This window comes from Manihot esculenta, chromosome 11 (assembly GCF_001659605.2).
Source record: "Manihot esculenta cultivar AM560-2 chromosome 11, M.esculenta_v8, whole genome shotgun sequence".
NCBI classification, from domain to species: Eukaryota; Viridiplantae; Streptophyta; class Magnoliopsida; order Malpighiales; family Euphorbiaceae; genus Manihot; species Manihot esculenta.
Window position 1 is genome coordinate 17089942 of NC_035171.2, and position 72089 is coordinate 17162030.

The 72089-nt window shown below is 44.0% G+C and overlaps 1 protein-coding gene across 1 annotated transcript; it reads right to left on the bottom strand.

Annotated features, from left to right (window-relative positions):
- Window positions 1–23884: 23884 nt before the first annotated feature.
- Window positions 23885–25621, bottom strand: LOC122725019. Its single transcript, XM_043961432.1, has 3 exons — window positions 25184–25621; window positions 24500–25138; window positions 23885–24421 (listed from the first exon to the last, which is right to left on the bottom strand). The coding sequence occupies exons 1-3, from the start codon at window positions 25619–25621 to the stop codon at window positions 23885–23887; spliced, it is 1614 nt and encodes a 537-aa protein (XP_043817367.1).
- Window positions 25622–72089: the final 46468 nt, after the last annotated feature.

A 72089-nucleotide genomic window follows, 5' to 3' on the forward strand; every position in this document is an offset into this window, starting at 1 on the left:
TAGCTAGTTTTGGACCCCTGTGATCATATACATGAGTATATGTATGTTGAGGAGGTGAAGTTTGCATGGTTTGAGAAGTTGAAGGAAAGAAGGAGATGGTTTGCCGTTGAAGCTGAGTTCTGGATGAACTCAGGTTCGGCAGCCGAAGGTTCATTCGGCCGCCGAACCTCCTGCATGGTGGCTTAGTTGCCACAGCTTGCCCCCGAGTGTTTTTGCATGTTCGGCTCTGTTTGGGGGATTCGGCCGCCGAAGGTGCCGCCGAAGGTGCTTGAGTTTCGTCTCTGGAGAGGACATTCGGCCGCCGAACCTGCCGCCGAAAGTGTTCTGTCCAGCTTTTCTTTTGCATGCTTTGCATGATTAGTTAAGTGAGTTTCAGGGGATTCTTGGGGAGTTTAATAGAGGTATTGATAAGTTAGTTTGGTCCCTCATTTGAGTCCATCTGTATAGGTACAGACCAGAGGAACCAGAGAGAGCAGCAGTGAGTACTGCTCCAGAGATTCAGAACCTGCAGAGTCAGTCAGTCCAGTTAGCCCGAGGTGAGTGGAACTACACTTAATGCTTTTGAATTGACCAAATGACATGTTTTTAGCATCTCTCATGCATCACGATGATATCATAGGATGACTGCATTAGTATCCACGAATATGTTGCATTGCATTGTTATTTGATGATGTGAGTAAATGCTGAATGATCCAATAGTCACAGACAGGAAGACCAGGAGCCTTTGACTACGCCCTGGCACGTATAGCAAAGACCAGGAGCCTTTGACTACGCCCTGGCAGGTATAGCAAAGTCCAGGAGCCTTTGACTACGCCCTGGCAGGTATAGCAAAGTCCAGGAGCCTTTGACTACGCCCTGGCAATGGTAAGTTCACAGGTGTTATATACACATATACATATATGACAGGAAGACCAGGTGCTCGATTCTACGCCCTGGCACAGAGTTACTGGGACTATGTGGTGACAGGTTTACTCTTGATGTGGCTTGTCTGTGATATGGTGCATTCCATGAGATCATATTTTACTGAGATGTTTTACTATTCTACTCACTGGGCTATAGAGCTCATCCCACTCCCTTAACCCCAGTTTTGCAGGTTCAGTGTACAGTGTACAGGGACAGTCCAGCAGAGTACAGGAAGAGTGAAGAGATCTGTAATAGCTTAGAGTGGACATGTAATAGTAAAGAGATGTAATAGTTGTTGCTTGACCTAGACTTAGTAATGTATGTATTGTGTACATGATCTGTATATGTATATATGTTTTCCTGTATGTGAAAACCAGGCTTAACAGGTATGAATTAACCCATCTAGAGCAAGCTCTAGTCAGGGATACAGAGTACAGAGTACATGAGTACAGAGTACAGAGATAGTGCATGCACAGGTTGAGCCTTGGTTCAGAAAAGAGTTTTATTTTCACATAAAATGTATGATCATGTATGAGGTTTACAGGTACACAGAGAGTATAGCAGGCTTGCTACGGGTTCTGGCGGCCTTAAGCCGACCTGAATCCTAGCGCCGGTGACGGTCCAATTTGGGGTCGTTACAGATTGGTATCAGAGCCCTAGGTTCACATGATCGGACCTATAGAGATAGTGTTGGGCTCAGACAGGTTAGAAGTGGTCAAGCACAATAGGAAATATCATGTCCACTAGGATAGGGTCTTGAGTCCTATCTGCTATGATATGCCATGAGTATTGTATGTGTCTGATTGATATGTGATGTTTATGTGCTAAAGTGGTATGTTATATGTTGTGTTTCCAGAGAGTAAAGATGCGAGGAACTCGTCGATCAGCTCGATTGACTGGAGTCCCACCAGAGAATGAGAGATCAGCTGCTCGTCCTCCTGCATTGCCAAGGGCAAGGTCTCAGAGATCTAGCAGGGAAGGTACGTCAATAGACCCTAGAAGGTCTGTCGACGAGAGCAGAAGAGGAACAGCTAGGGGAGAAAGATCAGAGGAAAGGAGGGAAGCTATGGAGATTGATCAGTCTAGAGATGACAGCATGGGTATAGGCAGTTTTGAGGAAGGTATGGGAGAGTCGCAGGGAGGTGCTCAGACCTCAGGTTTTGGCTATCCAGAGTATCCGATGGGAGGTATGTCGGAGTACTCGAGTTTTGTGCCATATCCTCCTTATATGCCTTATATGCCTTATCCTCCTTATTACCCACCATATCCGATGTATCCATCTTCCCCTACACATCCAAGTGCAGCACACTTAGAGCCAAATGAACCAAATGAACCAGTACTACCACCAGAACCAGTAGCCCCTGTTGTTGACAGACATGAACCTAGCTCATCTGGAGGTAAAGTTCAAATGACGGAGTACTTGAAATTGGATGCTCCTAAATACAACACAGGAGATGATCCATTTGATTACCTCAGAGCAGTTAGGATGATCACCAGTGAGTTGGGAGCAGATGATAGGAGAGCCATTGAGATGGCAGGTTTCACAATAAAATGCAAGAAAGCCAGAGAATGGTTTAAGAATTATGTGGAGCCTAGAATGGACAGCATGTCATGGGGAGAGTTCGCCAATGAGTTTGCAGGGTGGGCTTTTCCTGACAGTTCGAGGGAGATGAAAGTAATTGAATTTGAACAGTTGCGACAGACAGATGAGATGAGTGTTGATGAATTCACAGATAAGTTCCTGGATCTGCTTCAGTACGTGGGTCAAGCCTATGATACTGATCAGAAGAAAGCAAGGAGATATACTATGAGACTGCATCCCAGGTATGCTTCCTTGATTCTTCCAGCAGAAAAGGAGAGTTTCCATACTATAGTAAACGCAGCCAGGAAAATGGAAGCTAGTGCCAATATTCAGAAACAGTCTCAGGCACAGGCTTCGGGTGCTAAGGCCCCCAGTTCAGGTTCAACAGGCGGTAAGAGATGGGATAGAGCAAGAGGAACAAAGAGTAAGTTCTGGAATAAAGTCAAGTCAGGTCTGGGAATAGGTAGTGGCTCAAGCTCTGGCACAGCTCCAGTCTGCAGACGATGCGGAAAACCACATGGAGGAGTTTGTCGGTTGGGATCTACAGCTTGTTTTCGATGTGGACAGGAAGGGCATATTGCTCGGGATTGTCCGCAGATGACTTTTGCACCATCCCAGCAGATGAGTTCAGGCAGTGTGGTACAGCCAGTTGTACGGCCAGTAGCTCCAGTCATGCCTCAGAGTAGTGGCAGAGGTAGAGGGAGAGGGGTAGCCTCTACTTCAGTAGCAGGTTCCCGAGGTGGAAATCCGGTAGCCCCAGCACGGATTTTCACAGTGACACAGGAGGAGGCTAACACGTCGAACACAGTGGTGTCAGGTAATCTCATCATTGGGTGTTCAGATGTGTATGCTTTGATGGACCCCGGTGCTTCTCATTCCTTTATTGCTTCGAGAGCCATAGAGCGATTGGGTTTGATCAGTTCTGAGTTAGAGTATCCTCTCTGGGTCAGTGGACCCAAATGTGACCCATCAGTGGCAGTGTCAGTCTGTCGTTTCAGTCCAGTGTTCATAGAGGGTAGATGCCTTCCAGCTGACCTTGTGGTTCTAGACTTGACAGATTTTGATGTCATTCTAGGGATGGATTGGCTATCTGCATATAGTGCTACGTTGGACTGTCGAGAGAAGCTAGTGAGTCTCAGAGACCAGGATGGGTCAGAGTGTGTCTTCAGAGGAGACAGGAGAGGTACACCCAGAGGTATGATTTCAGCCCTTTAGGCTCGTCGTTTGCTTAGGAGGGGTTGTCAGGGGTTTCTAGCTCATGTGAAAGAGCTAGACAGTCAGGTTAGGGAACCAGCCACAGTACCAGTAGTCCGAGAGTTTCTCGATGTGTTCCCAGACGATTTGCCAGGACTACCACCTGATAGGGAGATAGGGTTTGAAATTGAATTATTGCCAGGTACCAGACCTATCTCTATTCCTCCCTACAGGATGGCGCCAGCTGAGTTAACAGAGTTAAAAGAACAGTTGCAGGACTTGGTAGATAAGGGTTTCATCCGCCCTAGTACCTCACCTTGGGGTGCTCCAGTACTCTTTGTCAGAAAGAAGGATGGATCCCTTAGACTTTGTATCGACTACAGACAGTTGAACAAGGTCACTATCAAGAATAAGTACCCCTTACCTCGGATTGATGATCTATTTGACCAGCTAGCTGGAGCAGGTTGTTTCTCGAAAATAGATCTGAGATCCGGGTATCATCAGTTGAGAGTCAGAGAGGCAGATGTGCCTAAGACAGCTTTCCGGACGAGATATGGGCATTATGAGTTCTTAGTGATGCCGTTCGGGTTGACTAACGCCCCTGCAGCATTTATGGATCTCATGAACAGGGTATTCAGTGAGTTTCTGGATCACTTTGTCATTGTGTTTATCGATGATATCTTAGTGTATTCCAGAGATGCAGAGGAGCATGCCCAGCATCTGAGGATTGTTTTGCAGACACTGAGAGAGCATGGTTTATATGCCAAGTTCTCGAAGTGTGAGTTTTGGTTACGGAGCATTGCCTTCTTGGGACATGTGGTATCAGCAGAGGGTATTGAGGTAGACCCCAAGAAGATAGAGGCTGTAGCTAACTGGCCCAGACCCACGACAGTAACTGAGATTAAAAGCTTTCTGGGACTGGCAGGTTACTACAGGAGGTTCGTTCAAAACTTCTCAAAGATAGCAGCTCCTATGACCAAATTGACTCAGAAGAACCAGAAGTTTATCTGGTCAGACCAGTGTGAAGAGAGCTTTGAGGAGCTCAAGAGGAGATTGACAACAGCACCAGTGTTAGCTCTGCCTGTCAGTAATGAAGAGTTCACAGTGTTCTGTGATGCATCTCGAGTGGGATTGGGTTGTGTATTGATGCAGAGTGATAGAGTAATAGCTTATGCTTCTAGACAGTTGAAGAAGCACGAGTTGAATTACCCTACCCATGACCTCGAAATGGCAGCAGTTATCTTTGCACTTAAGATGTGGCGGCATTACCTCTACGGGGTTAAATGCGAGATCTTCACCGATCACAAGAGTTTACAGTACATCTTGAGTCAGAGAGAGCTGAATTTGAGGCAGCGGAGATGGGTCGAATTGCTCAGTGATTATGATTGTAAGATCCAGTATCATCCGGGTAAGGCGAATGTTGTCGCAGACGCCCTAAGCCGGAAGTCACTAGGCAGTTTGTCCCATATAGCAGCAGAGCGGAGACCAGTTGTGATGGAGCTTTATAAGCTCTTTGACGAGGGATTACAGCTAGAGTTGTCTGGTACAGGTGCGTTGATAGCACAGATGAGAGTGACACCTGTGTTTCTGGAGCAGATAGCTCAGAGACAGCATGAGGACCCTGAGTTGATACAAATTGCCAGGACTGTTCAGTTAGGCAATAGTGTAGAGTTCAGATTTGACAGTAAAGGGATCCTTCGCTATGGGAGTCGACTTTGTGTACCAGATAGGGGCAGTGTGAAGGAAGACATTATGAGGGAAGCTCATAATGCGAGGTATAGTGTGCACCCAGGAGCTACCAAGATGTATCAGGATCTGAAAAGAGTCTATTGGTGGCCAGCCATGAAGAAAGAAGTGGCGCAGTTCGTGACAGCCTGTGAGGTTTGTCAGCGGGTGAAATTAGAACATCAGAAACCAGCAGGAATGCTTAACCCATTACCGATTCCAGAGTGGAAATGGGAGAACATAGCCATGGATTTTGTAGTGGGTTTACCAGTAGCGTCCAACAGGATAGACTCGATATGGGTGATTGTGGACAGACTCACGAAATCTGCTCATTTTCTTCCAGTACGGAGTAACTATGCTGTGGATAAGTTGGCACAGGTCTATCTGGATGAGATAGTGAGATTACATGGAGTTCCAGTGTCTATAGTGTCAGACAGAGGACCTCAGTTTACCTCCCGCTTTTGGCGGAGTCTGCAGAGTGCGATGGGCACAAGATTGGATTTTAGTACTGCTTTCCACCCACAGACTGATGGACAGTCAGAAAGGACCATCCAGACCATAGAGGATATGCTTCGCCTATGTGTGTTAGACTTTGGCGGTTCTTGGAAGCAGCATCTACCTTTGGTGGAGTTTGCCTACAATAACAGTCATCATGCTAGCATTGGGATGGCTCCTTATGAAGCTTTGTATGGGAGGAAGTGCAGATCCCCTGTTTGCTGGGAAGAGGTAGGAGAGAAGGCTCTTGCAGGGCCAGAATTAGTAGACATTACCAGTAGAATGGTGCCCATGATCAGAGAGAGAATCAGAACAGCTCAGAGTAGACAGAAAAGTTATGCAGACGTTCGCAGAAAGCAGTTAGAATTTCAAGAGGGTAATTGGGTATTGCTGAAAGTGTCTCCAATGAAAGGAGTGGTTCGTTTTGGGAAGAAAGGTAAATTAGCTCCACGGTACATTGGACCCTTTGAGGTGTTGCAGAGGATCGGAAATGTGTCGTATAAGCTGGATTTACCTGTTTCTATGGAGAGGATTCACCCGGTATTTCATGTTTCTATGCTACGACAGTTTGTGTCAGATCCGAATCAGGTTCTGAGTGAGCCTGAGGTGGAGATTCATACAGATCTCACCTATATAGAGCAGCCAGTGCGGATTCTGGACACGCAGATCAGACAGTTAAGGAACAAGGAGATTCCGATGGTGAAAGTTTTATGGAACCACCATAATCTAGAAGAGTGCACGTGGGAGACGCGGGAGTCTATGCTCCAGCAGTATCCATAATTGTTTTGAGGTTAGTTTCTTCCTTATGTTTGGTTTTTGTGTATTTTAGGAACATCCGAGGACGAATGTTCTTAAGGAGGGGAGAATGTAATACCCGGCTAGAATCCGGCACCGGAATTCCTATTATCTGGCGGAATCCGGGGTGTTGGGATTCTATCTAAGGGTAGGATTTATGTTTTTACTAGGTGTTATGATGTGTTTAAATGTTTTAAGGATAAGGGAAGTGAGTTTTGAGTTGAAATGACCTAAGGCAGTTGAGCCAAGTTCGGCCGCCGAAAGTAAGTTCGGCCGCCGAAGGTGTTCGGCTTCCGAAGGTGAGTTCGGCCCCCGAACGATTGCATGGTCTTGCATGTGATTGGGCAGCCGACGATGAGTTGGCTGGTGAGCTGAGTCATGGTTTTTGACAAGTGTTGGCCTCAGATTCTTGCCATGGAATGGCCACGTCTCTATGACTCACCTGTACATGTTTTGGGTGATCATACAGAAGCTGGAGGTGCTTGCAAAAGTGTTGAGAGTTGAGAGAAACTAAAGTTACGTTTTTGAGATTTTGAGAGGGTGATCCGTTTTCCCTTGTTCAGAGTGGTTAGCTTCTTGCTACAGGAGGTAAGTGATGCACTTGAACATGTGTATATGTTTCTGAGTTTATGGGGATAAAGGAAGGAGATGCATGCTTAGGGATTAATGGTAGTTTTAACGAATTATGCATGGCTACATGTTTATATGTGTGTTTGTTTTGTTGTTTGGGGTTATTAGCTAGTTTTGGACCCCTGTGATCATATACATGAGTATATGTATGTTGAGGAGGTGAAGTTTGCATGGTTTGAGAAGTTGAAGGAAAGAAGGAGATGGTTTGCCGTTGAAGCTGAGTTCTGGATGAACTCAGGTTCGGCAGCCGAAGGTTCATTCGGCCGCCGAACCTCCTGCATGGTGGCTTAGTTGCCACAGCTTGCCCCCGAGTGTTTTTGCATGTTCGGCTCTGTTTGGGGGATTCGGCCGCCGAAGGTGCCGCCGAAGGTGCTTGAGTTTCGTCTCTGGAGAGGACATTCGGCCGCCGAACCTGCCGCCGAAAGTGTTCTGTCCAGCTTTTCTTTTGCATGCTTTGCATGATTAGTTAAGTGAGTTTCAGGGGATTCTTGGGGAGTTTAATAGAGGTATTGATAAGTTAGTTTGGTCCCTCATTTGAGTCCATCTGTATAGGTACAGACCAGAGGAACCAGAGAGAGCAGCAGTGAGTACTGCTCCAGAGATTCAGAACCTGCAGAGTCAGTCAGTCCAGTTAGCCCGAGGTGAGTGGAACTACACTTAATGCTTTTGAATTGACCAAATGACATGTTTTTAGCATCTCTCATGCATCACGATGATATCATAGGATGACTGCATTAGTATCCATGAATATGTTGCATTGCATTGTTATTTGATGATGTGAGTAAATGCTGAATGATCCAATAGTCACAGACAGGAAGACCAGGAGCCTTTGACTACGCCCTGGCACGTATAGCAAAGACCAGGAGCCTTTGACTACGCCCTGGCAGGTATAGCAAAGTCCAGGAGCCTTTGACTACGCCCTGGCAGGTATAGCAAAGTCCAGGAGCCTTTGACTACGCCCTGGCAATGGTAAGTTCACAGGTGTTATATACACATATACATATATGACAGGAAGACCAGGTGCTCGATTCTACGCCCTGGCACAGAGTTACTGGGACTATGTGGTGACAGGTTTACTCTTGATGTGGCTTGTCTGTGATATGGTGCATTCCATGAGATCATATTTTACTGAGATGTTTTACTATTCTACTCACTAGGCTATAGAGCTCATCCCACTCCCTTAACCCCAGTTTTGCAGGTTCAGTGTACAGTGTACAGGGACAGTCCAGCAGAGTACAGGAAGAGTGAAGAGATCTGTAATAGCTTAGAGTGGACATGTAATAGTAAAGAGATGTAATAGTTGTTGCTTGACCTAGACTTAGTAATGTATGTATTGTGTACATGATCTGTATATGTATATATGTTTTCCTGTATGTGAAAACCAGGCTTAACAGGTATGAATTAACCCATCTAGAGCAAGCTCTAGTCAGGGATACAGAGTACAGAGTACATGAGTACAGAGTACAGAGATAGTGCATGCACAGGTTGAGCCTTGGTTCAGAAAAGAGTTTTATTTTCACATAAAATGTATGATCATGTATGAGGTTTACAGGTACACAGAGAGTATAGCAGGCTTGCTACGGGTTCTGGCGGCCTTAAGCCGACCTGAATCCTAGCGCCGGTGACGGTCCAATTTGGGGTCGTTACAGAAAACGGGCGAGCTTTTTCCCCGTTGTCGGTCAAGGTGAGTTCTCCGCCACCCCTCACCGATCTTGAGTCTTTTCCTTCCGATCTTTCAAGTTTTTCACTAGTTTTCATCTTGTTTTGAAGATTTCCGAGGTTTGAGCAAGTTTTGGAGCTTTGAAGTTCAAGAACTCAAATCTCTTCCAACTCCAAGTTAGATCGCCTCTACCCTCGATCTTCAAGAGGTAAGAGTCAATCTCTAGCTTACTTTATGTTTTAAGCAAGTTTTATGCAAGTTCATGGGGTAGAAAATGCATGTGTAGCTTGTGTTGAGCTTATGGGTTTTGATGTGATTTTTGAACAATGTAGCTTGCAATTGTATGTTGGATGTGTTATAGTTGGGGTTTTAGTTAGTTGATGCCCCTAGGAACTTGTATGCTTGTGTATGAGTGTTGTAGAATAGGTTTATGCATGATTGGATAGTTTTGGAGGCATAAATGCATAAGGGAGCTGAGTTTTTGCCATTCTGGGAGAAACTAGGTTCGGCAGCCGAAGGAACTTTCGGCCGCCGAACGTGCTTGTGGAGGCAGCCTTCGGCTGCCGAAGCTTGCCCCCGAAAGGAGACTTTCGTCTCTGTCTGGGAGTTTCGGCCGCCGAAAGTGCCGCCGAACATGCATGAGTTTCGCCTCTGTCTGGGAGTTTCGGCCGCCGAAGGTGCCGCCGAACCTGCCTGACTTTCGGCTCTGGAGGGACTTTCGGCCGCCGAACCTGCCGCCGAAAGTGCCCTGTCCAACCCTTTCTTGCATGTTTTTCTATGATTATTCCATGATGTTTTAGGGGGTTTTTGGGGAGTAGTTTAGAGTTATGTTCATGTGTGTTTGGTCCCTCATTTGAGTCCACCTGTGTAGGTTCGGACCCGAGGAACCGAGGACCCCAGCAGTGAGTCTGTTGCCCCAGTGTCTGGTCAGAGCTATCCAGAGGTGAGTGGAATAACCTTTTATGTTTTTAAGCAAATTAATCGTATAGTTTTGAGCACGTTCATGCATCATAAATGCCATGTGATATTTTAGGTTGTTTGCATTAGAATCCACGAATATGTTGCATTGCACATCTTAATGTTGATGTGGATGAATGTTGGATGATCCATAGCCCTCGATCTACGATATGACGATGTGATATGTACGGTACGGAATGTAAGACCAGTGGGACCCGTTCTACATTCGCTGGCACTATTTAAGGGAAAGACCAGGACCCATTCTACGTTCTGGCACAGTTGGACACTGTTATGTTATGATATGTAAGGGAAAGACCAGGACCCATTCTACGTTCTGGCACAGTTGGACCATGTAGAGGGCTATTGGTGACAAGTTCATCCTTGATGTGATTAGCTGTGATGTGATGCATTTCATGTTATCATATGTTTTAAATGTTTTATTATTCTGCTCACTGGGCTCTAGTAGCTCACCACTCTCCCAATTTCCCCAGGATTGCAGGTACAGGGTAGACCAGGAGGTTTACAAGAGTAATGAAGTCATGTGTATGTAATAGATAGTGTGGACATGATAAATGTATTAATGTTATGTAAAAGTACAGTTTCAGTCATGTAAGGATATTGAGGATTAGAGATTGTGCTTGACTTTATGTTTTGAGGTATCCCTTTTAATGCATGATCAAAGATGTTTTATAATGTTCATGTAAGCCAACTCATCTTATGATGTATCGCCCATTGGGGCATTGATGAGATCCCACAGAGGGGTCATGATTATGATTATGGCTGTGTGCAGTGCATGCTCAGGTTGAGTTGGATGTATGAAAGAAAAGTTTTACAATTTTTATGTATGTTGTTGATCATGTATGGGATTAAGCAGGTTTTCAGGATGTATGTTAGGCTTGCTACGGGTCTTGGCGGCCTTAAGCCGACCCGGATCCTAGCGCCGGTAGCGGTCCGATTTTTGGGTCGTTACAGAATGGTATCAGAGCCCTAGGTTCATAGGATCGGACCTAGAGTGTCGGGCTCATAGATGTTCTAGAAGGTCAAGCACAATAGGAAGATCATGTCCACTAGGATAGGATGTTGAGTCCTGTCTTGTATGATGATGTGAAATGCCATGATTATATACATGTGCATTGATGCTATGATATGAATGATGTATATGTGATGAGGGTTCATGTGTGCCCACATGAACCATATGATGCTAATGTTTGTATGATGTGTCCTGTTTTTCAGAAAACAGGATGAGAGGAACCCGTCGATCGGCAAGATTGACCGGAGTACCACCTGAGGATGAGGGCACGAGCGCCCGTCCTCCTACATTGTCTAAGGCAATGTCTTGTAGAGCAAACAGAGAAAGAGTGTCAAGGGACCCTAGAAGGTCTTTTGATGCTAGCAGAAGGGGGACTGATAGAGGAGGAAGTTCTTCAGATGTGAGGGAGGTTACGGAAGAGGATCAGAGGAGGGACGGGAACCTGGATGTGAGCATGGAGGAAGAAGGGACAGGGGAGTCTCAGGGAGGCGTTCAGGCCTCGGGGTATGGTTTTCCACCCCATTACCCACCCTTTCCACAGGGTTCAGGGTATCCGATGGGAGGCACATCGGATTTTTCCAGCTTTAACCCCTACCCTACCTACATGCCTTATCCACCTTTCTACCCACCTTACACACAATACCCAGCTTATCCACCCTCACCCTTCTATCCAAACCCGGCAAACCCCATCTCGGGGAATGCTGCACCCCCACCTCCACCACCCACAGAACCAGTAGCCCCAGTTACTCAACCTCCTAGACCTAGCTCAGCCGGTGGGAGCAAAGTAAAGATGACGGATTACCTTAAGCTGGATGCTCCCAAATACAAGTCAGGGGATGACCCCTTTGAGTACCTGAGAGTAGTGAAGACAATAACTGATGAGCTAGGGGCGGATGATAGCAGGGCCATTCAGATGGCGGGGTTCACCTTAAAGTGCAAGAAGGCACGGGAATGGTTCAAGTGTTATGTGGACCCGAGACTAGACGGCATGACATGGGAGGAATTTTGGAATGAGTTCGCTGGATGGGCTTTTCCAGATAGTTCCAGAGAACTGAAAATGATTGAGTTTGAGCAATTGAGGCAGACAGAGCACATGAGCGTGGAGGAGTTCACGGATAAATTCTTGGAGCTATTGCCTTTTTCAGTGCAAGCTCTAGATACAGATTCGAAGAAGGCCAAGAGATATGTTATGAAGCTGCATTCTAGGTACTCCTCGTTGATTCAGTTAGTTGAGAGAGAAAGTTCCCACACTGTGGTGGATATGGCTCGAAGGATGGAGGCGAGTGCTATAGTTGAGGGGTCAGTGAAGCAGTCAGTGACCCAGTTTTCAGGGGTTAAGACCCCAGGCAGAGGAGGGCCAGGTCTCTCTTCTCAGAGCTCAAGTAAGAAGAGCTGGGATAACACCACCAAGAAGCCGAAGAAGAATAAGTTTTGGAATAAGTTGAAATCTGGTCTGGGATTTGGCGGTGGCTCGAGTTCAGGCTCAGATGGTACAGAATGCCAGTGATGTGGAAGGCCGCACAGGGGAGTGTGTCGAGCTGGGACTAATACATGTTTCAGATGTGGACAGGAGGGACACATGGCTCGGGAGTGTCCTAGAGCACCTTTTATGGGCCAGCCCCAGCAGACAGCTTCTGGTAGTGTGGCACAGCCAGCAGCTCCAGCCACAACTCAGGGCAGTGGCAGAGGTAGAGGGAGAGGGGCAGCCTCTTCTTCTGGTTCCCGAGGTGAAGGTCCATCAGCTCCAGCCAGGATCTTCACCATGACTCAGCAGGAGGCTAACACATCCAACACCGTGGTGTCAGGTAATCTCGTCATTGGGTGTTCTGATGTGTATGCATTAATGGACCCGGGTGCATCTCATTCATTTATTGCTCCGAGAGCCGTCGAGAGGTTGGGTCTGATAGTCTCTGGGTTAGAGTGTCCCCTATGGGTCAGTGGACCCAAGTGTGACCCGTCAGTGGCAGTGTCAGTCTGCCAGTACAGTCCAGTTTTTGTTGAGGGAAGATGCCTCTCCGCCGACCTTGTGGTTCTAGATTTGACAGACTTTGACGTCATTCTAGGGATGGATTGGCTATCTACCCATGGTGCTACCTTGGACTGCAGGGACAAGGTAGTCAGGTTCAGAGATCAGAACGGGTCAGAGGTCGTCTTCAGAGGAGACAAAAGGGGTACACCTAGAGGTCTGATATCAGCTCTTCAGGCTCGTAGGTTGCTTAGGAAGGGATGTCAGGGGTACTTAGCTCATGTGAGAGAGCTTAGTAGTCAGGTCAGGGAGCCAGCCTCGGTGCCAGTTGTCAGAGAGTTTCAGGATGTTTTCCCAGACGAGCTTACAAGGTTACCACCTGCTAGGGAGATAGAGTTCGAGATAGAGTTGGTGCCTGGAACTAGACCGATCTCTATCCCTCCCTACAGGATGGCCCCAGCCGAGTTGAAGGAGTTGAAAGAGCAATTGCAAGAGCTGGTAGAAAAGGGCTTCATCCGACAGAGTACCTCACCTTGGGGTGCTCCGGTCTTGTTTGTGAGGAAGAAGGATGGATCCCTTAGACTTTGTATCAACTACAGGCAGTTGAACAAAGTCACTACCAAGAATAGGTACCCTCTGCCAAGGATTGATGATCTATTCGACCAGCTAGCCGGAGCGGGTTGTTTCTCCAAAATAGATCTAAGATCGGGGTACCATCAGCTAAGGATAAGGGATGAAGATGTGCCAAAGACAGCTTTCAGGACCAGATATGGGCATTTTGAGTTCCTTGTGATGCCGTTCGGGTTAACCAACGCCCCTGCAGCATTCATGGATCTCATGAACAGAGTGTTTAGTCAATACCTGGACCACTTTGTTATTGTCTTCATAGATGATATCTTGGTGTATTCAAGGAATGCAGAGGAGCATGCCCATCATCTGCGGTTGGTTTTGCAGACCTTGAGGGAACATGGCTTGTATGCCAAGTTCTCCAAGTGTGAGTTCTGGCTGAGGAGCATTTCGTTCTTGGGGCATGTTGTGTCAGAAAATGGTATAGAGGTAGACCCCAAGAAGACAGAAACTGTGGCTAACTGGCCTAGACCCACTTCAGTGACAGAGATTAGAAGTTTCTTGGGTTTGGCAGGTTACTACAGGAGGTTCGTTCAGGACTTCTCGAAGATAGCAGCTCCTCTGACCAGACTAACCAGGAAGAATCATAAGTTTGTGTGGACCGACCAGTGCGAAGAGAGTTTTGAAGAGCTTAAGAAGAGGTTGACTTCAGCACCAGTGTTAGCTCTGCCATCTAGTGATGAGGACTTTACAGTCTTTTGTGATGCGTCCCGTATGGGACTGGGTTGTGTACTAATGCAGAATGAGAAGGTGATTGCTTATGCTTCTAGGCAACTGAAGAAGCATGAGTTGAATTACCCCACCCATGACCTGGAGATGGCAGCAGTAATCTTTGCACTCAAGATGTGGAGGCACTACCTCTATGGGGTTAAATGTGAGATCTTCACAGATCATAAGAGCCTACAGTACATCTTGAGTCAAAGAGATTTGAACTTGAGGCAGAGAAGATGGGTGGAGCTGCTGAGTGACTATGATTGCAAGATTCAGTACCATCCGGTTAAGGCGAATGCTGTGGCAGACGCCTTAAGCCGAAAATCACTCGGTAGTTTATCCCACATATCGGCAGAGAGGAGGCCAGTGGTGAAGGAGTTTTACAAGCTCATTGAGGAAGGTCTACAGATGGAGTTGTCTGGTATAGGTGCCTTGGTGGCCCAGATGAGAGTGGCACCCGTGTTTCTGGAGCAGGTGGCTCAGAAACAGCATGAGGACCCGGAGTTAGTGAAGATTGCCAGGACTGTTCAGTCAGGCAATGATAGTGAGTTCAGATTCGATAGCAAGGGAATCCTCCGCTATGGGAGCAGACTATGTGTACCAGACGACATAGGGCTAAAAGGAGACATTATGAGAGAGGCTCATAATGCAAGATACAGCATTCACCTCAGGGCCACCAAGATGTATCAAAATCTAAAGAAAGTTTATTGGTGGCCAGCTATGAAGAAAGAAGTGGCACAATTCGTGTCAGCCTGCGAAGTGTGTCAGAGGGTGAAGCTGGAACATCAGAAGCCGGCTGGAATACTTAACCCGCTACCTATTCCAGAATGGAAATGGGAAAATATAGCTATGGACTTCGTAGTGGGGTTACCGGCGGCGTCCAACAGATTGGACTCCATATGGGTGATTGTGGACAGACTCACAAAATCTGCTCACTTCATCCCTGTCAGGAGTGGATATTCTGTGGACAAGTTAGCGCAGGTGTACGTTGATGAGATCGTCAGGCTGCATGGGGTTCCTGTTTCGATAGTGTCAGATAGAGGGCCCCAGTTCACCTCCAGATTTTGGCGGAGTTTGCAGAACGCCATGGGTACCAGGTTGGATTTCAGTACTGCCTTCCACTCCCAGACTGATGGACAGTCAGAAAGGACCATCCAGACTATCGAGGATATGCTCAGAATGTGTGTGCTGGACTTTGGCGGTTCTTGGAGGCAGCATCTACCTTTGGTGGAGTTTGCCTACAATAACAGCCATCATGCTAGCATCGGGATGGCTCCATATGAAGCTTTGTATGGGAGGAAGTGCAGATCACCTGTTTGCTAGGAAGAAGTTGGAGAAAAGGCCTTGGCAGGGCCTGAGCTAGTAGAGATTACCAGCAGGGTAGTACCCATAATCAGAGAAAGGATCAAGACTGCTGTAAGCAGACAGAAGAGTTATGCAGACGTTCGCAGAAGGCAGGTCGAGTTTCATGAGGGGGATCTGGTATTGCTCAAGGTGTCTCCTATGAAGGGAGTGGTTCGCTTCGGGAAGAAAGGTAAACTAGCCCCACGATACATCGGACCCTTTGAAATCTTGCAAAAGATTGGGAATGTATCGTACAAGCTGGATCTACCTGCTTCAATGGAAAGAATCCATCCAGTTTTCCATGTTTCATTGTTGAGGAAGTTCGTGTTAGATCCGAGCAAGGTTCTCAGTGAGCCTGATGTGGAGGTCCAAGAGGATCTCACCTACGTTGAACAACCAGTACGGATCATAGACACCCAGATCAGAAAGCTAAGAAACAAGGAAATCCCGATGGTGAAAGTCCTGTGGAACCACCACAATTTGGAAGAATGCACTTGGGAGACACGGGAGTCCATGCTCCAGCAGTACCCTCATCTCTTTTAAGGTTAGATCTCTATGTATTTATGTGTTGTGTATGTATGTATGTTATGTTTTATGCCATGCTATGTGCTAGTTGAGGAACATTCAGGGATGAATGTTCTTAAGGGGGGGAGAATGTAATACCCGGCTAGACTCCGGTATCGGAATTCCTACCGTCCGGTGGAATCTCGGATGTCGGAAGCCTCTAGTAGGGTAGAAGCATGTTTTCATGAAATGTTTTAATGTTTTTGATGATTTTAAGTAAAAGGAAATGAGTTTTTGCATGAAAACAACCTTGAAGGAAAACTCAGGTTCGGCCGCCGAACCTCAAGTTCGGCCGCCGAACCTCAAGTTCGGCCGCCGAACATGCATGCCTTCGGGAGCGCCTTTAGGCCCCCGAAAGCATAAGTGAGGAAAGTCCAGGTTCGGCCGCCGAACATGGCATGCATGCGGAGGCACGTTCGGCCCCTGAACGTGGCCTGGCCAGCCACTATAAAAGGGTCCCTTAGCCGAAAACGGGCGAGCTTTTTCCCCGTTGTCGGCCAAGGTGAGTTCTCCGCCACCCCTCACCGATCTTGAGTCTTTTCCTTCCGATCTTTCAAGTTTTTCACTAGTTTTCATCTTGTTTTGAAGATTTCCGAGGTTTGAGCAAGTTTTGGAGCTTTGAAGTTCAAGAACTCAAATCTCTTCCAACTCCAAGTTAGATCGCCTCTACCCTCGATCTTCAAGAGGTAAGAGTCGATCTCTAGTTTACTTTATGTTTTAAGCAAGTTTTATGCAAGTTCATGGGGTAGAAAATGCATGTGTAGCTTGTGTTGAGCTTATGGGTTTTGATGTGATTTTTGAACAATGTAGCTTGCAATTGTATGTTGGATGTGTTATAGTTGGGGTTTTAGTTAGTTGATGCACCTAGGAACTTGTATGCTTGTGTATGAGTGTTGTAGAATAGGTTTATGCATGATTGGATAGTTTTGGAGGCATAAATGCATAAGGGAGCTGAGTTTTTGCCATTCTGGGAGAAACCAGGTTCGGCAGCCGAAGGAACTTTCGGCCGCCGAACGTGCTTGTGGAGGCAGCCTTCGGCTGCCGAAACTTGCCCCCAAAAGGAGACTTTCGTCTCTGTCTGGGAGTTTCGGCCACCAAAAGTGCCGCCGAACATGCATGAGTTTCGCCTCTGTCTGGGAGTTTCGGCCGCCGAAGGTGCCGCCGAACCTGCCTGACTTTCGGCTCTGGAGGGACTTTCGGCCGCCGAACCTGCCGCCGAAAGTGCCTTGTCCAGCCCTTTCTTGCATGTTTTTCTATGATTATTCCATGATGTTTTAGGGGGTTTTTGGGGAGTAGTTTAGAGTTATGTTCATGTGTGTTTGGTCCCTCATTTGAGTCCACCTGTGTAGGTTCGGACCCGAGGAACCGAGGACCCCAGCAGTGAGTCTGTTGCCCCAGTGTCTGGTCAGAGCTATCCAGAGGTGAGTGGAATAACCTTTTATGTTTTTAAGCAAATTAATCGTATAGTTTTGAGCACGTTCATGCATCATGAATGCCATGTGATATTTTAGGTTGTTTGCATTAGAATCCACGAATATGTTGTATTGCACATCTTAATGTTGATGTGGATGAATGTTGGATGATCCATAGCCCTCGATCTACGATATGACGATGTGATATGTACGGTACGGAATGTAAGACCAGTGGGACCCATTCTACGTTCGCTGGCACTATGTAAGGGAAAGACCAGGACCCATTCTACGTTCTGGCACAGTTGGACACTGTTATGTTATGATATGTAAGGGAAAGACCAGGACCCATTCTACGTTCTGGCACAGTTGGACCATGTAGAGGGCTATTGGTGACAAGTTCATCCTTGATGTGATTAGCTGTGATGTGATGCATTTCATGTTATCATATGTTTTAAATGTTTTATTATTCTGCTCACTGGGCTCTAGTAGCTCACCCCTCTCCCAATTTCCCCAGGATTGCAGGTACAGGGTAGACCAGGAGGTTTACAAGAGTAATGAAGTCATGTGTATGTAATAGATAGTGTGGACATGATAAATGTATTAATGTTATGTAAAAGTACAGTTTCAGTCATGTAAGGATATTGAGGATTAGAGATTGTGCTTGAGTTTATGTTTTGAGGTATCCCTTTTAATGCATGATCAAAGATGTTTTATAATGTTCATGTAAGCCAACTCATCTTATGATGTATCGCCCATTGGGTCATTGATGAGATCCCATAGAGGGGTCATGATTATGATTATGGCTGTGTGCAGTGCATGCTCAGGTTGAGTTGGATGTATGAAAGAAAAGTTTTAAAATTTTTATGTATGTTGTTGATCATGTATGGGATTAAGCAGGTTTTCAGGATGTATGTTAGGCTTGCTACGGGTCTTGGTGGCCTTAAGCCGACTCGGATCCTAGCGCCGGTAGCGGTCCGATTTTCGGGTCGTTACATATACTCATATCATCAGTCTGCCTCAACTGTTCAAACTCTATCATCTTCAATTCCCTTGAGCTGTCAGGGAAAGCCCATCCTGCAAACTCGTTTGCAAACTCTTCCCAAGACATGTTGTCCACCCTCGGGTTCACATAATTCTTGAACCACTCTCGTGCCTTCTTGCACTTAAGTGTGAACCCAGCCATCTGAATGGCTCTGCTATCATCAGCCCCAATCTCATCTGTGATCACCTTGACCCTCTCAAGATACATAAACGGGTCATCCCCTTTTTCATACTGGGGAGCACCCAGCTTCATATAGTCGGTCATCTTGACCTTGCTCCCACTAGATGAGCTAGGCTTAGGTACTGGGATTTCTGGAACTATGGGTTCTACTGGTGGAGGAGGAGGTGCAGCATCTCCTGGGGTAGGGTTTACTAGATTTGGATAGTAAGGTGGAGGTGGATACATTGGGTACTGTGGGTATGGTGGATAATAAGGTGGGTATGGCATCTGTGTGGGATAAGGGCTAAAGCTATGGTAATCCGATGTGCCTCCCATCGAATACCCAGGGTTTTGTGAGAAGGGTGGGTAGTAAGGTGGCTGAACAAATCCCGAGGCTTGAGTGCCTCCTTGGGACTCTCCCATTCCTTCTTCTGACATGCTAACTCCTAAACTGCCATCCCTCCTCTGCTCTACATCCATATCATCCCCCACGTCCTCTGACACTCCTCCCTGAACTGTTCCTCTTACTGATCTGCTTCTACCCAGATCCAAAGACCTTCTAGGGTCTCTTACTACTCTTTCTCTGCTAGACCTGCTTGACATTGCCCTAGGCAATGCTGGAGGATGGGCGCTCGTGCCCTCATCCTCAGGTGGTACTCCAGTCAATCTTGCTGATCGACGAGTTCCTCTCATCCTGTTTTCTGAAAAACAGTACACATCATACAAATATTAGCATCAAATGGTTCATGTGGGCACACATGAACCCGCATCTCATACGCATCATATCATTAATGCACATGCATATAGTCATGGCATTTCACATCATTATGCAAGACAGGACTCCACATCCTATCCTAGTGGACATGATCTTCCTATTGTGCTTGACCTTCTATAACCTCTATGAGCCCGACACTCTAGGTCCGACCATATGAACCTAGGGCTCTGATACCATTCTGTAACGACCCGAAAATCGGACCGCTACCGGCGCTAGGATCCAGATCGGCTTAAGGCCGCCGGGACCCGTAGCAAGCCTGACATATAACCTGAAAACCTGTTTAATCCCATACATGATCAACAAAATACATAAAAATTAAAACTTTTCTTTCATACATCCTCTCATACACCAAACTCAACCTGTGCATGCACTGAACATAAACATAACTATTAACATTGACCCCTCTTTGGGATCTCATCAAAGCCCCAATGGGCAACATAACATGCGTTGAGTTGGTTTATATGTACATCAAAAAAAAAAAAAAACATCTGAGATCATGTATTAAAAGAGATAACAAAACTCTATGGTCAAGCACACCTCTAGCATCCATGAATATTTTTACATTACATTACAATTCTATACATAACATCATTTTTCATGTCCACACTATCTATTACATAACCAAGACTTCATCACTCTTGCTGACCTCCTGGTCTACCCTGTACCTGCAAGCCTGGGGGTTAAGGGAGAGGGGTGAGCTATAGAGCCCAGTGAGCAGAATAATCAAACATTTAAAACATATGGTAACATGGAATGCATCACATCACAATCATATCACATCAAGGATGAAGTTGTCACCATTAGTCCTCTACATGGTCCAACTGTGCCAGGGGCGTAGAATGGGCCTCACTAGTCTTTCCCTTACATAACATAGCATAACATAACAGTCCAACTATGCCAGGGGCGTAGAATGGGCCTCGCTGGTCTTTCTCTTACATGGTGCCAAGGGCGTAGAATGGGCCTCACTGGTCTTCCGTACCGTATCATCATCATCATAACATACGAGGACTAAGGGATCATTCAACATTCATCCACATCATCAAAAACGTAACATAAACTCATAAACCTAACCATAAGCTAAACATGCATTCTACCCCATAGATCTTCATAAAACTTACTTAAAACATGCAATGAGCTTAAGATCGGCTCTTACCTCGTGGAGATCGAGAGAGAGACGACCTAAACTCAGAGATGGGAGGGGTTGAGTTTCCTTGCACCTCAAAACTCCAAAACTTGTTCAAAAGCTCAAAAACTTCAAAACAAAGCGAAAACTTGTGAAAATCTTGAAAGATCTGAAGGAAGAACTCAAAGATTGGTGAGGGATGGCGGAGAGCTCACCTTGGCCGAAAATGGGGAGAAAAGCTCGCCCATTTCGGCTAAGGGACCCCTTTATAGTGGCTGGCCAGGCCACATTCGGGAGCCGAACGTGCCTCCGCATGCATGCCATGTTCGGCGGCCGAACCTAGACTTCCCTCAGTTATGCCTTCGGGTGCCTAAGGCACACCCGAAATGCATGCATGTTCGGCGGCCGAACTTGAGGTTCGGCGGCCGAACCTGGGTTTTCCTCCAAGGTTGTTTTCATTCAAAACTCATTTCCCTTTTTACTTAAAATCATCAAATACATTAAAACATTTCATAAAAACATGACTTTACCCTTCTAGAGGTCTCCAACACCCGAGATTCCACCGGACGGTAGGAATTCCGATACCGGAGTCTAGCCGAGTATTACATCTGGGTCACCCATTCTATCAAATTTATAGCGTATTTCTATCAAGACATGTGTTACGACTTGAGTGATACGTCGTGCATTACTCCACCTGAAAATATTATTAAAAAATATAAGAATTTAATATAAATGCGTAACATGCAAATCATAATAATGTCATAATAAGCATAAAATACTAACTGACTTCCCAGTGGAGCATCATTATGTGGGTCTCTTATATTTATAGATGGTGATATTGAAATAAATCGTTCCCATGCCCATATCTGCAGGATGTGTAGAGCTCCACCTAATTGAGACATGCTCGGATCAGTGGCCCGACAAAGTTCTCGATATAACCAGGCAAGACAAGCTGAACCCCAACTATATATGCTTGCTCTATGTAAATTAGCAATTAGAGGCAGAAACATTAGGTTCACCCTACTAGGATTCCTATCAGTAAATAAGGAACCCCCAATGATCCGCAGAATGTAAGCTCGGGCATATCTCTGGACCACTTCTTCATCAGCATCATCTGGTAGCTCATTAAAATTTTCGACTAACCAACTTAATGGCAACGAGCTACCCCGCATAATATTAGTGGGAGGTACGAGTCCTAAAGTATCTTGATAGTACATCATCCAATTGATAATAGAATTACCTACAACAGCATCTCCATCAATAGGTAGGCCGGAAATAACACCGGTCCTAGAGAGTAATTGTACACTCTCCCACTGGCATCATAAATGTGTGTGTTTCAGGATGCCATCTCTCAACCAGTGATATAATTAAATGATGATCCAGTGAAAAGTAGCCTAATCTGACAGCACCATAGAATCCAGAAATTCTGAGATAGGCTTCAATATGGGGGTGGAAATCTTGCTTCAAAACACTCGCTGATCGCCTACAAAGTGGTGGCTCATTTTCAATCTCCTCATTCCAAACCGACTGTGATCTATGAGACTGCTGTTGTGTCAATAAAAACTGGTCAAGAGGGCCCGGACTTGTGTAATCACGATAATTTTGTCTGCCCGTCATATCTGTGAAATAAAATGTGAATAAATATGTCATAAATTGATGATAATTTTCATTAAAAACATAAGTACGAGTAACATGCAATTTTATCAGAGAAGTCACATGCAATGAATAATCCAAATTATGAGCTCACAGAAGCTGAGATAAGAAATATAATGAATAATCCAAATTATGCATCTGATGAAGAGATGTCTGATGAAGAGTAACTGTTATCTACTGTCACATTTTAATACTTGTGGTGACAACTAATTGTATTGTTATGTTATTTACAATTAGATGTGTTATAATTTTAATATGCAGACTGTATGTGCTATATATTACTATGTTATATACAGTGAATGTATTATGATCAATAATTTTTTCTTACTTAACAAAAGAAGGGTACTAAATATCTTTTTCCACTTTAACATTTTACAAACCATTCTACTATTCTTTTCAATTGTTACAATTATCATCCGATAGTGGCACATCGGATTGGTACTCTGGTGCATTTTCTAAATTGTACTATGCTTATGTTATATATTTTAATCACTAACAACTTAGATGTCAAAACACATTGCAAATATTTTACAAAATCATTATCATCAACACCCTTAAAAATAATATGTATTTTAATTAGCAGTGCTTTATTAATCCGTCCAATATAGAGAAATTATCAAATTACAGTCACATAAATAAGTTCAACAACGTCTGACGATACATGTTTGTTTATTATGACCAGACTTTCCACATATAGTACAATAGTTTTTAGAAGTTAAAGAAACCTTTGATGCCCTCCAGTCCATCTCGTTTTGAATTCTGCTACTTCTTGGTCGACCCTTTTTTCTAATTCTTTGCATATCAGGAATTAGAGGTTTACCATCTGGTTCTAGCCAGTAATCAGAATGACCAAATGGATTGAACATACTGCCATAACATTTTAAAGTACGTTCCAATGTATAGTATGTATCAACATATTGATCATAATCTATGGATTTTGACAGACAAGCTGCTATGGCGTGTGAACATGGGATTCGCATCTCTTGAAACTTACCACAAGTGCATGTATCTTCTATTAGTTTAATAACTTGCTTATTCCCGGTGCCACTGGTACGAACTTCAAAAACTAAAGTTTCGTTACTAAATCGTGTCACCCGATGTCTTGCTGCTTTCATCTCGTTGTTTCTAATTACTTCTGCACATGCATGCGTAAAAGTGTGCCCCATTTGCATTTGATTCAAATACGTCGTACGACGTATGTCAAAGTAGTTAGCACATTGGTAGAATATTTTTTCAACCATAGCTGTGACAGGCAATGCGCGAAACCCCTTCAACATCCCATTGACAGATTCAATTATATTTGTTGTCATGGATCCATACCTTTTTTCTCGATCATGTGACCGTGTCCATGTTTCTAAAGGTATTTTAAGGGCCCACTCAAATGTTTCAGGACTGACTTCCCGTATCTTATTCATGGCATCATAAAATTTTCGCTTCTGATTTTGATTAGTTGAAAGGTAAAAATACAAGTACTTAATGTATATTGAGCAATAATTAAGGACACATAAACGAATGACTTGTTTATATTGAAATTGAATCACTGACCTGCTGTGCGCAAAGCTTCCTTCATATCGGTATTCTTAAATTTTGTATTGTAATTGCTTAATATATGTCGAATGCAATATCGATGGTTGGCTGATGGGGACTGCCACCAATCCTTTTGCATTGCCTTTTTAATCCCAATGTGTCTGTCGGATATAACACATAATTCTTCTCTGTCGGTAACATATAATCGAAGACAATCCATGAACCATCCCCAGTTGTCACTATCCTCTTTTTCAACTAATGCAAATGCTAATGGAAAAATCATATTATTTCCATCAAGCTCAGTTGCACAAAGAATACAACCACTATATTTCCCATATAAAAAAGTTCCATCAACAAAGATGACTGGCCTACAAAACTTGAATCCTTCAATTGATTGTTGAAATACCCAAAACATTCTATCAAACACTCTAACGTTCCCATCCAAACGACCTTCAATCCAGTGTGGATCATCTTCAATTGCGACAACTGTATCGGGATTGTAATTCACAATAGCATGCATGAACTTACGCAATCTCCCATATGATTCCTCCCATCCACCAAAAATTTTTGCAATTGCAAATTATTTTCCCATCCATGATTTTTTATAGGACGGTTCATATCCAACCTTATCTTTGATCTCAGCCTGAAGAGTGGCAACTTTCATATCTGGCTGTTGTTCGATCATGGGTAAGATAAATGCACAAATAAATCTAGAATCAAGGTGACCATGATCTTTACTAACACCTGCGTTTCTACATGTATGCAGACCGTTATATCTTGTTATCTTCCAAACATCAGCATTTTCTTTACGGGATGCACGAAGGTGCCACTGACAACCAGATAATTTGTCCTTACACTTGATCGAATAAGTCCTACTCTTAGTTTCATCATAACAAAATTGGTGATGTCGCAGCATATGATACTCTTTAGCAGCAGCGATGACAGCCTCTCGAGATCTGAATATCATTCCTACAGAAAATTCTTTCGACTTATCCCAGAACATATTCGATGGATCTTTTGCATAAGGATCAACTCTCATTACATCAGAGTCGATTTCAGAATACGGAGGTGGAAATATCAATGGTCTAATAGAATTTTTATATCCACTATTAAAACACATTGAAGAATTTATATCATGATCATCTCCATCATTAAACTGAACACCTGGAATGTCGTCTTCCTCGTCAATCCAAGGATCATCTCCATCTGTATCTAAATTATCAAGAAAATCAGTATCATCATCGTTTTCATCCTGGCCAACATCCTGTGCATTGTGTTGTCATTCATGACACGTTTCTATCCCCACAACCGGACAATTATCATCCCGGAGATTGTCTTCACCTTCACCCTCCATAACGATTGGACAACTAGTTGAAGGCCCAACACCTCCATCTTCTGTTCTATGATGACGAGATAAAATATCTACATATAATACAACTGAATCTACTGGCCTGATTGTCGATATGTAGTCAAACATCATGTCCACATCTTCGTCATCACTTAGTTGTGCTAATCCATATTTAATGATACTATTATCCAACATCGGTTGTCTAAAAATAATCCTTGATATCATATCTTCATGCGTTGACAATTTCATGGCACGAACAATTTTAATCACTAATTTTTCATAATTCAATTTCTTTTCGATACGAAACATTCTAGACTGTCCACCAACATAATCATATCCAATATTAATATTAACTATGTGCCCGTCCCAGTACACAGTACCATAACGCGGAGTAGTCATTTTTCTTCCTAATTCACCTAGTAGACAATAATAGTAGAATAAATTATGAATAAAAAAAAAGCTAAATACATATATATCATAACACCATCCATATTTGCTATATAAAAAAATCATTCATTTCCAAATATTTTCTCAAAACAAAAAATTTACAACCAACATTTACAATTATAAATTTTTCCCACTTTAATACTACCTTAATCCCTACAATTTTAGTCCCAACAACCTATGTATATTAAATTAATTTTTAAAATATTAAAATTTTATATTTATTATAAATAATATAAATTTATTTCCTCACAAAATATTACTTTAAAATTTTAAATCAAATATATCTAACTAAATAATTTTTTATCTATTTCCTAATATTTTCTATACACAGAAAATTCACAACAAAATTTACATTTATAAATTTTTCATATTTTAATCCCTATATTTTTTTGTCCAACACCCTATATATATTAAATTTCTTAAATAACTACATTTTCATATTTATTATAAATAATATAAATTTATTTTCTCACAAAATATTACTTTAAAATTTTAAATAAAATATATCTAACTAAATATTTCTTTTTATAATTTCATAATATTTTCTCAAAACAAAAACTTTACAACCAACATTTACAATTATAAATTTTTTCCACTTTAATACTACCTTAATCCCTACAATTTTAGTCTCAACAACCTATGTATATTAAATTAATTTTTAAAATACTAAAATTTCATATTTATTATAAATAATATAAATTTATTTCCTCACAAAATATTACTTTAAAATTTTAAATCAAATATATCTAACTAAATAATTTTTTATCTATTTCCTAATATTTTCTATACACAAAAATTCACAACAAAATTTACATTTATAAATTTTTCATATTTTAATCCCTATATTTTTTTGTCCAACACCCTATATATATTAAATGTCTTAAATAACTACATTTTCATATTTATTATAAATAATATAAATTTATTTTCTCACAAAATATTACTTAAAAATTTTAAATAAAATATATCTAATTAAATATTTCTTTTTATAATTTCCTCATATTTTCTCAAAACAAAAAATTTACAACCAACATTTACAATTATAAATTTTTCTCACTTTAATACTACCTTAATCTCTACAATTTTAGTCACAACAACCTATGTATATTAAATTAATTTTTAAAATACTAAAATTTCATATTTATTATAAATAATATAAATTTATTTCCTCACAAAATATTACTTTAAAATTTTAAATCAAATATATCTAACTAAATAATTTTTTATCCATTTCCTAATATTTTCTATACACAGAAAATTCACAACAAAATTTACATTTATAAATTTTTCATATTTTAATCCCTATATTTTTTTTCCAACACCCTATATATATTAAATTTCTTAAATAACTACATTTTCATATTTATTATAAATAATATAAATTTATTTCCTCACAGAATATTACTTTAAAATTTTAAATAAAATATATCTAACTAAATATTTCTTTTTATAATTTCCTAATATTTTCTCAAAACAAAAAATTTACAACCAACATTTACAATTATAAATTTTTCCCACTTTAATACTACCTTAATCTCTACAATTTTAATCACAACAACCTGTATATTAAATTAATTTTTAAAATACTAAAATTTTATATTTATTATAAATAATATAAATTTATTTCCTCACAAAATATTACTTTAAAATTTTAAATCAAATATATATAACTAAATAATTTTTTATCAATTTCCTAATATTTTCTATACACAGAAAATTCACAATAAAATTTATATTTATAAATTTTTCATATTTTAATCCCTATATTTTTTATCTAAGACCCTATATATATTAAATTTCTTAAATAACTACATTTTCAGATTAATTATGAATATTATAAATTTATTTCACCACTTTTTATTTCATTAATTTTTTAAATAAAATAAATCTAACTAAATAATTTTTTTCTAATTTTCTAATATTTTCCCTACACAAAAAATTTAACATTTACATTTATAAATTTTTTTCTACTTTAATACTACCTTAATTTCTACAATTTTACTCACAATAACTTATGTAAATTAAATTTATTAAAAAATTAAATTTTCATATTTATTATGAATAATATAAATTTATTTCCCCACAAACCACCCTATTTTTTCATACATTTCTTTTTTATTTATCACATTACTATAAATCAGGAATATTTTTTCTCATTTTCTTATATTACTTTTAATAATTTTAAATAAATACAACTATACATTTTTTACTGTTAATTACATACAAAATATAATTTTTTCAACAATATAAATATCTTACTAATTAATTAAATAAATAAAATATATTATATGTTTATAAATAATATTTAATTACTTGTATGAAAATCAATCCCAAATCTCAAGCATCCACGAAGGCTGTATCCGAATAGAAAAAACTACAAAATACAACATTTACATTTATTAATAAATTTTTATTTATCTAAATTTCATAAAAAAAATTAATATAACACATACTTTTTTGTTGAAAATTTGGTGAGATGGGTTGTGCAGAGAGAAAATGGAGCAGGAAAAAGATGGGGAGCAGGGATGGAGCAAGAAGAAGATGGGGAGTAGGGATGGAGCAGGAAAAAGATGGGGAGCAGGGAAGAAGATGGGGAGCGGGAAGAAGATGGGGAGCAGGGATGGAGCAGGAAGAAGATGGGGAGTAGGGAAGAAGATGGGGTTTTATAGTGGGTTGGGGTAGGATATACTCTCTCCTCTACCGCACTTTTAAAGTGCGGTAGAGGACTTTCTCTGCCAGGTGCAGGAATCCCTGCACCTGGCAGAGATTCTACCGCACTTGTAAAGTGCGGTAGAAGGCAGGAGGCGTGCCTGCCTCCTGCTGACGGGGCAGAGACGGGTCTTGTCTCTGTCCTCTCTGCCAGGTGCAGGGATTCCTGCACCTAGCGGAACTCTACCGCACTTCAAAAGTACGGTAGATTTTTTAAAAAAAATTATTAAAAATTCTACCGCACTTCAAAAGTGCGATAGAATTTTTTTTATTTAAAAGAAATTTTTTTTTTCGTAAACCAGGGTTTAATAAATATATATTTTTTTTAACTTTATTTTGCAAAAAGCCCCAGAGATTTCTTCTCTAAAAAAGCTTCCATACCCAAACACCATTTTCCCAAACACCTAATCACTAACAAAAGAGTTAGCATCAAATGACAAATTGAAAATTCTAGGAAACAAAAATTTCAAAGGCTTGTTCCCAGCCTACTTATCATACCAAAGCTTTATTCTATTGTCGTTGCAAATAGAAAATCTTACATTTTCCAATAAAGAAGGGGCATAACCATTTTGCTCTGCAGAATTCTGAATATCCCTCCAAATAGGAGAAAGAGAGTTTCCCACGGCAAGAGAAATAACATTAAAATAGGACTGTTTAGGTTCTCTTAGAAATTTTAACTAATAATTGAATTTTCAAAAATTGAAAAGTGTCTCGGATAATGGCTATTAATAATAGCAAAAACCCTAATACGGAAAATTATGGAAAAATCTTAAAAAATAATAAAAATGCAAAATTGACTCCCTAATCGATTAAATTTTTGCTTTGAACTTTGTGATAGGCTTGTGGCCTTTGTCACTGTAACGACCCGAAAATCGGATCGCTACTGGCGCTAGGATCCAGATCGACTTAAGGTCGCCGGGACCCGTAGCAAGGCTAACATACATCCTGTATACCTGCTTAATCCCATACATGATCATACATTTACGTAAAACATTAAACTTTTTTTTTTATTCACTAAGCTTAAACTGTGCATGCACAATCTCATAACTATAAAACCCCACACTGGAGCCCTCATCAAATGCTCCAATGGGGTAACATTACATACATTAAGCTTGGTTTACATAAACATCATTAAAAACATTTCAATAAAAGATCATGTAACCAAAAAGGGATCAACGTACACTAGGGCCAAGCACAATACTATCCTCAATACAATTTTTTACATTACATCACATTATAACATTTTACAATACATGTCCATATCTAACTTTTACATACATAAACTTCTATTCCTGGTGACTTCCTGGTCTAGCCCGTACCTGCAAACCTGGGGGTGATGGGAACGGGGTGAGCTACTAGAGCCCAGTGATCAGAATAATAAAACATTGTAATTAAAACATATGATCTCATGGAATGCATCACATCACAAACAAATCACATCAAGGATGAACTTGTCACCAATAGCCCTCTACACATTCCAATAGTGCTAGGGGCATAGAATGGGCCTCACTGGTCTTTCTCTTACATTAACATAACATAACATTTCTATATGCCAGGGGCGTAGAATGGGCCTCACTGGTCTTTCTCTTACATTAACATAACATAACATAACATTTCCATATGCCAGGGGCGTAGAATGGGCCTCACTGGTCTTTCATACCGTATCATCGCTATCTCATATTATATCATATCATAGGGAGGGCTAAAGGATCATCCAACATTCATCCACATCAACAACATAACATGCAATGCAACATATTCGTGAATTCTAATGCAAGCACCCTAATATATCTCATGGCATTCATGATGCGTGAATCATGCTAAAACTTTCATTATTTTACTTTGAAACATAAGGAGTCATTCTACTCACCTCAGGCTAGCTCTGAAAAGACACTGAAGCAGCTATCTCACTGCTGGGGTCCTCGGTTCCTCGGGTCCGAACCTACACAGGTGGACTCAAGTGAGGGACCAAATATACATGAACATGACTCTAAACTACTCCTCAAAAACCCCCTAAAACACCTTAAAATAATCATACAAATCATGCAAAGGAAGGCTGAACAGGGCACTTTCGGCGGCAGGTTCGGCAGCTGAAAGTCCCTCCAGAACCGAAATTCATGCACCTTCAGCGGCACTTTCGGCGGCCGAAGGTTCCTTCCAGATCCGAAACTCGTGCATGTTCGGCGGCACCTTCGGCGGCCGAAACTCCTTTTCAGAGCCGAAAGTCCACTTTCGAGGGCAGAGTTCGGCAGCCAAAAGTTTGCCTCCACAGGCAGGTTCGGCAGCCGAAAGGGCTTTCGGCTGCTGAACCTGGGTTCTCCCAAAGTGGCAGAACCTAGCCTCCTCATGCACATTTTGCCTCCTAAACCATTCCAACTCAAATCCAACACTTCCAAAACATGCATACACACATACATAAGCTTATAGGGGTCTCAAAACTAGCCTAAACCCCAACCAAAACACATCATACATACATATACAACACACATTAACCATACAAGCACATAAACCTTAACACTAAACAACTAACCCAATCATGCATTTCTACCCTATGAACCTTCATGAAACTTAACCAAAACATGAAAAGAGGTGAGGATCTACTCTTACCTCTTGAAGATCGAGAGGAGAGGCGATCCAACTCGGAGATGGGAGAGATCTAGCTCATTGGTTCTCCAAGCTCCAAAAACTTATCCTAAGCTCACAATTCTTCAAAACCAAGTAAACACTTGTTAAAACTTGAAAGATTTGAGGAAAATCATCAAAATCAACCATGGGAGGGCATGGACTCACCTCTGGCCGGAAATGGGGAAGAAACTCGCCCATTTTCGGCCATGGGGCTTCTTATAGGGGCTGGCCAGGCCACCTTCGGAAGCCTAAAGTGCCTCCAAAACTCATGCAAGTTCGGCGGCCGAACTTGGAATTCCCTCTATGGTCTTTTTCATTCAAAACTCAATTTATTTCTTATTTAAAACCTTAAAATACATTAAAACATTTTATGAAAACATGATTTTACCCTTCTTGAGGTTTCTGACATCCGAGATTCCACCGGACGGTAGGAATTCCGATACCGGAATCTAGCCGGGTATTACAGTCACACTTTTGAAAGTCATGCATCTTGAAATTCCCTTTTTAAAAAGCTATCGTGGGCCTCCAACGGACGTCGATAGCAAAAGTTAAGCCTAGTCCAAGTCTGCCATAAAATTCAAGGCTAATTGTTTCGCATCAAATACTTTCGAATTGAAAAGAACTCAACCTCCAATTGTCTTCAGCAGGGTAGTATTGAAATAGATCCACCACATTAACGTCTTGGAAATTTTTATATAATTTGAGAGGTCAAGAATATAGGCATTGTCATTAATTTTCTGAATAATCCGAAATTGACCAATCTTCTTTGGGTCAAACTTTTTCTGTTCTCCACCATGTTCCTTGCACAAATACACCATCACTTAATCACTGACATTGAAGGACTTGAAATGCCTATGTTTATTAGTTGTAGCTTCATATTTTTCATTGGCTTCCATAAGACATTGTTGTACCTATTTGAAAACATCTACATACTGATTTGTCAAGTTATTCGCTGCAATACTATTATGAAAACTTGTTGGAAAGGCAATAAGATCAATTGTATGAGCTGGAATTTTCTTATAGACAACTGCAAAGGATGACTGATCAAACATATATTAGCTATATTTTTATTATCTTTATATTTGTTTATTTACACAATTTTTAGCTTAATTTATGGTTTTTACTTTGTTTTTACAGAAAAGAAAGAAATTGAAAAACTGGAGAAAAAGTGCAGAAAATGACAGAAAAGTGATTGGGTCAGTAACTTGCCCAAATCACTGCCCAAATCAAGCGGAGGAAGCAGAGACAGAAAGCTGAAAACTGGACTGATTCACAGGAAGCGATTGGGCAGCGATCTGCCCAAATCACCGCCCCGATCACACTGACAGTAAAAATTGACAGCAGAGCGGGAAATTGTTCAGAAAACAGAATTTCGAATTTTGAGAAGCCCAAATCCAACTCAATCATTGCCAACACAATTCCAAGAGCCACGAAAGAGTCTCTCACCTAAGGAATTCCATTTGCAATTAAATTCAATATCAAAAGAGGAATCAAAAACCAAATCAAGAAGGGATTTCAAAACCCTAGATGGATGGAATTCTTCAGCTATAAAAGAGCAGCTTCCAAACCAGCAAAAGGGCATATCTCATCTTCAGCAATTCTGCAGAAAATACAGCAGCTTGTCTTCTTTTTTTTTCTTTCTTTTGTGTATCTTGTCCACCATGAGTGGCTAATTTCATTCTTTTCTAGTTGAAGTTGGAAAATTCAGATTTGTGATGAATTGGGAGATTTAAATCTCCATTGTTAAACTTCTATTTATTTCCAATATTTATGCAATTTGATCTTTCTATAATTGTTGCTTTGCTTTTAGAATCAATAAGGGCCCATTGCTTTTAAATTGCTTGAGTAATAAATTGTTTGAATGATTTAAGTCCGTAATTGCTTATATTATTTGAACACAAATATAATCAGGTTGCATGATCTAGACTTGACCACGCGGTTGGCAAGGATAGAATTAGGTTTCTCTAAGTCTTAATGCAGTTAACAGTTGTTCGATGCTAAAAGGCCCAAGGACGTTCCTTGGCAACTTGTTAACTAGTGTTAGATTAGCGAACGTTTCCTAATCAAACTAGAACTAAGGAGGAATTTGGATTGTGAGAAGCGTCTTCCACATCCTAAACTAATTTATTGGAATAAATAGGAGTGTTAAAGAATCAATGATCAATTTTAAGCAATCTGAAATAGATCCATACTGTAACGACCCCAAAATGGACCGTCACCGGCGCTAGGATTCAGGTCGGCTTAAGGCCGCCAGAACCCGTAGCAAGCCTGCTATACTCTCTGTGTACCTGTAAACCTCATACATGATCATACATTTTCTGTGAAAATAAAAACTCTTTTCTGAACCAAGGCTTAACCTGTGCATGCACTATCTCTGTACTCTGTACTCATGTACTCTGTACTCTGTATCCCTGACTCTGTTAAGCCTGGTTTTCACATACAGGAAAACATATATACATATACAGATCATGTACAAAACATACATCACTAGGTCAAGCAACAACTATTACATCTCTTTACTATTACATGTCCACTCTAAGCTATTACAGATCTCTTTACTTTTCCTGTACTCTGCTGGACTGTCCCTGTACACTGTACACTGAACCTGCAAAACTGGGGTTAAGGGAGTGGGATGAGCTCTATAGCCCAGTGAGTAGAACAGTACAACATCTCAATAAAATATGATCTCATGGAATGCACCATATCACAGACAAACCACATCAAGAGTAAACCTGTCACCACATAGTCCCAGTAACTCTGTGCCAGGGCGTAGAATCGAGCACCTGGTCTTCCTGTCATATATGTATATGTGTATATAACACCTCTGTACTTACCATTGCCAGGGCGTAGTCAAAGGCTCCTGGACTTTGCTATACCTGCCAGGGCGTAGTCAAAGGCTCCTGGACTTCCTGTCTGAGACTATTGGATCATTCAGCATTCACTCACATCACCAAATAACGATGCAATGCAACATATTCGTGAATACTAATGCAATCAACCTATGGCATAAACATGATGCATGAGATATGCTAAAAGCAGTTTGTGGTTCAATTAAAAGTCATAAGTTTAGTTCCACTCACCTCTGGCTATCTGGACTGACTGACTCTGCAGGCTCTGAACCTCTGGAGCAGTACTCACTGCTGCTCTCTCTGGTTCCTCTGGTCTGTACCTATACAGATGGACTCAAATGAGGGACCAAACAAGCGTAGAAATAACTCTCTTAAACTTCCCCAAGAATCCCCTTAAACTCACACAACTATCCATGCAACGAATGCAAAAGAAAGCTAGACAGGACACTTTCGGCGGCAAGTTCGGCGGCCGAAAGTCCTCTCCAGAGACGAAACTCAAGCACCTTCGGCGGCACCTTCGGCGGCCGAATCCCCCAAACAGAGCCGAACATGCAAAACAGGCTGTGGCAGCCAAGCCACCATGCAAGAGGTTCGGCGGCCGAATGAACCTTCGGCTGCCGAACCTGAGTTCATCCAGAACTCAGCTTCAACGGCAAACCATCTTCTCCTTCCTTTCAACCACTCAAACCATATATACACCACCTCCTCAACACACATATACGCACGTATATGATCACAGGGGTCCAAAACTATCTAATAACCCCAACAACAAATCAAACATAACACAGAATCATGTATACCTGCATAACGCATCAAAACTCCCATTTACAACCTAAACATGCATCTCTCTCTCCACAACTCCCATAAAACCTTCAGAAAACATAGAAACATGGTCAAGAGCCTCACTTACCTCCTGAAGCAAGAAGCTAAACACTCTGAACAAGGGAAAACGGACCAACTCTTCTCAAACTCTCAAACACTTAGCTTTTGTTTCAAACTTCCAAAACCTTTGAAAAAACAAATTTCACTCTTCTGTCTGAGCAGCTCAATAGCATTTGCAGATTAGTCATGAGGGACGTGGCCTATTCCAAGAATCTGAGGCCAACATCTGTCAAAGCCATGACTCAGCTGGCTGGCCAACTCATCTTCGGCTGCCCAATCACATGCAAGATCATGCAACATTCGGGGGCCGAACTAAATCTTCGGAAGCCGAACATTGAGCACTTTCGGCGGCCGAACTTACCTTCGGCGGCCGAACTTGGCTCCTCTGCCTTTGTTCATTTCAACTCAAAACTATCGAACTGTAAAACCATAAAACACATCATAACACTGAGAAAACATAACTCCTACCCTTATATAGAATCTCAACACCCCGGATTCCACCAGACAACAGAAATTCCGGTGCCGGATTCTAGCCGGGTATTACATTCTCCCCTCCTTAAGAACATTCGTCCTCGAATGGTCCTAAAACAACAAAAACAAAACACAAGGAGGAAACTAACCTCAAAACAGATGTGGATACTGCTGGAGCATAGACTCCCGCGTCTCCCAGGTGCACTCTTTTAGATTATGGTGGTTCCATAGACCTTTCACCATCGGAATCTCCTTGTTCCTTAGCTGTCTGATCTGCGTGTCCAGAATCCGCACTGGCTGCTCTATATAGGTGAGATCCGTATGAATCTCCACCTCAGGCTCACTCAGAACCTGATTCGGATCTGACACAAACTGTCGTAGCATAGAAACATGAAATATCGGGTGAAGTCTCTCCATAGAAGCAGGTAAATCCAGCTTATACGACACATTTCCGATCCTCTGCAACACCTCAAAGGGTCCAATGTACCGTGGAGCCAATTTACCTTTCTTTCCAAAACGAACCACTCCTTTCATTGGAGACACTTTTAGCAATACCCAATTACCCTCTTGAAACTCTAACTGCTTTCTGCGAATGTCTGCATAACTTTTCTGTCTACTCTGAGCTGTTCTGATTCTCTCTCTGATCATGGGCACCATTCTACTGGTAATGTCTACTAACTCTGGCCCTGCAAGAGCCTTCTCTCCTACCTCTTCCCAGCAAACAGGGGATCTGCACTTCCTCCCATACAAAGCTTCATAAGGAGCCATCCCGATGCTCGCATGATGGCTGTTATTGTAGGCAAACTCCACCAAAGGTAGATGCTGCCTCCAAGAACCGCCAAAGTCTAACACACATAGTCGAAGCATATCCTCTATGGTCTGGATGGTCCTTTCTGACTGTCCATCAGTCTGTGGGTGGAAAGCAGTACGAAAATCCAATCTCGTGCCCATCGCACTTTGCAGACTCCGCCAAAAGCGGGAGGTAAACTGAGGTCCTCTGTCTGAAACTATAGACACTGGAACTCCATGTAATCTCACTATCTCATCCACATAGACCTGTGCCAACTTATCCACAGAATAGTTATTCCGTACTGGAAGAAAATGAGCAGATTTCGTGAGTCTGTCCACAATCACCCATATCGAGTCTATCCTGTTGGACGCTACTGGTAAACCCACTACAAAATCCATGGCTATGTTCTCCCATTTCCACTCTGGAATCGGTAATGGGTTAAGCATTCCGGCTGGTTTTTGATGCTCTAATTTCACCCTCTGACAAACCTCACAGGCTGTCACGAACTGCGCCACTTCTTTCTTCATGGCTGGCCACCAATAGACCCTTTTCAGATCCTGATACATCTTGGTGGCTCCTGGGTGAACACTATACCTCGCATTATGAGCTTCCCTCATAATGTCTTCCTTCACACTGCCCCTATCTGGTACACAAAGTCGACTCCCATAGCGAAGGATCCCTTTGCTGTCAAATCTGAACTCTACACTATTGCCTGACTGAACAGTCCTGGCAATTTTCATCAACTCAGGGTCCTCATGCTGTCTCTGAGCTATCTGCTCCAGAAACACAGGTGTCACTCTCATCTGTGCTATCAACACACCTGTACCAGACAACTCTAGCTGTAATCCCTCGTCAAAGAGCTTATAAAGCTCCATCACAACTGGTCTCCGCTCTGCTGCTATATGGGATAAACTGCCTAGTGATTTCCGGCTTAGGGCGTCTGCGACAACATTCGCCTTACCCGGATGATACTGGATTTTACAATCATAATCACTGAGCAATTCGACCCACCTTCTCTGCCGCAAATTCAGCTCTCTCTGACTTAAGATGTACTGTAAACTCTTGTGATCCGTGAAGATCTCGCATTTAACCCCGTAGAGGTAATGCCGCCACATCTTAAGTGCAAAGATAACTGCTGCCATCTCTAGGTCATGGGTAGGGTAATTCAACTCGTTCTTCTTCAACTGTCTAGAAGCATAAGCTATTACTCTATCACTCTGCATCAATACACAACCCAATCCCACTCGAGATGCATCACAGAACACTATGAATTCTTCATTACTGACAGGCAGAGCTAACACTGGTGCTGTTGTCAATCTCCTCTTGAGCTCCTCAAAGCTCTCTTCACACTGGTCTGACCAGATAAACTTCTGGTTCTTCTGAGTCAATTTGGTCATAGGAGCTGCTATCTTTGAGAAGTTCTGAACGAACCTCCTGTAGTAACCTGCCAATCCCAGAAAGCTTTTAATCTCAGTCACTGTCGTGGGTCTGGGCCAGTTAGCTACAGCCTCTATCTTCTTGGGGTCTACCTCAATACCCTCTGCTGATACCACATGTCCCAAGAAGGCAATGCTCCGTAACCAAAACTCACACTTCGAGAACTTGGCATATAAACCATGCTCTCTCAGTGTCTGCAGAACGATCCTCAGATGCTGGGCATGCTCCTCTGCATCTCTGGAATACACTAAGATATCATCGATAAACACAATGACAAAGTGATCCAGAAACTCACTGAATACCCTGTTCATGAGATCCATAAATGCTGCAGGGCGTTAGTCAACCCGAACGGCATCACTAAGAACTCATAATGCCCATATCTGGTCCGGAAAGCTGTCTTAGGTACATCTGCCTCTCTGACTCTCAACTGATGATACCCAGATCTCAGATCTATTTTCGAGAAACAACCTGCTCCAGCTAGCTGGTCAAATAGATCATCAATCCGAGGTAAGGGATACCTATTCTTGATAGTGACCTTGTTCAACTGTCTGTAGTCGATACAAAGTCTGAGGGATCCATCCTTCTTTCTGACAAAGAGCACTGGAGCACCCCAAGGTGAGGTACTAGGGCAGATGAAACCCTTATCTACCAAGTCCTGCAACTGTTCTTTCAACTCTGTTAACTCAGCTGGCGCCATCCTGTAGGGAGGAATAGAGATAGGTCTGGTACCTGGCAGTAATTCAATTTCAAACCCTATCTCCCTATCAGGTGGTAGTCCTGGCAAATCGTCTGGGAACACATCGAGAAACTCTCGGACTACTGGTACTGTGGCTGGTTCCCTCACCTGACTGTCTAGCTCTCTCACATGAGCTAGAAACCCCTGACAACCCCTCCTAAGCAAACGACGAGCCTGAAGGGCTGAAATCAGACCTCTGGGTGTACCTCTCCTGTCTCCTCTGAAGACACACTCTGACCCATCCTGGTCTCTGAGACTTACTAGCTTCTCTCGACAGGTCAACGTAGCACTATATGCAGATAGCCAATCCATCCCTAGAATGACATCAAAATCTGTCAAGTCTAGAACCACAAGGTCAGCTGGAAGGCATCTACCCTCTATGAATACTGGACTGAAACGACAGACTGACACTGCCACTGATGGGTCACATCTAGGTCCACTGACCCAGAGAGGATACTCTAACGCAGAACTGATCAAACCCAATCGCTCTATGGCTCTAGAAGCAATAAAGGAATGAGAAGCACCGGGGTCCATCAAAGCATACACATCTGAACACCCAATGATGAGATTACCTGACACCACCGTGTTCGACGTGTTAGCCTCCTCTTGTGTCACTGTGAAAATCCGTGCTGGGGCTACCGGATTTCCACCTCGAGAACCTGCTGCTGATGTAGAGGCTACCCCTCTCCCTCTACCTCTGCCACTAGTCTGAGGCATGACTGGAGCTGCTGGCCGTACAACTGGCTGTACCACACTGCCTGAACTCATCTGCTGGGATGGTGCAAAAGTCATCTGCGGACAATCCCGAGCAATATGCCCTTCCTGTCCACATCGAAAACAAGCTGTAGATCCCAACCGACAAATTCCTCCATGTGGTTTTCCGCATCGTCTGCAGACTGGAGCTGTGCCAGAGCTTGAGCCACTACCTATTCCCAGACCTGACTTGACTTTACTCCAGAACTTACTCTTTGTTCCTTTTGCTCTATCCCATCTTTTACTGCTTGGTGTGGGGGCTTTAGAACCCGAAGCCTGTGCCTTTGACTGTTTCTGAATATTGGCACTAGCTTCCATTTTCCTGGCTGCGTCTACTATGGTATGGAAACTCTCCTTTTCTGCTGGAAGAATCAAGGAAGCATACCTGGGATGCAGTCTCATAGTATATCTCCTTTCTTTCTTCTAATCAGTATCATAGGCTTGACCCACGTACTGAAGCAGATCCAGGAACTTATCTGTGAATTCATCAACACTCATCTCATCTGTCTGTCTCAACTGTTCAAATTCAATTACTTTCATCTCCCTCGAACTGTCAGGAAAAGCCCACCCTGCAAACTCATTGGCGAACTCTCCCCATGACATGCTGTCCATTCTAGGCTCCACATAATTCTTAAACCATTCTCTGGCTTTCTTGCATTTTAATGTGAAACCTGCCATCTCAATGGCTCTCCTATCATCTGCTCCCAATTCACTGGTTATCATCCTAACTGCTCTGAGGTAATCAAATGGATCATCTCCCGTGTTGTATTTAGGAGCATCCAATTTCAAGTACTCCGTCATTTGGACTTTACCTCCAGATGAGCTAGGGTCATGTCTGTCAACAACAGGGGCTACTGGTTCTGGTGGTAGTACTGGTTCATTTGGCTCTAGGTGTGCTGCACTTGGATGGGTAGGGGAAGAGGGATACATAGGATATGGTGGATAGTAAGGATAAGGCATATAAGGCATATAAGGCGGATATGGCACAAAACTCGAGTACTCCGACATACCTCCCATCGGATACTCTGGATAGCCAAAACCTGAGGTCTGAGCACCTCCCTGCGACTCTCCCATACCTTCCTCAAAACTGCCTATACCCATGCTGTCATCTCTAGACTGATCAATCTCCATAGCTTCCCTCCTTTCCTCTAATCTTCCTCCTCTAGCTGTTCCTCTTCTGCTCTCGTCGACAGACCTTCTAGGGTCTATTGACGTACCTTCCCTGCTAGATCTCTGAGACCTTGCCCTTGGCAATGCAGAAGGACGAGCAGCTGGTCTCTCATTCTCTGGTGGGACTCCAGTCAATCGAGCTGATCGACGAGTTCCTCGCATCTTTACTCTGGAAACATAACATATAACATACCACTTTAGCACATAAACATCACATATCAATCATACACATACAATACTCATGGCATATCATAGCAGATAGGACTCAAGACCCTATCCTAGTGGACATGATTTCCTATTGTGCTTGACCACTTCTAACCTGTCTGAGCCTAACACTGTCTCTATAGGTCCGATCATGTGAACCTAGGGCTCTGATACCAATCTGTAATGACCCCAAAATGGACCGTCACCGGCGCTAGGATTCAGGTCGGCTTAAGGCCGCCAGAACCCGTAGCAAGCCTGCTATACTCTCTGTGTACCTGTAAACCTCATACATGATCATACATTTTCTGTGAAAATAAAAACTCTTTTCTGAACCAAGGCTTAACCTGTGCATGCACTATCTCTGTACTCTGTACTCATGTACTCTGTACTCTGTATCCCTGACTCTGTTAAGCCTGGTTTTCACATACAGGAAAACATATATACATATACAGATCATGTACAAAACATACATCACTAGGTCAAGCAACAACTATTACATCTCTTTACTATTACATGTCCACTCTAAGCTATTACAGATCTCTTTACTTTTCCTGTACTCTACTGGACTGTCCCTGTACACTGTACACTGAACCTGCAAAACTGGGGTTAAGGGAGTGGGATGAGCTCTATAGCCCAGTGAGTAGAACAGTAAAACATCTCAGTAAAATATGATCTCATGGAATGCACCATATCACAGACAAACCACATCAAGAGTAAACCTGTCACCACATAGTCCCAGTAACTCTGTGCCAGGGCGTAGAATCGAGCACCTGGTCTTCCTGTCATATATGTATATGTGTATATAACACCTCTGTACTTACCATTGCCAGGGCGTAGTCAAAGGCTCCTGGACTTTGCTATACCTGCCAGGGCGTAGTCAAAGGCTCCTGGACTTCCTGTCTGAGACTATTGGATCATTCAGCATTCACTCACATCACCAAATAACGATGCAATGCAACATATTCGTGAATACTAATGCAATCAACCTATGGCATAAACATGATGCATGAGATATGCTAAAAGCAGTTTGTGGTTCAATTAAAAGTCATAAGTTTAGTTCCACTCACCTCTGGCTATCTGGACTGACTGACTCTGCAGGCTCTGAACCTCTGGAGCAGTACTCACTGCTGCTCTCTCTGGTTCCTCTGGTCTGTACCTATACAGATGGACTCAAATGAGGGACCAAACAAGCGTTGAAATAACTCTCTTAAACTTCCCCAAGAATCCCCTTAAACTCACACAACTATCCATGCAACGCATGCAAAAGAAAGCTGGACAGGACACTTTCGGCGGCAAGTTCGGCGGCCGAAAGTCCTCTCCAGAGACGAAACTCAAGCACCTTCAGCGGCACCTTCGGCGGCCGAATCCCCCAAACAGAGCCGAACATGCAAAACAGGCTGTGGCAGCCAAGCCACCATGCAAGAGGTTCGGCGGCCGAATGAACCTTCGGCTGCCGAACCTGAGTTCATCCAGAACTCAGCTTCAACGGCAAACCATCTTCTCCTTCCCTTCAACCACTCAAACCATATATACACCACCTCCTCAACACACATATACGCACGTATATGATCACAGGGGTCCAAAACTATCTAATAACCCCAACAACAAATCAAACATAACACAGAATCATGTATACCTGCATAACGCATCAAAACTCCCATTTACAACCTAAACATGCATCTCTCTCTCCACAACTCCCATAAAACCTTCAGAAAACATAGAAACATGGTCAAGAGCCTCACTTACCTCTTGAAGCAAGAAGCTAAACACTCTGAACAAGGGAAAACAGACCAACTCTTCTCAAACTCTCAAACACTTAGCTTTTGTTTCAAACTTCCAAAAGCTTTGAAAAAACAAATTTCACTCTTCTGTCTGAGCAGCTCAATAGCATTTGCAGATTAGTCATGAGGGACGTGGCCTATTCCAAGAATCTGAGGCCAACATCTGTCAAAGCCATGACTCAGCTGGCTGGCCAACTCATCTTCGGCTGCCCAATCACATGCAAGATCATGCAACATTCGGGGGCCGAACTAAATCTTCGGAAGCCGAACATTGAGCACTTTCGGCGGCCGAACTTACCTTCGGCGGCCGAACTTGGCTCCTCTGCCTTTGTTCATTTCAACTCAAAACTATCGAACTGTAAAACCATAAAACACATCATAACACTGAGAAAACATAACTCCTACCCTTATATAGAATCCCAACACCCCGGATTCCACCAGACAACAGAAATTCCGGTGCCGGATTCTAGCCGGGTATTACACATACTTCAACTAGAAGCTTTTCCCATTGAAATTCTTATCTTTTAAATTATTGCTTTATCTTGCTTTTTAGTTTTAATTCATTATCATCAAATCAAACCCCCCTCTTTTATTTACTTGTTATTTACTTGACCAAGTCATTATTAGGAAAATCCGTAGTGTCAATTCCCTGTGGTTCGACCCTATTGCCACTATCCGCAATTTATTTTGTTGGTTGATAATAGGTTTATTTTTTATGGCTTCGACAACCGCTTATCAAAAATTGGCGCCGCTGCCGGGGATTTGATCTAACTAACGTATTTTCCTTTTATGACCAGGGCTGATCGTAAAGAAGCTCTTCTTTACGATCCAGAAATTGAACGCACTGCCAAGACCTTACAAGCATGGCTACGGTAAGTATGTCTTTTCTCTCTTCTCAAATTTCTGAACTAACCTCTATTGTAAGAAATTATGGTATAAGTCAAGCTCAACAAGTTCAAAAACTTCAGCGAATCAGACCATGTGAGGTTTGCACATATGTAGGACACCCAACTGATCGATGTCCTACACTTTATGAGGATTACCAGCAAGTACATGTCTTTGGAGGATTCAATAGCCAGCCAAGACATGATCACTACTTGGATACCTACAATCCATGTTGGAGGGACCACCCGAATTATGACTATGCAAGGACTAACTACTACCAAAACTATCAAGCCCAAGCAACACCTCAAAACTCCAATATGGAACTTGAAGAGATGGTGAGGAAATTGGAAATTTCTGGGAAAATTCTCCAACAGCAAGTGGATCAAGCGGTCAACTCAGTGAACGTGCACATATTAAGAAGAGAGAAAGAGCTTCAAGATCTATGGGAGGATGACGAAGGTTCCCAAGAAACAGACCGAGCTGTTGAGTCTGCTGCACAAATCACCACTACACTTGAAGCTGAACTAGCTACTGCCCAAACAATACTTGTTGAAGCTTCTGCCTCCCAAGAGATAGCTCCTGCTGTCAAAAATATTGAATTTATTGCTGTAACACTTTCTACACATACTGTCCAAACTGCCGAAGCAAAGACAGCAACTGCTGTCGAACATGCCGAAGCCCCTGCTGCAGATTTTTCTGCACCAGCAGAATTTTCTGCACCTGCAGAATTTTCTGCACCAGCAAATTCACCCACTGCCATGCCTGCCACTGCTGAAATTGCACCAGCAATTGCTGAACCTGCTGTCCAAAAATCAGCAACCTCAGAAATTGCCCCAACTGAACCAGAAGTTGCTGCACTTGCTGAACCAGCAACATACATCACAGTACCAACATCTGCCAAAGCACAGTTTGCAACCCTTGCTGCTGTCCAAAAACCAGCCACTGCTGTGTTTGCCCAAACCGCACCAGCCCCCAAACAGCCAGTTGAGACAGATGATAGCCTGCCCAAATCACTTCAGCAAGCAGAAAATAGGATGCCCAGACCAGTTGGGCAAATAGCTCCAGAACAGCCAGCAAAGAAGCAATAAGTGGGACAAATGGCTTCATCCTTGAGTAAGCTTGAATCACAAGCAAAGCTACCTTCCCAAACTGAGATAAATCCAAGGCAAAATGCTAGTGCCATCACATTGAGGAGTGGAAAAGAGCTACAAGACAACAAGGCTGAAAAATTGCAAAAACAGGCCATGGAAGAAAATTTGCCAGAAAGTGATCAGGGCAGTCGATCTGCCCAAATCACTAACCCAATCGCTAGGCAGACTGAGCTGCCCAGCAGTGATCTGCCCAAATCACCAGAGAAGGCAGAAAGCGATCTTCCCAAATCAACAGATCAGGCAGAATCCAGTTAAAGACAGAAATAGCAACCAATGGAAAAATTTAAGGTACCTCCTCCTTTCCCAAAGAGATTTGCAAGGTCCCAAAAGGAGAAAGAGGAAAAAGAGATACTTGAGACACTCCGCAAGGTAGAAATCAACATTCCCCTACTTGATGCTATCAAGCAAATACCAAGGTATGCCAAGTTTCTCAAAGAGCTATGCACCAACCGAAGGAAACTTGCTGAACGTGAAAAGGTAAGGGTGGGGGAGTGTGTCTCAGCTGTCATCCAAAGGAAACTTCCAACCAAATGCAAGGATAGAGGAATGTTCGCGGTTTCATGCAAAATAGGTAATGTGGGAATAAAGAAGGCCATGTGTGACCTTGGAGCTTCAATAAATGTCATGCCCCTTTCCATTTTTAACTTATTGAATGCAGGTACACTCAAGGGCACCAGCATAGTAATCCAATTGGCTGACCGATCTGTTGTCTACCCCAAGCTAGAAGATGTGTTGGTGCAAGTTGACCAACTAGTATTTCCAGCAGATTTTTATGTAATTGACATGGAGGAAGACAAAAGCAACACAACCTCTGATATCTTACTTGGGAGACCATTCTTGAGCACAGTAAGAACTAAAATTGATGTGCATGATGGCACATTAACCATGGAGTTTGAAGGGGAAGTTATCAAGTTTAATATTTTTGATGCCATAAAATTCCCCAATGATGTTTCTCTTGTTTATGGCCTTGATATAATTGATGATTTAAGTCAGGAAATTTTTGATTCTGATTAAGAAAACTTACTTTATGATGGTCTTTACAGGAAAGGAGAAGTGGACAGCAACATCACTGAAGCAGTGAAGACAGCAGACTGCTGTACCTTGCAGGTGGCGGATGATCTACCCAAATCACCTAAGCAAATAGACCCCGTCTCGCTCAAATCACTGGAGCAGACAGACTTGACAGAGAGTGATTTGCCCAGATCACCAGATGATCTGCCCAAATCAACCAGCAGACAACAGACAGCAAACCAGCAGACAGCAAATGCACCAGATCTGAAACCCTTGCCCAGCCACCTCAAATATGCCTACTTGGGAGCTGGAAATACACTTCCAGTAATTATTTCTAACCAGCTCAGCCAAGAAGAAGAGGAAAAGCTCCTTGATGTGTTGAGGAAGCACAAAAAAGCAATTGGGTGGACCTTGGAGGATATAAAGGGTATCTCACTGTAACAGCCCGGCCCCGTACGACCGGCCCTGTTACCGCTCACAGCCCGTTACACCTCCCGGGGGCGGCCACTGTGAGCAGCTCTTAACATCCCTTCACCCTCACGGGTTCCAGGCAGGATTTGTCCCTCGGGGGAGCCATTACGGCCCGCCCTAGCCCGAGTGGATTTGGCCCAATTCCTTCCTCTGGGAATTAGGTCGCCTCCCCCACTGCTCGAACCCTTGACCTCCCACTTTAAGGGAATAGTCTGGTGAGAGTGAGTACCAATTCTTCTACTAGAAGAATTGGTACTCACTCTCACCAGACTATTCCCTTAAAGTGGGAGGTCAAGGGTTCGAGCAGTGGGGGAGGCGACCTAATTCCCAGAGGAAGGAAAGAATTGGTACTCACTCTCACCAGACTATTCCCTTAAAGTGGGAGGTCAAGGGTTCGAGCAGTGGGGGAGGCGACCTAATTCCCAGAGGAAGGAATTGGGCCAAATCCACTCGGGCTAGGGCGGGCCGTAATGGCTCCCCCGAGGGACAAATCCTGCCTGGAACCCGTGAGGGTGAAGGGATGTTAAGAGCTGCTCACAGTGGCCGCCCCCGGGAGGTGTAACGGGCTGTGAGCGGTAACAGGGCCGGTCGTACGGGGCCGGGCTGTTACATAAAAAGGCGCCTTTTTATGTAACAGCCCGGCCCCGTACGACCGGCCCTGTTACCGCTCACAGCCCGTTACACCTCCTGGGGGCGGCCACTGTGAGCAGCTCTTAACATCCCTTCACCCTCACGGGTTCCAGGCAGGATTTGTCCCTCGGGGGAGCCATTACGGCCCGCCCTAGCCCGAGTGGATTTGGCCCAAATTTCCCTAGAAGAATTGGTACTCACTCTCACCAGACTATTCCCTTAAAGTGGGAGGTCAAGGGTTCGAGCAGTGGGGGAGGCGACCTAATTTCCAAAGGGAAATTTGGGCCAAATCCACTCGGGCTAGGGCGGGCCGTAATGGCTCCCCGAGGGACAAATCCTGCCTGGAACCCGTGAGGGTGAAGGGATGTTAAGAGCTGCTCACAGTGGCCGCCCCCGGGAGGTGTAACGGGCTGTGAGCGGTAACAGGGCCGGTCGTACGGGGCCGGGCTGTTACACTAGAAGAATTGGTACTCACTCTCACCAGACTATTCCCTTAAAGTGGGAGGTCAAGGGTTCGAGCAGTGGGGGAGGCGACCTAATTTCCAAAGGGAAATTTGGGCCAAATCCACTCGGGCTAGGGCGGGCCGTAATGGCTCCCCCGAGGGACAAATCCTGCCTGGAACCCGTGAGGGTGAAGGGATGTTAAGAGCTGCTCACAGTGGCCGCCCCCAGGAGGTGTAACGGGCTGTGAGCGGTAACAGGGCCGGTCGTACGGGGCCGGGCTGTTACACTCACCATCAACATGCATGCATTGGATACTTATGGAGGATGAGTGCAAACCTGTTCGTGAGGCACAAAGAAGGCTGAATCCACCAATGATGAAGGTTGTGAAGAAAGAGATAGTGAAACTCTTAGATATTGGGGTAATCTACCCCATTTCTGACAGTAAGTGGGTGAGTCCCATCCATGTGGTACCAAAGAAGACTGGGATTACCATTATCCCTAATTCTGAAGGAGAGCTAGTACCCACTCGTGTGAAAAATGGGTGGAGAGTTTGCATGGACTACAGGAAGCTCAACACAGCCACAAGAAAGGGCCACTTTCCCTTGCCCTTCATGGACCAAATGCTTGAGAGACTTGCTGGAAAAAGCCATTACTACCTCCTGGATGGATATTCGGAATTCTACCAAATTCCCGTTGCTCCTGAAGATCAAGAGAAGACCACTTTCACATGTCCATTTGGCACCTTCGCATTTAGGAGGATGCCCTTCGGTCTTTGCAATGCACCAGCTACTTTCCAAAGGTGCATGATGAGTATTTTTTCTGATTATGTGGAGAAAATTATTGAAGTCTTCATGGATGACTTTACGGTGCATGGCAACTCTTTCAATGAATGCCTTGCCAACTTAGAAAAGATACTTCAAAGGTGCTTAGAGACAAATTTGGTTCTCAACTACGAGAAGTGCCACTTCATGGTCAGCCATGGCTTAATCTTGGGCCATATTGTTTCAGCAAAAGGGATTGAGGTAGACAAAGCTAAAATTGACACCATAAAAAATCTGCCCTACCCAACCAGCATTAGGGAGATTCGATCATTCCTTGGACATGCTGGTTTTTACAGGAGGTTCATCAAGGATTTTTCCAAAATAACTCAGCCTTTGTGCAGGTTGTTACAACAGGATGTGCCATTCGACTTTGATGACAGCTACAAAATAGCTTTTGATTTGGTCAAATCACTGCTGATTTATGCCCCAATCATCCAGCCTCCTGACTGGACCCTTCCATTTGAAATCATGTGCGACGCCAGCAACTTTGCTGTGGGTACAGTGTTGGGACAACGTGTAGGTAACTCTCCTCATGTCATTCACTATGCCTCACGCACTTTAGATGCAGCACAATGCAATTATTCCACAACGGAAAAAGAGTTGTTGGCCGTGGTATTTGCATTGGAGAAATTTCAGTCCTATCTACTTGGGACAAAGGTGATTATTTACTCAGATCATGCTGCTCTAAGGTATTTAATCAAGAAAAAAGAGTCCAAACCACGACTGGTACGATAGATATTGCTGTTACAAGAGTTTGACTTGGAAATCCGTGACAAGAAGGGAAAGGAGAACCTCGTGGCTGACCACCTCAGCAGAATTTTTTCAGAAATGGAGCCATGCCCCATCAATGAGACTTTCCCTGATGAGCACCTCTTTGCTGTCCAAGAAGAGGAACCATGGTATGCTGATATTGTTAATTTCCTCGCCACAGGTGATTTGCCCACTGATTTGCCCAAACACATGAGAGACAAGATCAAGAAAGATGCAAGATATTATGTGTGGGATGAGCCTTACCTATGGAAGCATTCTGCAGACCAAGTGATCTGAAGATGCATCCCTAACCATGAGATTACTTCTGTCCTAACTTTCTACCACTCTTACAGCTGTGGAGGTCACTTTAGGCCACGCAAGACAGCCTTGAAAATTCTTAAAAGTGGGCTATATTAGCCTAACATATTTAGAGATGCTTATTTATTTTGTAGGTCATGTGCAAGATGCCAACAAACGGGAAACCTTGGCAACCGAAGTGAAATGCCACAAGCCCCCATCATGGTGTGTGAAATCTTTGACATATGGGGCATTGACTTCATGGGGCCATTCCCACCTTCCTTTGGCAACACCTACATACTTCTAGCTGTGGACTATGTGTCCAAGTGGATTGAGGCCAAGGCAACAAGGGCTGATGATGCAAAAACAGTTTGTGACTTTGTAAAATCCCACATTTTCTCAAGATTTGGTCTACCCAAGGCCATAATCAATGACCGAGGCACCCATTTTTGCAATAAGGTAGTAGAAACTCTCCTCAAGAAGCACCATGTCATCCATAGAACCTCTACTGCCTATCATCCTCAAACAAATGGGCTGGCTGAAGTGTCAAATAGGGAGATCAAGTCCATCTTGGAGAAAACGGTCTGCCCAAATCACAAGGACTGGAGTGTGCGCATCAATGATGCCTTATGGGCATATAGAACAGCATATAAAACTCCAATTGGGATGTCTCCATATAGGCTGATTTATGGGAAAGCTTGCCATCTACCTGTGGAACTTGAACATAAAGCCTATTGGGCTGTGAAGAGTTGCAATCTTGATGAAAAAGAAGCTGGAGCCAACAGAAAATTGCAACTTCAAGAGCTTGAAGAGATTCGGCGTGATGCATATGAAGCTTCATGGGATTACAAATCAAAGACCAAAGCCTTCCATGACAAAAATATCTCCAGAAAACACTTCTAGGTTGGTGATAAAGTCTTGCTTTTTGATTCAAGGTTCAAATTATTCCCTGAGAAGCTTCGATCTAGGTGGATTGGGCCATTCTTGGTTGAGCATGTCTATCCACATGGAGCTGTTGACATACGGAGTCCACAAACAAGCAAAGTTTTAAAAGTTAATGGACATCGTTTGAAGAAATTTTATGAAGGATTTACTGTTCATCTTGTGGAAGAGATCCCCTTGGATTCCCCTTCCTTAACCTACTGATCAAGGCAGATAGTCCAGCCCAAGACAAAAAACAGGGCGCTACTGGGAGGCAGCCCAGATGTGGTGATTTGCCCAAATCACTGGGGCAAATCACCTGACTGTAGCATAGTAACAAGTGATTGGGGCAGTGATTTGCCCAAATCGACAGGCCACATCGATAGGGTTCATCTCAGACAGAACAAGATCAACTAGGCAGTTGCACCAAAGAAGTGATTTGCCCAGGTGATTTGACCAAATTACCGGCCAAATCGCCAAATCAAGCACATCATTAGAAGAGGCATGAACAGTAACGTGAACAGTACCAGCCAAGCAACCGCAAGGAAGAAAGTGATCTGGCCAAGTGATTTGCCCAAATCACTGGCCAAATCACCCTGTCAAGAATCCAGAGAGCCAGCATTAAATGATCAGGGCAGTTCACCTAACCAAATCACTTTAAGTAATTTCTCTTTTATTTTTTTATTTTCTCACGCTATCTCTTCTATTCCATCTCGCTCTTCTCTTTCTTCTTCTCCGACGCTCAACTTCACCGACAACCACCGCCAGTCACCATGGTCAGAATCAAAATGAAGGCCACCGGCGGACCCGGCATGTGGCGGCGACTAGGGCTACCGAGACCCATTCCCTTTGACAGCGATGACGACGCATGGGACACCACTCCACCAGTCCCCACCAGCACCGAAACGCCACCAGCTACTAGAACAGCGACCGGGCACTCCGACTCACCGGACGTCCAGACTTATCGTCGGCGCAAAAGGGCGACGACGACCGATGTAACGACCCGAAAATCGAACCGCTACCGGCGCTAGAATCCAGATCGGCTTAAGGCCGCCGGGACCCGTAGCAAGCCTGACATGCAACCTGTAAACCTGTTTAATCCCATACATGATCAACAACATACATAAAAATTAAAACTTTTCTTGCATACATTCTATCATACGCCAAACTCAACCTGTGCATGCACTGAACATAATCATCATCATAAACTTGACCCCTCTATGGGATCTCATCAATGCCCCCAATGGGTGGCATAACATGTGTTGAGTTGGCTAACATGGTCATCAATACACATTAAGATCATGTAACAAAAAGGGATTACAACATCTATAGGGTCAAGCACAGCTTCTAATCCTCAATATCATTATACATAACATAACTATTCAGTTATACATCATCTTACAATTTGATCATGTCCACTTTCTAACTATTACAATCATAAGACTTTACTCTTCTTGACTTCTCTGTCTAGCCCGTACCTGCAATCTTGAGGGATTAGGGAAAAGGGGTGAGCTACTAGAGCCCAGTGAGCAGAATAATAGAAAACAACATTTAAAATCTCATGCCATCATGTAATGCAACACATCACAACAAATCACATCTCAGATGGTATTGTCACCAATAGTCCTCTACATTCCAAAGTGCCGGGACGTAGAATGGGTCAATCGGTCTTTCTCTTAACATAACATAACATAACATAACATTCCAATGTGCCAGGGACGTAGAATGGGTACAACCTGGACTTTCTTTTACATCGTGCTAGGGACGTAGAATGGGTACAACCTGGACTTCCATACCGTATCATGCCATAACATCATCATATCATATGAGGACTAAAGGGTCATCCAATAACCAATCCACATCAACATCATAAATGCAATGCAACATATTCGTGAGTTTTAATGCAAACAACCTAATTCATCACATGGCATTCATAATGCATGAACATGCTCAAAACTTTATAATTTAATTGCTTTAAATTGTAAAGGTTTATTCTACTCACCTCTTGGCTAGCTCTGACAAAGACTGATGCAGCTAACTCACTGCTGGGGTCCTCGGTTCCTCGGGTCCGAACCTACACAGGTGGACTCAAATGAGGGACCAAACAACTAGAACATAACTCTAAAAACATCCCCCAAAAACCCCCTAAAACACCTCAAAACATCCATGCAAAACATGCAAAGAAAGGCTGGACAGGGCACTTTCGGCGGCAGGTTCGGCGGCCGAAAGTCCCTCCAGAGCCGAAAGTCAGGCAGGTTCGGCGGCACCTTCGGCGGCCGAAACTCCCAGACAGAGGCGAAACTCATGCATGTTCGGCGGCACTTTCGGCGGCCGAAACTCCCAGACAGAGACGAAAGTCTCCTTTCGGGGGCAAGCTTCGGCAGCCGAAGGCTACCTCCACAAGAGGGTTCGGCGGCCGAAAGTTCCTTCGGCTGCCGAACCTGGTTTCTCCCAGAAAGGCAAAAACTCAGCTCTTCAATGCATATTTGCCTCCAAAACTTCCAACATGCATTTAGCTCAACCAAAACATGCATACAAGCTCCTAGGGGTCTCAAACTACCTTAAACCCCAACTACAACACATCAAACACACATTACAAGCCACATTGCTCAAAAACTCAACATAAACTCAAAAACCTAACTATGAGCTAAACATGCATTCTACCCCATAGATCTTGCATAAAACTTACTTTAAACATGAAATGAGCTTAAGATCGGCTCCTACCTCTTGAAGATCGAGAGAGAGACGTCCTAAACTCGGAGGTGGGAGATTTTTGAGTTCTTGAACCTCAAAGCTCCAAAACTTGCTTTAAACTCGAAAATCTTCAAAACAAAGCAAAAACTTGTGAAAATCTTGAAAGATTTGAAGGAAAAACTCAAGGATTGGTGAGGAACGGCGGAGAGCTCACCTTGGCCGACAATGGGGAAAAAAACTCACCCGTTTTCGGCTAAGGGACCCTTTTATAGTGGCTGGCCAGGCCACGTTTGGGGGCCGAACGTGCCTCCGCATGCATGCCATGTTCGGCGGCCGAACTTGAGGTTCGGCGGCCGAAGCTGGACTTTCCTCAACCTATGCCTTCGGGGGCCTAAGGCACACTCGAAATGCCTGCATGTTCGGCGGCCGAACTTGAGGTTCGGCGGCCGAACCTGGGTTTTCCTCCAAGGTTGTTTTCATTCAAAAACTCATTTCCTCTTTACTTAAAATCATCAAAACATTAAAACATTTCATGAAAACATGGTTTTACCCTTCTAGAGGTTTCCGACATCCGAGATTCCACCGGACGGTAGGAATTCTGATACCGGAGTCTAGCCGGGTATTACAACCGAGCCACCACCTTCCTCTTCCACAGTCGCAATGGAAACCCAGGGGGAAGAAACGCCTCAAGAAGACACCCATTCTGTTAGCCTCGGCCAAAAACGGCCAAGAACGCCATCACCACCTCCACCGCCGAGCACAGAGCAAGAACTAGAGACTCCATTTGACACAGACCCCGCAAGCGACATGCCCAGTGACTTGTCCAGTGACTTGCCCAGTGATATGCCCAGTGATATGCCCAGTGATCTGCCCAGCGATTTGCCCAAACCATCATGCCCAGATCACATCACTCAAGCCCTGACATTCAACAAGGCTTCTGAGCGCACCAGGCTGGACAAAATTTCATCTCTGCCCTATCACCCAGGTAAGTACATACACCATGGTACCCTTGGCGCGTTGAGACTCCATAACCAGGTACACTCCCTCATCTCTGCTATTGGTTGGGACAAATTTTTCTTCTTGCGCATGCCCTCTTTCATTGAACTCACACACGAGTTCTTCACCACCTTTTACTTTGATAGGCCTGCCATGCACAACCTGTACACACCAAACACAATAGGATTCAGGCTATTGGGACAGCGATTTCGCTTGTCCCTGCAGGAATTTGGCATTGCCATGGGCTGTGAATGCCCTGAGTCTAATTGGGACTTCCCTGCTGAATTTAATCCCAGTTCTGCATATTTGGAGTTATGTGATAATCCTCCTGATTCCTACTTGCCCACCAGGTCCAAAGACCTGCATCTAAAAAATCCCTCCCTGAAATACATTCACAGATTCTTAGCCTACACATTTTCTAGGAGGAAGGATGCTTCCAACATCCAGACCAGAACTGAGCTATACATATTATGGTGCATGCACATACACAGGAAGATCCATCTTGGATATTGGGTTGCCACCCAATTATCCAGCATCATACAGTATCACAGGCCCATGATTTTAGGCCATCTGATCACTACCATTGCAGTGAATCTTAAATTGCTACACCCAGCACACACTGACCTCTCCCCCACCCATAAATTGACCCCCTAGGACCTACGCACATTAGATGATATGGGGTTGCTTTGCAAAGTGGGGGATATTTTTTCCATAGCACCTGCAGGTCCCATCACACCACGCCATGAGCGTATTTTCAGAAGGAGGACAGCCACTCAACTCACCAATACCCAGCAGACTGTAACAACCCAAAAATCGGACCGCTACCGGCGCTAGGATCCGGGTCGGCTTAAGGCCGCCAAGACCCGTAGCAAGCCTGACATACATCCTGAAAACCTGTTTAATCCCATACATGAAAATTTAAAACTTTTCTTTCACTCATAAGCCAAACTCAACCTGCGCATGCACTGAACATACTCATAATCATAATCATGACCCCTCTGTGGGATCTCATCAATGCCCCAATGGGCGATACATCATAAGATGAGTTGGCTTACATGAACATTATAAAACATCTAAGATCATGTATTAAAAGGGATACCTCATACATAAAGTCAAGCACAATCTCTAATCCTCAATATCATTACATGACTGAAACTGTACTTTTACATAACATTAATACATTTATCATGTCCACACTATCTATTACATACACAAGACTTCATTACTCTTGTAAACCTCCTGGTCTACCCTGTACCTGCAATCCTGGGGAAAATGGGAGAGGGGTGAGCTACTAGAGCCCAGTGAGCAGAATAATAAAACATTTAAAAACATATGATAACATGGAATGCATCACATCACAGCTAATCACATCAAGGATGAACTTGTCACCAATAGCCCTCTACATGGTCCAACTGTGCCAGAACGTAGAATGGGTCCTGGTCTTTCCCTTACATATCATAACATAACAGTGTCCAACTGGGCCAGAACGTAGAATGGGTCCTGGTCTTTCCCTTACATGGTGCCAGCGAACGTAGAATGGGTCCCACTGGTCTTACATTCCGTACCGTACATATCACATCGTCATATCATAGATCGAGGGCTATGGATCATCCAACATTCATCCACATCAACATTTTAAAATATGCAATGCAACATATTCGTGAATTCTAATGCAAGCAACCTAATTCATCACATGGCATTCATGATGCATGAACGTGCTCAAAACTATACGATTAATTTGCTTAAAAACATAAAGGTTTATTCCACTCACCTCTGTATCGCTCTGACCAGACACTGGGGCAACAGACTCACTGCTGGGGTCCTCGGTTCCTCGGGTCCGAACCTACACAGGTGGACTCAAATGAGGGACCAAACATACATGAACATAACTCTAAACTATTCCCCAAAAACCCCCTAAAACATCATGGAATAATCATAGAAAAGCATGCAAGAAAGGGCTGGACAGGGCACTTTCGGCGGCAGGTTCGGCGGCCGAAAGTCCCTCCAGAGCCGAAAGTCAAGCAGGTTCGGCGGCACCTTCGGCGGCCGAAACTCCCAGACAGAGGCGAAACTCATGCATGTTCGGCGGCACTTTCGGCGGCCGAAACTCCCAGACAGAGACGAAAGTCTCCTTTCGGGGGCAAGCTTCGGCAGCCGAAGGCTGCCTCCACAAGCACGTTCGGCGGCCGAAAGTTCCTTCGGCTGCCCAACCTGGTTCCTCCCAGAATGGCAGAAACTCAGCTCCCCTATGCATTTATGCCTCCAATCTCACCCAAACATGCATAAACCTATTCTACAACACTCATACACAAGCATACAAGTTCCTAGAGGCATCAACTAACTAAAACCCCAACTATAACACATCCAACATACAATTGCAAGCTACATTGTTCAAAAATCACATCAAAACCCATAAGCTCAACACAAGCTACACATGCATTTTCTACCCCATGAACTTGCATAAAACTTGCTTAAAACATAAAGTAATCTAGAGATCGACTCTTACCTCTTGAAGATCGAGGGTAGAGGCGATCTAACTTGGAGTTGGAAGAGATTTGAGTTCTTGAACCTCAAAGCTCTAAAACTTGCTCAAAACTCAGAAATCTTCAAAACAAGATGAAAACTAGTGAAAAACTTGAAAGATCTGAAGGAAAAGACTCAAGATCGGTGAGGGGTGGCGGAGAACTCACCTTGGCCGACAACGGGGAAAAAGCTCGCCCGTTTTCGGCTAAGGGACCCTTTTATAGTGGCTGGCCAGGCCACGTTCGGGGGCCGAACGTGCCTCCGCATGCATGCCATGTTCGGCGGCCGAACTTGAGGTTCGGCGGCCGAACCTGGACTTTCCTCACTTATGCTTTCGGGGGCCTAAAGGCGCTCCCGAAGGCATGCATGTTCGGCGGCCGAACTTGAGATTCGACGGCCAAACCTGAGTTTTCCTTCAAGGTTGTTTTTATGCAAAAACTCATTTCCATTTTACTTAAATCCATGAAATACCTTAAAACATTTTATGAAAACATGATTCTACCCTACTAGAGGCTTCCGACATCCGAGATTCCACCGGGCGGTAGGAATTCCGATACCGGAGTCTAGCCGGGTATTACATTCTTCCCCCCTTAAGAACATTCGTCCCCGAATGTTCCTCAACTAGCACATAGCTGGCATAAAACATAACATACCTACATAGCACATAAACACATAGAGATCTAACCTTAGAAGAGATGAGGGTACTGCTGGAGCATGGACTCCCGTGTCTCCCAAGTGCATTCTTCCAAATTGTGGTGGTTCCATAGGACTTTCACCATCGGGATTTCCTTGTTTCTTAGCTTTCTGATCTGGGTGTCTATGATCCGTACTGGCTGTTCAACATAGGTGAGATCCTCTTGGACCTCCACATCAGGCTCACTAAGAACCTTGCTCGGATCTGACACAAACTTCCTCAACATTGAAACATGGAAAACCGGATGGATTCTTTCCATTGAAGTAGGTAAATCCAGCTTGTACGACACATTCCCAATCTTTTGCAAGATTTCAAAGGGTCCGATGTATCGTGGGTCTAGTTTACCTTTCTTCCCGAAGCGAACCACTCCTTTCATAGGAGACACCTTGAGCAATACCAGATCCCCCTCCTGAAACTCGACCTGCCTTCTGCGGATGTCTGCATAACTCTTCTGTCTGCTTGTAGCAGTCTTGATCCTTTCTCTGATTATGGGTACTACCCTGCTGGTAATCTCTACTAGCTCAGGCCCTGCCAAGGCCTTTTCCCCAACTTCTTCCCAGCAAACAGGTGACCTGCACTTCCTCCCATACAAAGCTTCATATGGAGCCATCCCAATGCTAGCATGATGGCTGTTATTGTAGGCAAACTCCACCAAAGGTAGATGCTGCCTCCAAGAACCGCCAAAGTCCAGCACACACATCCTGAGCATATCCTCAATGGTCTGGATGGTCCTTTCTGACTGTCCGTCCGTCTGTGGATGGAAAGCAGTGCTAAAATCCAACCTGGTACCCATGGCATTCTGCAGACTCTGCCAAAATCTGGAGGTGAACTGGGGCCCTCTATCTGAAACTATCGAAATAGGAACCCCATGCAGCCTGACGATCTCATCAACGTACACCTGCGCTAACTTGTCCACAGAATAGCCACTCCTGACAGGGATGAAGTGAGCAGATTTTGTGAGTCTGTCCACAATCACCCATATGGAGTCCAATCTGTTGGACGCTGCCGGTAACCCCACTACGAAGTCCATAGCTATATTTTCCCATTTCCATTCTGGAATAGGTAGCGAGTTGAGCATTCCAGCCGGCTTCTGATGTTCCAGCTTCACCCTCTGACACACTTCGCAGGCTGACACAAACTGTGCCATTTCTTTCTTCATAGCTGGCCACCAATAAACCTTCTTTAGATCTTGATACATCTTGGTGGCCCCGGGGTGAATGCTGTATCTTGCGTTATGAGCCTCTCTCATAATGTCTCCTTTTAGCCCTATGTCGTCTGGTACACATAGTCTGCTCCCATAGCGGAGGATCCCCTTGCTGTCGAATCTGAACTCACTATCATTGCCTGACTGAACAGTCCTGGCAATCTTTACTAACTCCGGGTCCTCATGCTGTTTCTGAGCCACCTGCTCCAGAAACACGGGTGCCACTCTCATCTGGGCCACCAAGGAACCTGTACCAGACAACTCCATCTGTAGACCTTCCTCAATGAGCTTGTAAAACTCCTTCACCACTGGCCTCCTCTCTGCCGATATGTGGGATAAACTACCGAGTGATTTCCGGCTTAAGGCGTCTGCCACAACATTCGCCTTGCCCGGATGGTACTGAATCTTGCAATCATAGTCACTCAGCAGCTCCACCCATCTTCTCTGTCTCAAATTCAAATCTCTTTGACTCAGGATGTACTGCAGGCTTTTATGATCTGTGAAGATCTCACATTTAACCCCATAGAGGTAGTGCCTCCACATCTTGAGTGCAAAGATTACTGCTGCCATCTCCAGGTCATGTGTGGGGTAATTCAGCTCATGCCTCTTCAGCTGCCTAGAAGCATACGCAATCACCCTCTCATTCTGCATTAGTACACAACCCAGTCCCACACGGGACGCATCACAAAAGACTGTAAAGTCCTCATCACTAGATGGCAGGGCTAACACTGGTGCTGAAGTCAACCTCTTCTTAAGCTCTTCGAAACTCTCTTCGCACTGGTCGGTCCACACAAACTTCTGATTCTTCCTGGTTAGTCTGGTCAGAGGAGCTACTATCTTTGAGAAGTCCTGAACAAACCTCCTGTAGTAACCTGCCAAACCCAAGAAACTCCTGATCTCCGTCACTGAAGTGGGTCTAGGCCAGTTAGCTACAGTTTCTGTCTTCTTGGGGTCTACCTCTATACCATTTTCTGACACCACATGCCCCAAGAACGAAATACTCCTCAGCCAGAACTCACACTTGGAGAACTTGGCATACAAGCCATGTTCCCTCAAGGTCTGCAGAACCAACCTCAGATGATGGGCATGCTCCTCTGCATTCCTAGAATACACTAAGATATCATCTATGAAGACAATAACAAAGTGATCCAAGTATTGGCTAAACACTCTGTTCATGAGATCCATGAATGCTGCAGGGGCGTTGGTTAACCCGAACGGCATTACAAGGAACTCAAAATGCCCATATCTGGTCCTGAAAGCTGTCTTTGGCACATCTTCATCCCTTATCCTTAGCTGATGGTACCCCGATATTAGATCTATTTTGGAGAAACAACCAGCTCCGGCTAGCTGGTCGAATAGATCATCGATCCTTGGCAGAGGGTACCTATTCTTGGTAGTGACTTTGTTCAACTGCCTGTAGTCGATACAAAGTTTAAGGGATCCATCCTTCTTTCTCACAAACAAGACCGGAGCACCCCAAGGTGAGGTACTCTGTCGGATGAAGCCCTTTTCTACCAGCTCTTGCAATTGCTCTTTCAACTCCTTCAACTCAGCTGGGGCCATCCTGTAGGGAGGGATAAAGATCAGTCTAGTTCCAGGCACCAACTCTATCTCGAACTCTATCTGCCTAGCAGGTGGTAAACCTGGAAGCTCGTCTGGAAAAACATCCTGAAACTCTCTGACAACTGGCACCGAGGCTGGCTCCCTGACCTGACTACTAAGCTCTCTCACATGAGCTAAGTACCCCTGACATCCCTTCCTAAGCAACCTACGAGCCTGAAGAGCTGATATCAGGCCTCTAGGTGTACCCCTCTTGTCTCCTCTGAAGACGACCTCTGACCCGTTCTGATCTCTGAACCTGACTACCTTGTCCCTGCAGTCCAAGGTAGCACCATGGGTAGATAGCCAATCCATCCCTAGAATGACGTCAAAGTCTGTCAAATCTAGAACCACAAGGTCGGTAGAGAGGCATCTTCCCTCAACAAAAACTGGACTGTACTGGCAGACTGACACTGCCACTGACAGGTCACACTTGGGTCCACTGACCCATAGGGGACACTCTAACCCAGAGACTATCAGACCCAACCTCTCGACGGCTCTCGGAGCAATAAAAGAATGAGATGCACCCGGGTCCATTAATGCATACACATCAGAACACCCAATGACGAGATTACCTGACACCACGGTGTTGGATGTGTTAGCCTCCTGCTGAGTCATGGTGAAGATCCTGGCTGGAGCTGATGGACCTTCACCTCGGGAACCAGAAGAAGAGGCTGCCCCTCTCCCTCTACCTCTGCCACTGCCCTGAGTTGTGGCTGGAGCTGCTGGCTGTGCCACACTACCAGAAGCTGTCTGCTGGGGCTGGCCCATAAAAGGTGCTCTAGGACACTCCCGAGCCATGTGTCCCTCCTGTCCACATCTGAAACATTTATTAGTCCCAGCTCGACACACTCCCCTGTGCGGCCTTCCACATCTCTGGCATTCTGTACCATCTGAGCTTGAACTCGAGCCACCGCCAAATCCCAGACCGGATTTCAACTTATTCCAAAACTTATTCTTCTTCGGCTTCTTGGTGGTGTTATCCCACCTCTTCTTACTTGAGTTCTGAGAAGAGAGACTTGGCCCTCCTCTGCCTGGGGTCTTAACCCCTGAAGACTGGGTCACTGACTGCTTTACTGACCCCTCAACTATAGCACTCGCCTCCATCCTTCGAGCCATATCCACCACAGTGTGGAAACTTTCCCTCTCAACTGACTGAATCAACGAGGAGTACCTAGAATGCAACTTCATAACATATCTCTTGGCTTTCTTCGTATCTGTATCTAGAGCTTGCCCTGAAAAAGGCAATAGCTCCAAGAATTTATCCGTGAACTCCTCTAAACTCATGTGCTCTGTCTACCTCAGCTGTTCAAACTCAATCATCTTCAGTTCTCTGGAACTGTCTGGAAAAGCCCATCCAGCGAACTCATTCGCAAATTCCTCCCATGTCATGCCGTCTAGTCTCGGGTCCACATAACACTTGAACCATTCCCGTGCCTTCTTGCACTTTAAAGTGAACCCTGCCATCTGAATGGCCCTGCTGTCATTTGCCCCTAGCTCATCAGTTATTGTCTTCACTACTCTCAGGTACTCAAAGGGGTCATCCCCTGACTTGTATTTGTGAGCATCCAGCTTAAGGTAATCTGTCATCTTTACTTTGCTCCCATCGGCTGAGCTAGGTCTAGGAGGTTGAGTAACTGGGGCTGCTGGTTCTGTGGGTGGTGGAGGTGGGGGTGCAGCATTCCCCGAGGTGGGGTTTGCCGGGTTAGGATAGAAGGGTGAGGGTGGATAAGCTGGGTATTGTGTATAAGGTGGATAGAAAGGTGGATAGGGCATGTAGGTAGGGTAGGGGTTAAAGCTGGAGTAATCCGATGTGCCTCCCATCGGATACCCTGAACCCTATGGAAAGGGTGGATAATGGGGTGGAAAACCATACCCCGAGGCCTGAACGCCTCCCTGAGACTCCCCTGTCCCCTCTTCCTCCATGCTCACATCCAGGTTCCCATCCCTCCTCTGATCCTCTTCCATAACCTCCCTCACATCTGCAGAACTACCTCCTCTATCTGTCCCCCTTCTGCTAGCATCAAAAGACCTTCTGGGGTCCCTTGACACTCTTTCTCTGTTTGCTCTACAAGACATTGCCCTAGGCAATGTAGGAGGACGGGCGCTCGTGCCCTCATCCTCAGGTGGTACTCCGGTCAATCTTGCCGATCGACGGGTTCCTCTCATCCTGTTTTCTGAAAAACAGTACACATCATACAAACATTAGCATCATATGGTTCATGTGGGCACACATGAACCCTCATCACATATACATCATTCATATCATAGCATCAATGCACATGTACAAATTCATGGCATTTCACATCATCATACAAGACAGGACTCAACATCCTATCCTAGTGGACATGATCTTCCTATTGTGCTTGACCTTCTAGAACATCTATGAGCCCGACACTCTAGGTCCGATCCTATGAACCTAGGGCTCTGATACCCTTCTGTAATGACCCGAAAATCGGACCGCTACCGGCGCTAGGATCCGGGTCGGCTTAAGGCCGCCAAGACCCGTAGCAAGCCTGACATACATCCTGAAAACCTGTTTAATCCCATACATGATCAACAACATACATAAAAATTTAAAACTTTTCTTTCACTCATAAGCCAAACTCAACCTGCGCATGCACTGAACATACTCATAATCATAATCATGACCCCTCTGTGGGATCTCATCAATGCCCCAATGGGCGATACATCATAAGATGAGTTGGCTTACATGAACATTATAAAACATCTAAGATCATGTATTAAAAGGGATACCTCATACATAAAGTCAAGCACAATCTCTAATCCTCAATATCATTACATGACTGAAACTGTACTTTTACATAACATTAATACATTTATCATGTCCACACTATCTATTACATACACAAGACTTCATTACTCTTGTAAACCTCCTGGTCTACCCTGTACCTGCAATCCTGGGGAAAATGGGAGAGGGGTGAGCTACTAGAGCCCAGTGAGCAGAATAATAAAACATTTAAAAACATATGATAACATGGAATGCATCACATCACAGCTAATCACATCAAGAATGAACTTGTCACCAATAGCCCTCTACATGGTCCAACTGTGCCAGAACGTAGAATGGGTCCTGGTCTTTCCCTTACATATCATAACATAACAGTGTCCAACTGGGCCAGAACGTAGAATGGGTCCTGGTCTTTCCCTTACATGGTGCCAGCGAACGTAGAATGGGTCCCACTGGTCTTACATTCCGTACCGTACATATCACATCGTCATATCATAGATCGAGGGCTATGGATCATCCAACATTCATCCACATCAACATTTTAAAATATGCAATGCAACATATTCGTGAATTCTAATGCAAGCAACCTAATTCATCACATGGCATTCATGATGCATGAACGTGCTCAAAACTATACGATTAATTTGCTTAAAAACATAAAGGTTTATTCCACTCACCTCTGGATAGCTTTGACCAGACACTGGGGCAACAGACTCACTGCTGGGGTCCTCGGTTCCTCGGGTCCGAACCTACACAGGTGGACTCAAATGAGGGACCAAACATACATGAACATAACTCTAAACTATTCCCCAAAAAGCCCCTAAAACATCATGGAATAATCATAGAAAAACATGCAAGAAAGGGCTGGACAGGGCACTTTCGGCGGCAGGTTCGGCGGCCGAAAGTCCCTCCAGAGCCGAAAGTCAGGCAGGTTCAGCGGCACCTTCGGCAGCCGAAACTCCCAGACAGAGGCGAAACTCATGCAGTTCAGCGGCACTTTCGGTGGCCGAAACTCCCAGACAGAGACGAAAGTCTCCTTTCGGGGGCAAGCTTCGGCAGCCGAAGGCTGCCTCCACAAGCACGTTCGGCGGCCGAAAGTTCCTTCGGCTGCCCAACCTGGTTCCTCCCAGAATGGCAGAAACTCAGCTCCCCTATGCATTTATGCCTCCAATCTCACCCAAACATGCATAAACCTATTCTACAACACTCATACACAAGCATACAAGTTCCTAGGGGCATCAACTAACTAAAACCCCAATTATAACACATCCAACATACAATTGCAAGCTACATTGTTCAAAAATCACATCAAAACCCATAAGCTCAACACAAGCTACACATGCATTTTCTACCCCATGAACTTGCATAAAACTTGCTTAAAACATAAAGTAAGCTAGAGATCGACTCTTACCTCTTGAAGATCGAGGGTAGAGGCGATCTAACTTGGAGTTGAAGAGATTTGAGTTCTTGAACCTCAAAGCTCCAAAACTTGCTCAAAACTCAGAAATCTTCAAAACAAGATGAAAACTAGTGAAAAACTTGAAAGATTTGAAGGAAAAGACTCAAGATCGGTGAGGGGTGGTGGAGAACTCACCTTGGCCGACAACGGGGAAAAAGCTCGCCCGTTTTCGGCTAAGGGACCCTTTTATAGTGGCTGGCCAGGCCACGTTCGGGGGCCGAACGTGCCTCCGCATGCATGCCATGTTTGGCGGCCGAACTTGAGGTTTGGCGGCCGAACCTGGACTTTCCTCACTTATGCTTTCGGGGGCCTAAAGGCGCTCCCAAAGGCATGCATGTTCGGCGGCCGAACTTGAGATTCGGCGGCCGAACCTGAGTTTTCCTTCAAGGTTGTTTTTATGCAAAAACTCATTTCCATTTTACTTAAATCCATGAAATACCTTAAAACATTTTATGAAAACATGATTCTACCCTACTAAAGGCTTCCGACATCCGAGATTCCACCGGACGGTAGGAATTCCGATACCGGAGTCTAGCTGGGTATTACACAGACAGCCCCTACAGATGCCCCAGCAGATGAGACAATGGGGAACACAGGACAAGAACCAGCATATGGAGTACCTCCAGTAGCCCCCCAGCAAGATGCCCATCAGCCCCCTGAAGACGCAGCCCCCAACCAGACAGTAAAGGCTCATCTCAGTAGAATTGAGGATCGAATGCACAGGATGGAGCACCTGTTGGACCTGCTGGTAGACCATTTTCTGCCCCAGCACTGTGACAGACAGTGATTGGACCAGTGATTTGCCCAAATCACTGGCCAAATCATCCACAGGCCAGGACGTCCCTTTCCCTATCTTTCTTAATTTTTTATATATATGTTTACACATTGAGGGCTGTAATACCCGGCTAGAGTCTGGCATCAGAATTCCTACCGTCCGGTGGAAGTCGATGATGTCGGAGGGTTCTAAAAGGGTAAAGGAAAGGTTTTCTCAAATGTTTTTAAGTGTTTTATGGTTTTAAGTAGAAAGGAGTTGAGTTTTGAAGAGAAAAGACCAAGGAGGCTTTGGCCAGGTTCGGCCGCCGAAAGTGATGTTTGGCCGCTGAAAGTGCCTTAGGTTTTGCCCCCGAAACTCCAAGTTCGGCCGCCGAACGTTCCATGGTTTTGCATGCAGCTTTGGCTGCCGAAGGAGAGGCAGTTGGCCACCTATAAAAGGTCCCTTATCCGGATTTGAGGTGAGTTTTCTCTCTCTTTTCGGGTATAGGTGAGTTCTTGATCTCCTTGGATTGATTTGTTGTTGTTTCTTCAAATCTTTCAAAGTTAAGCAAGTTTAAGTAGGTTTTATGTGATTTTGAAGAGTTTTGGAGCTTGGAGACTTTTGGAAGTTGGATTCTCTAGATCTTCAAGTTTGGATCGCCAATCCTCTCGTTCTTCAAGAGGTAAGTGTAGATTCTTAGCTTTTACAGGGTTTTAAGGGAGTTTTATGAAGGGAAAGGGTTATTTTGCATGAGTTTTGCATAAGTTGTGCATGTGAGGGTTTATGGACCCTTTATGCCTTTGTATGCTATATGAGTTGTTCTTGGGGTTTTGAACTTGTTCTAAGCCCCTATGTGCAAGAAGAAGTGTTTATGCATGTTTTTAAGAGGTTGGATGCATGTTTTGGGTGTTTGGAAGGTTTGGGAGGCTTGGTTGTGCATGAGGCTGAGTTTTGGATGAACTCAGGTTCGGCCCCCGAAAGTAGTTTCGGCCGCCGAACCATTGTGGAGGTGGTTTTGGCCACCTAAAGTTGCCCCCGAACATTTGGACTTTCGGCTTTGGAAAGGACTTTCGGCCGCCAAAGGTGCCGCCGAAAGGGCCTGGCTTTCGTCTCTGGAGGAGACTTTCGGCAGCCGAAGGTGCCGCCGAACATGCATGAGTTTCGGCTCTGGAGGGAACATTCGGCCGCCGAAGGTGCCCTGTCCAGCCTTTCTTTGCATGTTTATGATGTTTTAGGGAGGTTTTGGGGTGATGTTTAGAGTTATGTTAGAGTTGTTTGGTACCTCATGTGAGTCCACCTGTGTAGGATTGGACCCGAGGAACCGAGGAGGCCCTAGAGTTAGAGTTGGCCCAGAGTTAGCCAACAGTGGCAGGTGAGTGGAACTAAACTTAATTGTTTTAATATGGAAAATCAAATCGTTTATCATGAATCACGCATCATTGATGCCATGCTATGTTAGGGTGCATTGCATTAGTGCACACGAATATGTTGCATTGCATTATCCTTGTACCTGGCACTGCTCCATGTACATTGCTTTATGTGCGGATCAGACATAGTGGATTCATTAGCCCTCGTAGTAAAGTCCTGAGAGGGCCGGGCACAGGGCACTCTAGGGTGCGTAATAAAGTCCTGAGAAGCTCCTTCGCGGACCGGGCACAGATTGAGGGAATTTGGAATCAGTCCGTCTGAGATGATGTGATTTACTTGTGATGTGATGCATTCCATGAGAGCATGTTTATCACCATGTTATTTTCACTGTTCTACTCACTGGGCTTTATAGCTCACCCCACTCCTTCCCCCCCAGTTTTGCAGGGCCAGAGTTAGCTATGAGAAAGATCAGAGTCAGCAAGAGTAAAGAGTAAAGTCAGGGCTATGAGTATGTGTTTGTACTAGAAGTTTAGTGGACATGTATCTTAATGTATTATGTTGTAAGTTAAGTTCAGTTCAGTTATGTATTGGCATGTTTTAACATGTTTTGTATTCAGAGTTATAGGTTGTGCTTGGCCCTAGAGTTTGGATAATCCCTTTGTACATGGATCCTGTTTTATGTTTCTTGATGAGAAATGTGTGGAACCAAGGCTGACTTGTGATATGCTGACCCTAGGAGAGTGGGTTCTATGTTTGTAAACATAGTGCATGCAGGTCAAGCTTGGTATGTAAAAGATAAAACGTGATCATGTATGGGATTATTCCAGCTGTGCAGAGAGTTTAGCGGCTTGCTATGGGTCCCGGCGGCTTTAAGCCAATCTGGATCCTAGTGCCGGTGGCGGTTCGGACCGTTACAGAGGGGTACCGGTTTTCGGGCTGTTACAAGGGCAATGTTTGTCATAGGTGTGGGGGTACTGTTAGGATATTTTTGCATTGATTCGCATTGATTCCATCATCTTTTGCTTTCTATTTGTTTCTTTTTGTTTCTCTTTGCATCTTTTGCCCCATAACACAAACACACAGAATTTTGTCTTAGCTTTTGCTCTACTCAACATCGATAACAAGGTTAAAAGAGTTTTCTTATCTCATGACCCCATTGGTTTGCCACCCCTTTAAGCCTAAATTGAATCATTCACAGTATGTTACCTTCACTTAGGGAGTTTTTCTCTTAAATTGAATCCTTAAATTTGCTAAGGTCAAGGGAAATAAAAATATAAATACATGCAAACACAAAGTTAGTGTAACTCCCTATGAGCTTATTTGCCCAAACTATCATGAAAAACCAGCACAAAGCACAAATCATAAACCTGTTCCGATGGTCTAGACTATGAATAGAGCTAGTAGCCACTTGAACAAGTGACTAACTGAGTAACCAGGGGTGTATCACCCATGTACACAATCGCGTAAAAAGGTTAGTGACTTTTTCAGGCAAGGATAAGAATAAGTGCTGCTGAAAATAAAAATAAAAATAAAAAAAAAAAGAGAAAGAGAGAAGAAAAGGTGGCAAGTCACTCCTAGGGGTTGCATTAAACCTAACATAAAAGAATAAGCATGATTGAGTCAAAAACCTTTCTCTTGACCATGGTAGGTGAAAGGAAACAAGGAAAGGAGAGGATGACCTTGGTGCATGTACTCTATACTGTGATAATTCAGCTTAGGAGTCTAGGGGGGGCTGATTAAGTGGTACTTAGGCTCTAAGGAAAAAGGAACTTGATTGACTAAGTTTTTTGTTGATTGAGGACAAGCAAAAAGCTAGGTGTGGGGGTATTTGATCAAACATATATTAGCCATATTTTTATTATCTTTATATTTGTTTATTTACACAATTTTAAGCTTAATTTATGGTTTTTACTTTGCTTTTACAGAAAAGAAAGAAATTGGAAAACTGGAGAAAAAGTGCAGAAAATGACAGAAAAGTGATTGGGTCAGTAACTTGCCCAAATCACTGCCCAAATCAAGCGGAGGAAGCAGAGACAGAAAGCTGAAAACTGGACTGATTCATAGGAAGCGATTGGGGCAGCGATCTGCCCAAATCACCGCCCCGATCACACTGACAGCAAAAATTGACAGCAGAGCGGGAAATTGTTCAGAAAACAGAATTTCAAATTTTGAGAAGTCCAAATCCAACTCAATCACTGCCAACACAATTCCAAGAGCCACGAAAGAGTTTCTCACCTAAGGAATTCCATTTGCAATTAAATTCAACATCAAAAGAGGAATCAAAAACCAAATCAAGAAGGGATTTCAAAACCCTAGATGGATGGAATTCTTCAGCTATAAAAGAGCAGCCTCTAAACCAGCAAAAGGGCATATCTCATCTTCAGCAATTCTGCAGAAAATACAGCAGCTTGTCTTCTTTTTTTTCTTTCTTTTGTGTATCTTGTCCACCATGAGTGGCTAATTTCATTCTTTTCTAGTTGAAGTTGGAAAATTCAGATTTGTGATGAATTGGGAGATTTAAATCTCCATTGTTAAACTTCTATTTATTTCCAATATTTATGCAATTTCATCTTTCTATAATTGTTGCTTTACTTTTAGAATCAATAAGGGCCCATTGCTTTTAAATTGCTTGAGTAATAAATTGTTTGAATGATTTAAGTCCGTAATTGCTTATATTATTTGAACACAAATATAATTAGGTTGCATGATCTAAACTTGACCACGCGGTTGGCAAGGATAGAATTAGGTTTCTCTAAGTCTTAATGCAGTTAACAGTTGTTCGATGCTAAAAGCCCCAAGGACTGTAATACCCGGCTAGATTCCGGCATCGGAATCCCTACCTTCCGGCGGAATCTCCATTGGAATCTGGAATTCTGAAGATGCCAGAGGTTCTAGAGGGGTAAGATGTGTTTTCTAAAAGGTTTTTACTGATTTTATGGTTTTTAAATGAAAAGAATTGAGTTTTGAAAAGAAAATACCAAGGAGGCGTTTGCCAGGTTCGGCCGCCGAAAGTGAAGTTCGGCCGCCGAAAGTGAAGTTCGGCCGCCGAACATGGGAAGGTTTTGGGAGCGCTTTTGGCCTCCGAAAGCTTTGGTTAAACAAACCAAGGTTCGGCCGCCGAACCTCAAGTTCGGCCGCCGAACATGCATGAGTTTAGGGGGCACGTTAGGCTGCCGAAGGTCTTCGACCAGGCCACCTATAAAGAGCCCTCAGATCGGAAATGGGCGAATTTTCTCCCCATTCTCGAGCTCAGGTGAGTTTTTGTCCTCCTTTGGTCATTTTCATGTTTTTCTTCATCTCCTTCATGTTTTCATGAGTTTTATGGCTGTTGTGAAGAGTTTTCAAGCTTAGATCAAGTTTTGAGAGCTTAGAGACCCAAGGAGTTGGTTTCTCCCATCTCCAAGTTAGAGCTCGCACAAACCCTCGATCTTCAAGAGGTAAGTGTGGATCTATGCTTTCTTTTATGTTTCATGAAGTTTTAAGTAAGTTTTAAGAGGTTTTGATGGTTGAGTATGGGTAGATATGCATGTTAGGCTTTATGTGGGTTTTATGCCCAATGTATGTTATGTGATGCTATGTTGAATGTTTAGGCTAGGTTATGCATGTGGGAGAGTGTATGCATGATTGGGAAAGAGCAAATGAGGTTATGGGTTGTTTTGATTGTTTTGGCCTATGTGGGTCATAAGCGATCTATGCATGCTTTGGATGTTGTTTTTGGAGTTTAATCTAGTTGTTTAAGCTCCTTTGTGCATGGTTAAAGGTTTATGCATGTTCTTTTGAAGTTGGGTGCTTGTTTTGGGGGTGTTTGGAAGGTTTGGGAGGCTTGAATGCATGAGAAGCTGAGTTCTGCCCTTCTGGGAAGAACTCAGGTTCGGCCGCCGAAAGTAGGTTCGGCCGCCGAAAGTAGTTTCGGCCGCCGAATCTGCCTTTGGTTGCATGGATTGGCCGCCTAACCTTGCCCCCGAAAGTTGAGTTTTGGCTTGAAAGGAGACTTTCGGCCGCCGAAGCAAGGTTCGGCCGCCGAAGGTGCCTGAATTTCGTCTCTGGAGAGGGACTTTCGGCCGCCGAAGGTGCCGCCGAAAGTGCCCGATTTTCGTCTCTAGAGAGAGGGTTCGGCCTCCGAAGGTGCCACCGAAAGTGCCCTGTCTAGCCTTTTCATGGGTGTTTTCTATGCATGTTCAAGTGATGTTTTAGAGGGTTTTTGGGGAGTTGTTTATGAGTTGTTTAGAGTGTGTTTGGCACCTCATTCGAGTCCACCTGTGTAGGATTGGACCCGAGGGACCGAGGAGGCCGGCAGTGTTAGCAGTTGCAGAGTCAGTTCAGCATCTGTCAGAGGTGAGTAGAACTAAACTAAATCTTTTATTTTATGAAATCAAATGCCTAAAGCATGCTCATGCATCATGTTTATATGTAATAGGTTGATTGCACTAGTTACACGAATATGAAGCATTGCATTATTTACTGTTGATTGGAGATTGGACCAAGGACGACCCCACTAGCCCTATGGATAAGACCTGGCTGGGCCAGGCATTACGAAGTCCTGTGGTACCTTTTTGATGGCCGGGCAAATAGCATAGGGATGTTTTGGGGTTAGGTCCAATCTGTGATATGATTTGTTTGTGCTGTGACACATTTCATGAAAGCATGTAATTAATGAACTGTTTTCCTTGTTTCTACTCACTGGGCTTTTTAGCTCACCCCTCTCCCCTAACCCCAGTTTTGCAGGTCAGAGGTAGTCCAGGAAGACGTCAAGGGTAAAGGTTTTGGCTACGTAATAGAGTAGTGGACATGATGTAGATTAAAGTAATGTATGTGATGTAATAGATTGTAAGATAATAGGTTTATGGATTAGTACTGTGCTTGTGTAATACCCGGCTAGACTCCGGTATCGGAATTCCTACCGTCCGGTGGAATCTCGGATGTCGGAAGCCTCTAGTAGGGTAGAAACATGTTTTCATAAAATGTTTTAATGTTTTTCATGGTTTTAAGCGAAAAGGAAATGAGTTTTTGCATGAAAACAACCTTGGAGGAAAACCCAGGTTCGGCCGCCGAATCTCAAGTTCGGCCGCCGAACATGCAGGCATTTCGGGTGTGCCTTAGGCCCCCGAAGGCATAAGTGAGGGAAGTCCAGGTTCGGCTGCCGAATCTCAAGTTCGGCCGCCGAACATGGCATGCATACGGAGGCACGTTCGGCCCCCGAACGTGGCCTGGCCAGCCACTATAAAAGGGTCCCTTAGCCGAAATGGGCGAGCTTTTCTCCCCATTGTCGGCCAAGGTGAGCTCTCCGCCGTCTCTCACCAATCTTTGAGTTTTTCCTTCAAATCTTTCACGATTTTCATAAGTTTTCATCTTGTTTTGAAGATTTTCAAGTTTTGAGCAAGTTTTGAGCTTGGAGACCTAAGGAAGTTGAAAATCTCCCATCTCCAAGATTAGGTCGTCTCTCTCTCGATCTTCAAGAGGTAAGAGCCGATCTTAAGCTCATTGCATGTTTTAAGTAAGTTTTATGAAGATCTATGGGGTAGAATGCATGTTTAGCTTATGGTTAGGTTTATGAATTTATGTTGTGTTTTTGAACAATGTGGCTTGCAAATGCATGTTTGATGTATTGTAGATGGGGTTTTAGGTAGTTTGAGACCCCTAGGAGCTTGTATGCATGTTTTGGTTGAGCTATATGCATGATGGCATAAGTTTGAGGCATTTGTGCATGTTTGAACCAAGTTTCTGCCCTTTGGGAGAAACCAGGTTCGGCAGCCGAAAGGACTTTCGGCCGCCGAACCCTCTTATGGAGGCAGCATTCGGCTGCCGAAGCTTGCCCCCGAAAGAGGACTTTCGCCTCTGTCTGGGAGTTTCGGCCGCCGAAAGTGCCGCCGAACATGCATGAGTTTTGCCTCTGTCTGGGAGTTTCGGCCACCGAAGGTGCCGCCGAACCTGCCTGACTTTTGGCTCTGGAGGGACTTTCGGCCGCCGAACCTGCCGCCGAAAGTGCCCTGTCCTGCCTTCCTTTGCATGTTCTTCTATGGATGTTTTGAGGTGTTTTAGAGGGTTTTTGGGGGATGTTTTCAGAGTCATGTTATAGTATGTTGGTCCCTCATTTGAGTCCACCTATGTAGGTGCAGACCCGAGGAACCGAGGACCTCAGCAGTGAGTCAGCTGCTTCAGTCAGTGTCAGAGCTAGCCAGAGGTGAGTAGAATAACTCCTTATGTTTCAATTAAATAAATCAGTTTTGAGCATGTTCATGCATCACGGATGCCATGTGATATTTTAGGTTGTTTGCATTAGAAATCACGAATATGTTGCATTGCATAATATGTTGTTGATGTGGATGAATGTTGAATGATCCATTAGCCCTCATATGTTATGACATGATGATATGATATGGAAGTCCAGGTGTGGCCTGCACTACGCCCCTGGCACTATGTAAGAGAAAGACCGGGTGTAGCCTGCACTACGCCCCCGGCACCATTGGTTATGTATGTTATGTTATGTATAAGAGAAAGACCAGGTGTGGCCTGCACTATGCCCCTGGCATGATTGGACTATGTAGAGAGCTAAATGGTGACAAGTTCATCCTTGATATGATTAGTTGTG

Bases quoted from the DNA above. Each gene is read 5' to 3' on its own strand.
- LOC122725019 (XM_043961432.1), bottom strand. From the start codon at position 25,621: ATGACTACTCCGCGTTATGGTACTGTGTACTGGGACGGGCACATAGTT. The intron at 25,139-25,183 runs GTTGTGGGGATA...CACAATGCACAG, and splicing joins TCCGGGATGATAATTGTCCG to GATGTTGGCCAGGATGAAAA. The intron at 24,422-24,499 runs GTTGGATATGAA...GGTGGATGGGAG, and splicing joins AGGCTGAGATCAAAGATAAG to GAATCATATGGGAGATTGCG.